The sequence below is a fragment of the Lactuca serriola genome, chromosome 2 (genome assembly GCF_051521515.1).
Source record: "Lactuca serriola cultivar US96UC23 chromosome 2, Lser_US96UC23_V15, whole genome shotgun sequence".
NCBI classification, from domain to species: domain Eukaryota; kingdom Viridiplantae; phylum Streptophyta; class Magnoliopsida; order Asterales; family Asteraceae; genus Lactuca; species Lactuca serriola.
Window position 1 is genome coordinate 178,207,740 of NC_136409.1, and position 72,089 is coordinate 178,279,828.

At 36.7% G+C, this 72,089-nt stretch overlaps 1 protein-coding gene, 2 long non-coding RNA genes and 1 pseudogene across 4 annotated transcripts; all 4 read left to right on the plus strand.

Moving 5' to 3' along the window:
- The first annotated feature begins 21,161 nt into the window (after positions 1–21,161).
- LOC145090614 (uncharacterized) lies at positions 21,162–21,623 on the plus strand. Its single transcript, XR_013701673.1, has 3 exons — positions 21,162–21,220; positions 21,361–21,411; positions 21,510–21,623. It is a non-coding gene; the product is annotated as an uncharacterized LOC145090614 (long non-coding RNA).
- Positions 21,624–21,708: 85 nt separating this feature from the next.
- On the plus strand, positions 21,709–22,195 carry LOC145090615 (uncharacterized). Its single transcript, XR_013701674.1, has 3 exons — positions 21,709–21,808; positions 21,889–21,987; positions 22,150–22,195. It is a non-coding gene; the product is annotated as an uncharacterized LOC145090615 (long non-coding RNA).
- A 173-nt stretch (positions 22,196–22,368) lies between these two features.
- Positions 22,369–23,056, plus strand: LOC145089819 (bZIP transcription factor 29 pseudogene; annotated as a pseudogene). Its single transcript, XR_013701404.1, has 2 exons — positions 22,369–22,848; positions 22,960–23,056. The product of XR_013701404.1 is annotated as a bZIP transcription factor 29 pseudogene (transcript).
- Positions 23,057–46,924: 23,868 nt separating this feature from the next.
- On the plus strand, positions 46,925–49,390 carry LOC145089820 (uncharacterized). Its single transcript, XM_079028213.1, has one exon. It carries the CDS (start codon positions 46,925–46,927, stop codon positions 49,388–49,390), a length of 2,466 nt encoding a protein of 821 aa, XP_078884339.1.
- The last annotated feature ends 22,699 nt before the right edge of the window (positions 49,391–72,089 follow it).

Sequence of the window (72,089 nt, forward strand, 5' to 3'; positions counted from 1 at the left end):
GGTTTGCTGCTGCCATGAAGAGGAAGCATGGAGGAGTTGATGGATCGTTGGACAAGAAGGTACTGATGATATTACTTGTGTAGGTTCAAGGAGAAGAACGACGAGAAGAGGCGGCATGTATGATGATACGATGAGCACAGAGACCACGATGGATGCGTAAGAGCCTAAGACGATGACGGTGAGCATATCGATGCAATAGAGGCGCGTTCATAATAGAGAAAAGAAATAAGGATTCAGTATAACATACGACTAGGGAAGGAAGGATGTGAAAGCATAAAAGGCAAGACCTAGGGTTTTGGTGGGTTTGTGAAAATTAAAGGGCCAAATTGAGTGAATGAAGGTGAAGTGTGGGTTGAGTATTTAAGGTTCAATGGCGGTGGCGGTGGCGGTGGCGGTGGCGGTGGCGGTGGCGATGGCTTAGGGTTTACAGAGAGAATGAAGGAGTGGATGAAGGGAGATACTGAGGAGAGAGGGTAGACGCGGGGTTCTTCAAAATTTTAGAATTTTAGACGATTTCGTTTCCCCCCCTTTAAAAACGTGTGTTTAAGCAAAAAAATATAAAGCGACATTTGAAGAGGACACACATTTAAGATAAGCGCCCTCCGTGTTTGTATATTTTTTCTTTTCTGGCACTAACTTCAGGGCTCGCACAAATGCATGTCCTCTATCCTTCAAATTTTAGAAGAGATGACATTATTTTTAGGGCGCACACTTTTACATATCGTAAATCCCTGCGTGTCATTGTTTGTGCGTCGTAAAAGGCTGTTTTTCTAGTAGTGAACGTTAGAGGTTCCTTCATCGCTCGATTCTTGAATCTCTTTAAGATTGATTTGCCTCCCAGTGTCCCCTTGGCTTATGAGTTCTCGTTCTCGGAAAACCCCTCTCTTCGTGACGAAGACAACATTGTCACTCGGTCTATAGAAGAGATATCCAAAGGACTTCTGCGAGTAGCCGATGAAAATACACCGCTTACTATGAGGTTCGAGCTTATCATGAGTCTCTCGTCTTACAAAAGACTCGCAACCCTAAACCTTGATATATAACAACGAAGGATCTTTCCATGTCCACATCTCGTGAGGTGTTTTGGCAACCTTCTTTGTAGGGACTAAGTTAAGGATATGGGTGGCAGTCTGTAAGGCATACCCCCAGAATGAGATAGGTAGTGAAGCACAACTCATCATGGAACGAACCATGTCTAGCAAGGTTTGATTATTCCTCTCAGCCACACCGTTTAACTGTAGTGTCCTAGGTGGCGTCAATTGCGAAACGATTCCACACTCCTTGAGGTAGTCGTGGAATTCAAGACTTAGGTACTCTCCACCTCGATCGGATCAAAACATCTTGATTTTTCCTGCCCAACTGATTCTCCACTTCTTGTTTAAACTCTTTGAACTTTTCAAAGGTTTATCTAGTGCTTGATTAAGTAGATATACCCATATCTACTATAATCATCGGTAAAAGTCACATAGAAGCGGCTTGCATCCTTTGTGGTGGATCGAAAGGGCCCACACACATCGGCATGTATGAGATCCAATAAACCCTCACCCCTTTCACAAGTGCCAATAAAGGGTGACTTGGTCATCTTTCCAAGTAAACAAGACTCGCACACGTCATCGTCCCTAAGGTCGAATGACTCCAACACTCCATCCTTTTGGAGTTGGGCTATGCGTTTCTTGTTGACATGTCCAAGACGACAATGCCACAAGCATGCTTTATCCATACTATTGGAAGAATCAACACACAATACATTATTTCCTAAGTTATCTACAACCATCACAGTTTCATATATTCCATTACAAGGCAATGCTTCAAAATATAAAACACTATTAAGATAAGCATAAATAGAACCCTTTTCATTATTAAATGAATATCTAAATCCTCTTCTATATAAACCATGAAATGAAATGACGTTTCTTGCCATATCTGGCGAATAGCAACAATTATTTAAATCTAAACCTAATCCATTACTAAGCACTAAGGAATATACTCCAATCTTGGTGACAGGCGACGATCTTCTGTTTCCCATGATTAGGTTTATCCTTCCACACTCCACATCCCTATTTCTTCTTAGTCCCTACAAATAAGAACATATGTGAAAACCACATCCTGTATCAAGTGTAGGGTTTTGAGCATTCTAACACTCCTAAGGTGTACATGCAACCCAAGAAACCTTGGATCTATGTTTGTCTAAAATACATGCAAAATTTGATTTCCAAGGTTCATAATCCTATCTAGCATACATGGGGAACTTTAATCATAAAAGTTTGCTAGAATTACATACCTTGAAGTGATTTGGATTCCTTGAAACCTTGTTAGCCTAGCACCCCAAGTGTGATACCTCAAATGTCTCGCATAACACCAAATGCACTTGGAATAAACTTGAGAGATACGTAGAACACTTAGAAATCGACTTGCCCTCCTTTGTTCTCTTAGGTGCAATTTTGGTGTGTAACATAAAGCTTATATAGTGTGTTACAATTAGGGTTACACGATGCAAACCCTAATTGTTATGACCTTTCATTTCCATGACCCATGGGTTATATAACCACCATGGAGCATCCATGGAGCATCCTATGGGTTTTAGCCCAACTTGATAATCCATGGAGCTTTAGCCCACTATACAAGTATGAGTGATTTACACAATCAACCCATATATTTAATTAGTCTTCTTTTGATCACATAATTAATTCCAAATTAATTCTTGATCAATACTAATTAAATAATACTATTAATATATTAGACCTTATAATATATTAATAAACCTTAAGTGTTATTTCTCTCATTTTAGTATATCCAAATGCATGATGCCATGCAACCCATAAGGACCATGCCAAACCGGGTCAAGTACATACCAGGAATAGTTATGGACTTAGACACCTTATCCAACAGTCTCCCACTTGGATAAGTCTAATAACTATAACTGCAAGTATGACTTCAGGAACCGATCAACAATCGTAGCTCTTTCAAGGTCTCTCGGAATTGAGATGATGATGATACACCATTTAAGATAAGTGATCATATAATCCTCTATTCTAGATATCAGCCGATAAAATACATGGAACAATGTCTTACTTATTATCCAGCCATTTGTTTCTCGATTTCCTGATTTGTTTGACAAAGAACTAAATCGAACACATCAATTTAGTTCTGACCGTGCCCGGTACATGGGTCAAAACAAAATCATCGAGGGGCCTAGATATCACTTCTAATCCAAGAAGGAACATACAAACTTCGACTCATATGCTTGTTCTAGTACTTGTTGAATCACACAAAAAAGCATGTTTTATAACATCAAGTTACCAATGCGTTTTTGTACGATCAATGCATAACCAACTCATAGGCAACAAGTCATATCTCTAGGTTTGAAGACTTATATGATGTTACCGTCTCACGATCACTCGAGATAAATTCCATGAAGTGATACCAGTGAGCGTGGGTTGAATCCAATACTCAGAACTTATGAGCACTCATGAGTGTTGTAGCCATGTCTAACAACTTAGGCCTCTACAACCAACTCATGACAATCTTGATTCATACCCACTTCCAACATATGACCGACTGTGGATAATTCGAATAATATGATATACCAAACATAATTATTCTGGAAGTCAAAACATGTAAAAGAAATATAGTAAACGATTGACAAAAAGATAGCAACACTTTACTCATAAATAAATAAAACTTTTATTCATCATCAAATGTCAATTACACGTTACAAATTTCAGAGCTATCTAACTACTAAAACTAATATCATCCTTCAGCCCTATGCGCCTCGCATGCTGGAGATGCTTAACCCTACCTAGTCCCTTCGTGAGGGGATCTGCTGGGTTCTCATCCGATGATACCCTCTTTGCCACAAGGAGACCTTCTTTTATTCGATGTCTGATGAAATGATATTTTCTGTCGATGTGTCTGGATCTTCCATGATCCCTTGGTTCTTTCGCTAAGGCAACTTCACTTTCACTATCACAACAAATTTCCATTGGCTCCTTTATAGCTGGTATAACTCCAAGGTCTCCAATGAAGTTCTTTAGCCATATAGCCTCCTTTGCAGCCTTTCTTGCTGCTATATACTGTGATTCACAAGTTGAATCAGCCACTATCTCCTGCTTGGAACTTTTCCAAGTAATTTCTCCTCCGTTTAAGGTAAAGACCTAGCCTGACTGAGATCAGAAATTATCCCTATCAGTCTGGAAGCTAGAATCACTATACCCTACAACTCTCAAGTCATCACTCCCACCGAGGGTAAGAACCCAGTCCTTAGTCCCCCGCATGTACTTGAGGATATTCTTTACTATAGTACAGTGAGCCTTGCTAGGATTCCCTTGATATCTGCTGACCATGCTCAAGGCAAAGGCCACATCAGGACGAGTATATGTCATAGCATACATGATCGAGCCTACTGCAGAAGCATAAGGTACTCAATTCATTTATGCTATCTCAGCCTCAGTACTCAGGCTCTGAGTCTTACTCTATCTAGCGTTACTCTCGATGGGTAACTCTCTTTTCTTGGAATCTTGCATGCTGAATCTCTTCAGCACCTTATCCACGTTGGTACTCTGACTAAGTCCAATTATTCTTTTACTCCAGTCTCTTAGAATCCTTATCCCTAGAATATAGGCAGCTTCTCCTAGGTCTTTCGTAAAGAAACACTTCCCAAGCCAGGACTTCACTTCCTGCAAGGTTGGGATGTCATTTCCTATGAGTAGTATGTCATCCACAAATAGTACCAAAAATCTGACTATACTCCCACTAGCCTTGACATATACACACGATTCATCTTCACTCCTCGAAAAACTAAACTCTTTGACTTTCTCATTGAAACAAAGATTCCATCTGTGAGGTGCTTGTTTCAATCCATAGATGGATTTCTCAAGCTTACACACTCTATTAGGGTATTCTGTACTGACAAAACCCTCTAGCTGACACATGTAAACATCTTCGGCCAAACTTCTATTAAGGAAGGTGGTTTTGACATCCATTTGCCATATTTCATAATCATGAAATGCAACAATGGCTAATAGGACCCTAATGGACTTAATCTTTGCTACTGGTGAAAAGGACTCATCATAATCAACTCCCGGAGTTTGAGAGAAGCCCTTTGCAACCAGTCGTGCCTTATATGTGTGTACATTACTATCCATGTCTGTGACAACCCCAAATCTAATTCCGTTACTAATCCCATTTTCACTAACGGAACGTGTCACTATACGTTATTTTATGCAATATTTGGAATCGTCAATATCCGAATATCTAAATTTATGCATGGCTTAATATTATCATAAGAAATATAACTCGTATGTGTTAACCCCGTTTAACCTAATAGAGTTGTATTACCTTTTCAACCACTTCACCCGGGTAAAAAGTTTTAACCCAGGTAACTTTAAACATCGGGTAGCCGTGTATCGGGTGCGATTCCCGAGACATATGCAATGGGTGTGCACAACATTTGAACACTCATTTACTACACACCCACTTTCTCTCTCTACTTTCTCTCTCTAGACTCGAAAACGACCCCAATTTTCGCTAATTTCCGACTTCCAAACGTAAGTACTCATCCTCTACCTTATTCTAGACATGCTTCATTGAATTTGAGGGCCAAAAATCAAAGAAATCAAGGACCATAAAGGAGTTTACGGCCTAAGAAGCTCCTTAGGCCGTAAACCCCCAAATTCATGCCCAAGGCCAAGTTTTTCCTTCTGTTAAGTTAGTATACTAATTAAGGCATATATCTAGAAGGGTATGGACATTAAAACACAAGAAAATGATGCTTAAAAAGGAGTTTACGGCCCAAGCATGTGCTTAGGCCGTAAACACCTCAAACACCCCAAAAATCTATGTTTTAAGCCCCAAAAACACTCCTAGGATGTTTGGTAAATTAGACTTGACTCCAAGGAACACTTAAATGCATCAAACAACTCCATTTGAGGCCAAAAAGAGGAGTTTACGGCCTAGCTTAAGCTTGGGCCGTAAACACCCAAGAAATTGTGTCAAACAAGTCCCTAAACTACCCTAATGCATGAAAGGAATTTACCTAAGGCCTTTAGAAGTGTGTTGTACCATTAAACACCTCATTTTGATACCAAATGAAGAGTTTACGGCCAAGGATATTCTTGGGCCGTAAACTCCCCAAAAATGTATGCCAAATTGTTCCAAACTCACTATAGGGCCTTCTAGGATTTTTCTAAGACATATGGAGCAATGTTGTACAAGTAAAACATTCATCTTGAAGGATTTATAGGAGTTTATGGCCCAAGAACAAGTCTTGGCCATAAACTCCCCAAAAATGTCACAAATTTTGATGTTAATCCTTCTCTTTTGGTCCAAAACACCCACCACTAAATTAAGGAAGTGATATAAGGCCTTAAACATACACTTTGGGACACCACTTGAGTTTACGGCCAAGCCTAGGGGGCTTACGGCCGTAAACTCCCAATGGGTGGCTTTTAGGCCATAAACTCTAAGAGAGTGAACTCATGGACCCTCCCACAAATCATCCATGGCCTTGTACCACTCCCGGGAACCCTTTCTAGGCCTTAAAACCCCGAAAACGACACTAGAATGTCCAAATACTATAATGAAAAGCACAAGATGATTAACTTCTTGTAAAATACATATTTCATATGACATTAGGGTCCTAAAAGGTGCTCAAGTGGTTATTTGATACCAAACGCTCAATCGACACTATTACCTGATTTACCCGATTCACCCGATTTCCGCGATTTCAGGTGAGTTCATACCCCTTTAATGAACCTTTCAAGTGTTTTACATGTTTTAGGGGGGAGATACAAGTTGCTTGTAAATGTTTATGTAAAGTTTTACAAAACGATTTCCGAGTTACAAGGATTAATCACATGTGATTCACTACTCTTAGCTCAAATCACATGTGATTTGTCCCTATGCCCTAAGAAAACGGATTTTACCCTTTACAAACTATTTTTAAACAGTGAATCAGAATTTAAATGTTCTTTTGGAAAAATACTTTTATTTAATCAATTTGCTTATAAAAGGTAACCACTCTGATATATTTATATAAATAAGACTTGGAGGACTTAGGACCGATATCTCGCCTTATTTCCTGTTCTTGTTTGATTGTGGGCTTAGGGTAGTAGTTATCCGTCCGACTGTCGTTGATTTCTTACTTATATAAAATCTGTATATCAGTATGGGATACGAATATTACTGCTTTCACTTAATGCTAAAGTCACTAACGTGCTAAGAAACATCCCCACTAAGATAACCATAATAGGTATGGTTAGGGTCGCTACCGCTACTACTCGCTAAAGTTATGACTATCTACACTATAATACTCACTATTACTAGACGATACACTAGTAAGATAATACACTATGATCAATACTAAAAGATTACTACACTATAACCATAGAGAAAACACTAAACAAACAATAATACACTAACCCGCTACAAGATACTCTATTCGCTATTCACTACGCCCGGAGTGTTCCAGCAGGAGACGACTCTTCATGTATAGATCTATACGGGGCAGACGCTATTACATCCCGACTGTTAATCTCAGTCCGCGCCGTACAGGCCCAGGGATGCCACTACTTCACTATACTATGCATGACCGGGAAGGTCATGGGATCCTCTATTATCCTCACTATTGGTAATATACAAGGAATACCCTACAACTACTCTAAAATACTACACTAAATGCTAAACTGCATCCCGAAGTAAGTAAGTATCTATCACTAAAGGAAGCTTGCACCTCTATCATTGATTTACAGGCTCAACCTATTCCATCACACTTGTTATTTGGAGATTGCCAATGTATTTATAAAATAAACTGTTTTCAAAGGAATAAAGAATACATACTTTTCACAGATTGTCACTTACAATGTTTTTCCTGGAAAATATGGGATTTTCTAAGTTTCTACTACTTATGAACGTAATGATACATTTTTAACACTAATGCCTTGTATACAAAAACTCACACTAAACTCTTATGAACTCACCAGCTTTATGCTGATAATCGTTTTCAAAATAACTTGTATCTTCAGGTCAAAGATAAACAGGTACAGACGCAGCGTTTTTGGAGAAGGTGGAGCACACAAGACCCATCTCTTATTTTTGATTTACTTTTGGGTGATTGTTAAATATTACAAAACACGCTTGTAATTAAACTCACTATGTAATACTATGGTTGTATGCTTCTTGTTTCTACTATTATGCAATTGTGATGATACTGTTCGCTACGTCATCCACCCCGAAACGTATTCCGCCGTTATCGGTTTTGGGGTGTGACAATGTCGGTCTTCTTCTTGAAGATCCATTTGCACCTAACTGTCTTACGACCTGGTACATTGTCAACCAAGTTCCAAACTTGATTCTCATACATGGACTGTATCTCGTTGTCCATTGCCTCTTTCCATTTAGCAGACTTGGGGCCTGCCATGGATTACGCATAGTTATTAGGTTCATCCACACTTACCAATGTCCCATCACTAATAAGTGTCTCACCTTCCGTAGTAATATGGAAACCATAGTAGTGCTCAGGTGCATTCCTAACCCTTGTGGAACGCCTCAGAGGTACAGACTCGTCAATTGGATCAACAGGAGTTTCCTCCTCAGGTTGACTGCTAGGGTTTGAAGTTCCTTCACCACTTGACTCTTGAATTTCTTCAAGGTCAATTTGCCTCCCACTATTTCCTTGGCTTATGAACTCTCTCTCTCTCGAAAGACATCCCTCCTTGGTACAAAGACCACATTCTAAGTGGGTCTGTAAAAGAGGTAACCAAAGGATTTCTGTGGGTAGCCGATGAAAATACACCTCTCACTTCGAGGTTCGAGCTTATCGTGAGACTCACGCCTCACGAAAGCCTCACAACCCCAAATCTTGATGTGGTCTATATTAGGAACTTTTCCAGTCCACATCTCATGAGGAGTTTTGGCAACTTTCTTTGTAGGGACTAGATTAAGGATATGGGTGATAGTCTCTAAGGCATACCCCCAGAATGAGATTGGTAGCGAAGCTCGACTGACCATGGAATGAACCATATCCAACAAGGTCTGATTATGCCTCTCAGCCACACCATTCAACTGTGGTGTCGTAGGAGGTTTAAATTGTCAGACAATCCCACATTCCTTAAGATAGTCGAGGAACTCTGTACTAAGATACTCACCGCCACGATCGGATCGAAGCATCTTAATGTTCCTGCCCAATTGATTCTTGACTTCTTGTTTAAACTCTTTAAACCTTTCAAAAGTCTCTGACTTATGCTTGATTAAGTATACATAACCATATCTACTGTAATCATCTGTAAAAGTCACATAATAACGATTAGCATCCCTTGTGGCAGTATTAAAGGGTCCACACACATCTGTGGGCACTAGATCTAACAAACCTTCACCCCTTGCATAAGAAGCAGCAAAGAGTGACTTTTTCATTTTTCCAAGTAAGCATGATTCTCAACTATCATCTGACTTTAGATCAAATGACTCGAAGACTCCATCCTTTTGGAGTTGGCCTATGCATTTCTTGCTTACATGTCCAAGACGACAATGCCATAATGATGCTTTATCCAAGTTATTATTGTTAGAAGAATCAATACACAACACATTATTTCCTAGGTTATCTACAATAGACACAACTTCATACACACCATCATAAGGCAATGCTTTAAAATAAAAAAAATTATTAAAGAAAGCATTTATTCCACCAATTTCATTATCAAAAGAAAAGGTAAACCCTTGTTTGTACAAAGAAATAATATTTCTTGCCATTTCAGGAGAGTTTAACATTTATTCAAATCTAATGTAAACCCACTACTTAGCAACAAAGAATAAACTCCAATCTTGGTGACAGATGAAGCTTTCCTATTCCCTATGATCAAGTTTATCTTTCCATGCTCCACATTCTCACTTCTTCTTAGTCTCTGCAAATCAGAACATATATGAATTCCACATCCTGTATCAAGGACCCAAGAGTTAGAATAGGGTGAGTTATTAGACAATATTATGTAAATACCTACATGGGTGGGTTTCACTTTCCCATCCTTAATGTCTTCCTAGTACTTTGGACAGTTCTGCTTCCAATGCGACTTTTCATGGCAATAGAAGCATTTAGCCTCTTTTGGGTCAGAAGAAGGAGTGACGAAACCTTTCTTGGTTCCACTTGAAGAGGAGCCATCAAGGGTCTTACCTTGGGTACCCTTCGAAGGGCTCTTCCTCTTTTTCCCTCTACCTTTCCCGATTGCCAGGACAGGGGCAGAGTTTGGAGTAGGAGTAGTAGTGGTAACAACTGACTTACCTTTAAGACCTGATTCAGCGGTCTTTAGAAGTCCTTGAAGCTTGCTAAGGGTAACTTCCTTCTTGTTCATGTGGTATGTCATGTGGAATTGATCATAACACGATGGTAAGGAGTGAAAAATAATATCTATTGCTAACTCCTCAGGGAAGTTGACATTTAGTTTCAGCAAATGGTCCACATACCTTTGCATTTTCCTGCATGTGGCCCGTGATGGGTTCACCATCCTTCATTCGGGTTGTTATCATAGAGGAGATGATTTCATATCGCTCTTGACGAGCACTCTGATGGTAGCGGTCCATCAAATCCTGGTGCATCTCAAAAGGATAATAGTCCTCATAGGACTTCTGGAGCTCGGCTGTCATAGTGGCCAACATGATGCATGCCACTTTGGTAGCATCTCTCTCATATGCCTCATATTCAGTGACCTCCTCAAGGGAGGCAGATGACTCGGGTACCTTCAGCTCCTTGTCGAGGACATATTCCTTGTCCTCATATCGAGTGACCATCCTGATGTTTCTGATCCAATCCATAAAGTTGGATCCATCAAAGATGACTCTCCCACTAAGATTCATGAGAGAGAAGGAGCCGGTAGGGTTTAAGCCAGAAGCAGTGTTGTTGGTTGACATCTGAAAAGAAGAAAACAATTTTAGTTTAAATAAAAGGATAGTCCTTAATACAACACCCAAATGTAATATTAAGGCTAGGATCTAATCACAATACATCATATCTTAGAAGAGGGATGTCGTAATCTAAGATATAACATATTTGAAAGGTAAGTGAATGATGATTCACCAATTTCCACCATGAAAAACGAAATATAAATTATTAGTTTTTTAATTGGTTTTATTAGAAACTCCTAGATTCTTTCGAGATTCATTGAACTTTTCAATGACATGTTTCAATCTCAAGTGTGCCCTTCATGTTTTGTGACTGGGATACGAAGGATCACAAAACAAGGTGTGAAGTAACCAAGCAAATTACTTGGTACCCTTAATGTTTTTCACTCAATTGATGTGCCGGTTAACCACACGCACTTCACCGACCTATGAAAAACCTTAAGTCACCATTTGCCTACCTTGTTAAGTCCAAGTTAGTGTGCCGGTTAACCACACACGCTCCACTAACGACTTAATAAAAGTGCAAAGTGTAATTTCATGGCTTAGCACCTTATTCACATTTTCCTAAAGTAACTAAGATTGGGAATTTATAAAAAAACATTTAGTTACTTTATAATAATCATTATACTTTTAATGAGAATTTTAAGTCATTGTCCTACCCGTTCGGCTAACGACCCTCCACCGATCAAGGAAGCGGTGGGTGAGAGTGGACACCCATTAAGCTGCCATTTTGTAGGCAACAACTTTATACTCCGCTTATAGACCGGCTTCGTGAATGAGGCCTAGTAATGGTAAAACGACTTGATCTTATACACACACACACACACACACACATATATATATATATATATATATATATATATATATATATATATATATATATATATATATATATATAGTATTAACTTATAATATTATAAAGTATAAGGGTTGAATTTTGACTTCTAAAATTCAAGGGGTTGGAACTAAAGTTTACTAGATGACTTTACATGTTCCAAAACTTGAGGGAAAGTTTTGTAACTTTACAAAACCTTTCAATTCATAACTTATGAGTTATTAAAATGAAGACTCTTCATTTTTTTTGTAACTTATGTGTTCTTTTAATGGATTTAATACAAAATGAATTTTGGTTATCCATAACTTGAGGACAAGTTATGGACTACATTAAAACACATAAAGATCATGAATTAAGCATTAAACAAGTAATTCCTATGATCTATCAAGAACTTATAAGAACATGAATATTCATATCAAAATTTCAAGAACATATGAACACATATAATCATGCAATTTTGATATTAGCCATTGTAAATGGATTAGAACAACCATTGCACCATCTAAAACAAGTTTTTATGACACCAAAATAGTTTAGGGTAACATTTCTAGTACATTTCTAGCAGCAAAAATCGAAAACTGCACTCTGCATGGCCAACTCGTCGAGTGCAAGAACTAACTCGCCAAGTTGGTTGAAGAATCACTTGGACTCGTCGAGTCCCCCGTGGTGGACTCGGCGAGTCCCCTGTGCAGACAACAAGGAATTCGACTTTTTTCACTATTTTGAATCAAGTATCAAACAAACAAACCTAGACTTTGATACCACTGTAGGGTTTTGAGCATTCTAACATTCCTAAGGTGTACATGTAACCCTAGAAACCTTGGATCTATGTTTGTCTAAAATACATGCAAAATTTGATTTCCAAGGTTCATAATCCTATCTAGCATACATGGGGAACTTTAATCATAAAAGTTTGCTAGAATTACATACCTTGAAGTGATTTGGATTCCTTGAAACCTTGTGAGCCTAGCACCCTAAGTGTGATGCCTCAAATGTCTCACACAACACCAAATGTGCTTGGAATAAACTTGAGAGATATGTAGAACACTTAGAAATCGACTTGCCCTCCTTTGTTCTCTTAGGTGCGATTTTGGTGTGTAACATGAAGCTTATATAGTGTGTTACAATTAGTGTTACACCATGTAAACCCTAATTGTCATGACCTTTGATTTCCATGACCCATGGGTTATATAACCACCATGGAGCATCCATGTATCATCCTATGGGTTTTAGCCCAACTTGATAATCCATGGAGCTTTAGCACACTATACAAGTATGAGTGATTTACACAATCAACCCATATATTTAATTAGTCTTCTTTTGATCATATAATTACTTCCAAATTAATTATTGATCAATACTAATTAAATAATACTATTAATATATTAGAACTTATAATATATTAATAAACCGTAAGTGTTATTTCTCTCATTTTAGTCTATCCAAATGCATGATGTCATGCAACCCAAATGGACCATGCCAAACCGGGTCAAGTACATACCAGAAATAGTTATGGACTTAGACACCTTATCCAACATCAAGAACCCAAGAAATAGCATGCGATGAATCATTATATTTAATAGTGTAAATACCTGCGAAGGACGGCTTGATATTCCCATCCTTGATAGATTACAGATATTCTGGGCAACTTCTCTTCCAATGCCCTATCTTGTGGCAGTGATGGCCCTATGCCTCTTTTGGGTTAGAGTTGGGTTTAGCAGAACCATCATTGGTTCCACTAGAAGAGGGACCATCTTGGGACTTTCCTTTTGTGGTTCCTCTTTGAGGGAGCCTTCCTTTTCTTACACTTCCCTTGACCTATTGCCAAGACAGGGGCAGCAACGGGAGTTGGAGTTGATGCAATAGACTTATCTTTGAGATTGCTCTCAGCAGTCCTTAGCAAGCCTTGAAGCTTGCTCAAAGTGACCTCTTCCTTATTCATGTGGTTGGTCATGTGGAACTAGTTGTAGCAAGGAGGGAAGGAGTGAAAGATTATGTCGATTGCCAGCTCTTCATTAAAGTTAACATTTAACTTTAGCAGGCGATCAACATATCTCTACATCTTTTGCAAATGAGCGTTAAGGGACTCTCCATTACCCATTCGGGTAGTGATCATCGAAGTGATGATCTCATACCTTTCTTGCCTCGCACTTTGGTGGTACCGGTCCAACAAGTCTTGATGCATTTCATAGGGATACATGTCCTTATAGGGCTTCTGGAGTTCTGCAGTCATGGTCGCTAGCATGATGCAATGGACTTTCGTGGCATCACGCTCATGGGCCTCAAAGGCGGAAATCTCTTCAGCAGTAGCAGTGTTGAGGTTGATCTCCTTCAGCTTCTCATCAAGGACATACTCTTTGTCCTCGTAACGAGTGACCATTCGGATGTTACGAATCCAATCATAGAAATTGGACCCATCAAAGATCACTCTCCCACACAAGTTCATAAGTGAGAATGAGCCGGAGGAATTCGAGTCGGAAGCATTGTTGTTGTTCGGCATCTGAAAAGGAAAACGAAAAAAGTTTGATTAGAAATGAATCCCCAATTAAACACCCAAATGAGAAATTAGGGCTAGGATCCAACAACATTATTTACAAATTAGAAGAGGGATGCCGTAATCTAACATGTAAATAATTTGAAGGTAAGTGAATGACGATTCACTAATTCTCCACCATGAAAAACGAAAAAGAGATTAAGTTTTAAATGTATTGAAAACTCCTAGATCTTTTGAGATTCATTGAACTTTTAACTGGCATATATATATATATATATATATATATATATATATATATATATATATATATATATATATTAATCCTATAATATTATAAAGTATATGTTGAATTTTAAACTTGTAAAATTCTAGGGTTTGAAATTTAAATAGTTGAACTTAAACTTTTAATCAAAAATTTAAATTTCAAAGCTTGAGGACAAGTTTTGAACTTTTCAAAACACAAATGATCAAATAGCAAATAATTTAAATTAAACAATTAATTTAATGATTATCTAAATTTGACCTAATCAGTTTTATTTACAAGATAATTCAAAAATTAATTGAAATAATCAATTATTATCAAATAAGGAATTTATTATTCAAACAATTGGTAATTATCTTTTGATTTGGTAAGGATAATCATCTAGCATTAATAAAATTCAGATTTTATTAGTCAAAAACGATTTAGGTAATTATCCTTAAGCAAAACAGAAAGAAATCCCGAATATCTCTCTGTCTGACAGCTAAACTCGTCGAGTCCACATTGGAACTCGTCACGTTCATCCAACTCATCGAGTTCCCTATGGAACTCGTCGAGTTCATCAGACGGAAAGCCCAAAAATCAAATTTAAATCATGAATGAACCAACAAGGCATCCATACAATAGAAACCAAACATAGCTCTGATACCACTGATGGGTTTAAGCCAAAGGAACATCCTATGTGCTCATGCAAACCCTAATGCTTGGATCTAGGTTTCTCTAATTGTACATGCATTCATCCAAAACTTTCAAACCCTAGATCTAGTGTATATAATTGAAATTAACACAACAAAACAGATCTAGATGTTTACCTTGTTGATTGAAGATCACGAAGCCTTGAGAACTTTAGCACCTCAAGTGTTGTGCCTCTAATGAATCACAAACACCAATATCAATTAGAGGAAGCAAGAGAGAGAGAGAGAGAGAGGAGAGGAGAATTGCGGCTCTAGGACTTCTAGGGTTCAAGTAATCGAAATTCCCATGCTTAGGGGTATCTTTATATAGGTGTAAGAATTAGGGTTTCAGTTATTATCCTTATCTGGTTACTTAGCCACCAAGCAGCCCATAAGATAATTCTAGAATCCCTATTATGGATGAATTCTTAAGGCTTTATCCCTAGAATTCGTCCACCCTATCTACTAGGGTTTCCTTGCCCAACTTTGTAACTATCACATAATTACAATTTGGCCCCTTAAGTTTAATTAACTTCTTTTGATCATAAAACTAACTCTTAATTAATTATTGACCAATGTGAATTAAAAAAATATGATTTCTCTTTTAATATATTAGTCTTATAATATATTAATAAATCATAATCACCTCTTTCTATATTATTCTTCCATTCAAGTCGCTTTGGTGAAGGCAACCCAAAAGGACCATGCACAACTGGGTCAAGTACACACCAAACATAGTTATGAACTTATACACTAATCCAACAATAAGCACATAAGACCCTCCGTTCGCACATAGATACCACTCATGGTAAGTATAGTGAGAAGACTCACCTCGTAAGTAAGCAAAGAAAACTGGATACCCCTCGAACAACCTAATCTCCGCCTACATGCAATAAGTATCTCTAACTAACTCATAAAGATCACAATGAAATATAACTCACACTAAACTGTTTCTAACTCTTGAGATAGGTAAAAGACCATTTTACCCCTTCATTGCCCCCATAGACCCTGTCTTGATCAACCCCTAAAGTCAACAGAACTCAACACTCCAGTCAACTGCCCATGTTGACCCAACTCGTTGAGTACACTTGTGTGACTCGCCCAGTCCCCGTTGTTCCTCAGAATGTCGCAAAAAACCATCTCAACTTGTCGAGTTGTCTCATCAACTCGCCGAGTCACCCTTGTCCAGACTCATCGGGGAAAACCTTAGTCGACTCGTCGAGTCAGCTCGTTGACTTAGTGAGTCCCTTCAGTCTGAATTCTCATTCAGATTTTTAAGACAGATCTACTACTCCACACCCTAAATCTAGGCTCCCAAGGCTCGAATGTCACGTAAAGCTTCAATCTTTACGTCCATGCATGGCATATTTTGCTCTAAAATGTCATTACAACTCTAACAAGGGTGTTTAAGCACAAATACTCTAATATGGATGAATAAAGCTGGGACCTTTGGAATCTATGGGCCTCACAAGGTCCAGATTTGAAGTCTAGACCTCCTAATAGACTCAATGCACTCAATGTCCCAACAAAAGGTGGTAAAAGCCCTAACTTCCATAATCATGAGATCTAACCAATAAGATGAGAAAGGTGTAGGCATTTTCCCTTCCATAGAAGCTTTGGTCGATATAGCACTAGATACAACAGTTTCTCCTTGTTCCTTGCTAGATAGACTCCTCTTCTCCTTAAAATATGCACTAGAATACTCCAAAAATTAGCTCTATAAATCCTTTAGCTCACTACAAGCATTTAGGATTTCACACAGGGGAGTTAGGTAGCTGGTGAGGCAGAATTGAGGACATAAGTTCTCTTAAATAGGCCCCAACCCTAGATATTTAGGTTTTCACCTCACAGCGCCTACTCGGTGAGTCAGCTCTCTGACTCGTCGAGTCGATCTTTAAACCCACGTGGTCAAATCAGACTCTACTCGACGAGTTAGCCCCATAACTCGTCGAGTCACTCATGAAGTCTTAATAATAAATAAATAATAAGCGAATACCTGGGATTCAGGATGTTACACCGGGACTAATATGTGGATTATAGGAATCCCGGTTTCCAGCGGGATCCTTAAGGAAGATCTTAGATTGGCTAGAGCATCAACTTCAGTGTTGTCTTCTCTAGGAACCTGGTTTAGGCTGAAGGTTTCGAATTCTGAGGCTATGTTTTTGAGGATTTAGAGATATAGAGCTAACTTTTATCCTTTCACTACAAAACCGTCACACCCCAAAACCAATAACGGCGAAAACGTTCTGGGGTGGAGGACATCATGTAAAGTATCATAACAATGCAAAGTAGTAAACAAGCAACAACATCATCCATTGCATTAATAGTAAAGTTCTAATACATGTGTGTTCTTTGTAATGTAAATAGACACCAAAAATGAATGATCAAAATAAAAGACGAGTCTTGTATGTGCTCCGTCTTCTTAAAACGTGTCACCGGTACTTGTCTACTGATGACCTGAGAATACAAGTTATTTTGAAAGCGTAGATCAGCATTTAAGCTGGTGAATTCATAAGTATTTTAGTGTATTTGATTTGTAAAACTTCAAAGAAAAGACTTGTAAATGTTTGATGAAAAAGTTCGTATAAGTATGAAAACCCTAGAAAATCCCATATTTCCTACTAGTATAAAATGTAGTCTTCTACCAAGACCCTGACAGTTTTGGAGGTTTGAACCTCTGTATGAATGAAGGTTTTTCCCCTGTACAACTATTATTATTAAAATATAGTCGACCTCATCGTTTATGTGAATGAGTCACAAAATAAAGGTAATAAGGAAAATAATATAATCATTGAAATCGTATCCTTTTGTTTTAGGATAAACACGGCGTGGTAACTCGCCGAACCGTACAACCGAGGACATCCGTCGATGTGCAATTCCCCACTATAGCTAATAGCCGGGTGTGGAATGGTCAGTCCCGTGTAGTATGTAGAAGTATCTCTTCATATATTATGTAATAGTATCTCTTCATATAGTATATAATAGTATCTCTTCATATAGTATGTAATATTATCTCTTCATATAGTATGTAATAGTATATTTGTATAGACTCATGAATGAACGGACTCTTGTATGTTCCCTTTGTACTAGGAATAGCAAGTAGTATCTCCTAAACTATACCTATTAGATTTTACTAGTAATCTAGTTTGAAATGTCCAAGTATGTTTATACACCTTTGTTACACAAAAGTGTTGGAACTGAAGTCACAACTTTCCTATCAATACATATATATATATATATATATATATATATATATATATATATATACTTACTACATAAGTGTATAGATATGGTTTTTAACAATACATGAGTTGAAAAGAGGTTTTGTAATACATTTAAAGGGTTTGAAACAATAAATAATCATGACTTGAAGTCAATTTATAAAATGATTTAAAAGTAGTCTGTTTGATAAAACAGTTTGAAAGTATAGCAATTCCATATGTTTGATAGTTATTAATCACATGTGATTGATATAATAACTATGATATTCAACTTCTATTCCCCCCCCCCCATAAAAGCATTTAAAAGCGTGTAAAAGCATTTAAAAGGTTCGTTAAGGGAGTATGAACTCACCTGTAGTGAGTGGTTTGGATGAACGGATGGTATAGGATGCTAAGTGTCAAGTGAAGACTTGAACACACACACGGATCCTAATTAACATATAATAACACATATATGTATCCAATTAGACATTTAACAACTAATTAACTAAGTTAAGACACCCTAGGACATGAAAACACTTTGTTTCAAGTGCTATAGGTACCAAAGGGTTGCATGGCATGGCATTGGAATTTATGACCCAAGGACCACTCCTTAAGGAGTTTACAGCCTAAGGTCATCCCCCATGAGTTTACGGCTGTAAAATCATGTTACTTAGTGCCATTGGGTGGTTTGAGGTCATATAAGTCAAGGTTGAGCATCCAATGATCAAGTCCAAGCCTTAGGAAGCATTAGGGGCACAATGGCTCCACTTTATAGAGTTTACGGCCTAAGAACCATATCCTTATGAGTTCACGGCCGTGAAATCTATGTGTTCATGGTCTTTTTGATGTTTAAGGTCCTACACACTTCAAGGAAGTGATTTAGACTAGTATCCAAGGCTAAGGATGGGACTAGGGATCACTTTGCCCCATCTTTTAGGGTTTACGGCCCAAGAACATTTCTTGGACGTAAACTGTGACATCCCCAAAATCACAGCCAGAAAAGACCGATTTCATTTATGCTTTTTAAAATAATTTCAGAGTAAATCCTTTTGATTTAAAAGTGTTCCAAACTTTGTTCCCAAAACAAAACATGATAAAATAATATTTATCAAAGCATTTCATCAAGAGATGCATTTTCATTATATAATCAAACCTCGGGATGTCATGTTCCGATACAGACCATAAAGCATAAACGATAACATTACAAGTTATTCAACAAATATATACATATTCAGACTTGTAAACAAAACAACTCGATGATTCATCCATCTTACGCCCTTGCGCCACTTCCTATAATACAAATAAAACTGAGTGGGTCAGGCTTGGGAGCCTGGTGAGCATATAGGGTTTTCAACCCACAATAAATAAAATTATATTTAATTTCACCAACCAATCACTATCCCGATTACCCATTCCCGTTATCCTCACTTTACGTCCCTAAAACAACATCTATCTCAAGGGACCTAATCTAGGATTTTCATCGGCACGGACATTACTGCTAAGGGGTTTCCTCAACAATAGATATCCTAAAGGCAACCATGAGGGGGATAGAGTACACCGGTGTACACATCGTTCACAACACCTACAGGTGATGAACCTGCTAGCGTTCCACAAGATTGTCTAGAAAGAGTCTGTGGTCGTTATCCATACTCCGCTGAATAACTAGATCAACAACAACAACAACATCGAGGCCTCTCATCTGTTTATTACACACCAACTATCACTACAAGAAAAATAGCCTTTTACGACGCGCAAACCACGACACTCATTGATTTATGTTACGCAATGGAGAGTGACGTTAAAAAAGTGTCATCTCTTCAAAAAATTTAAGGATTTAGGTCACGCATTATTGCGTGCCCTTAAATTAGCATCATACGAGAAAAAATTAAAAACACGGAGGGCGCTGTATCTTAAATGTGCGTCCTCTATGAGTGTCGCTTTATAATTTTAATGAAAAGCGCGTTTAGTAGATAGGGGGAAAATGAAATCCCTAAAATTTTGAACACCCGCCTTCATTTTTATCCTCCTCTTTTGTGTCCTTCTTGCCCTAATTATGATCCTTTCTTCCCCCTCCATAGATTCGACTGCCGCCTTGCCTAGTTATCAACACTCCTTCCTTCGTTCCTCACTTGCCTTCTTCGCCTGACAATATCTTAAGAAGTACAACTCCGAAAGCGTACAAGTCGGACTTATGTGTCGGAACTCCGGTAGACTGAAATTCAAGCAACATGTAGCCTCGTGTGCCCTAAAATTTCACGAATCTTGAATTTGGCTTACTTGAATCTCGTTCCAAGCTGCTATCGGTTTCGCCACAGAGTTCCGCCGTTCCAAAAGCGCATATTTTCGCATTGAGTGACTATGATTGGGTTACAATTATGCTTGAGCCGACGATTGGGTTACAATTATGCTTGAAAGTGTGAAGAACTTACATGCTCCATCTAATCATGTCATACTTCATGTTTGTATCACAAATATTGAAGGTCTATCCATTTCTTCTGACATATGGGTTTCAAAATTTGGGGTTTTTATGGGATTTGAAGTTATGGAGATGCAAGGTGCCCTCAAGGTGCTCAATGAAATGCCAGACTTTGTAAGTATATTTTTTTCATATTTGATTAGAAAAAGCGATAACAAAAACACTTCCTCATCAACTCATCTTATTGGTTGTGCTTCTTTGTTTAAAACATGATTACAAATTGGGGAATCCTCCTCCTATCGCATCCTCTTCTAATTTCTTTCTTCTAATTTCTTTGTTTAATGATTTTTTCTAATTTCATATTGATTTCATCTCTTGTTTCTCTATTCACAGATCTTCCAATCATCAAGGATGTATTGGAGATTGCTAATGTATTAAACAGCAAATGGAAGGTAAGTAATACCTCAAAAAAATTATTTGATACCTGATCTTCATTCCATACTCACCATATATATTCGAATGTTATTATTTTTTTAATCTCCCGTTACTATTTATTTGAAATTTATTGCTTTTGTTATTCGTTTTGTAACAGAGGCAAGTGGAATTAATGTACATAATCACCTATGACATTCTTTTCGGACAGGTATCTTCACTTTCTAGGATGCCACATCATATAATATTTTCTTTAAATTAATCATATACATAATTTTAACATTTCTTCATAGGATTCATCTTTAACAGGAGATCCAGAAAAGTACCTTATTTTGAGGAAAAGTCAACTACAGTCAGCTCTTGCAAAGATCTTATTAAAGAAGGGAGCAAAACGTATAGAAGATTTAATGTCCCAATATAAGATTCCCGGTTTGTTCTACCAATAACATTCCACTTTATTATTTATAATTTACACAACCATATTTATTAAACGAGATCTATGATTTATCATTTATGTAGCAGATGTTAAAAAACCTCGCTATGTTCGTGTCAATACTCTGAAATTGGATGTTGAAACTGCTGTGTCTGAATTAAGCAAAGATAATATGGTAACATTAATATACATTATGGTACCCTCTTTAATTTATCTTTTTTATTTTTCTGATTTTAGTTATAATAATCTTTATAGGTCGAGAAGGATGACATGATTCCCGATTTATTAGTGCTTCCACCAGCTACTGATTTGCACAATCATCCTTTGGTCACAAACGGAAGTGTATTTATGCAAGTAAGATTTAGTAATTTTTTTCATTTTGGTTTATTTTATTTCATCCATAATTACTTTAATATAATTTTTTTTAGGGTAAGGCAAGTTCCATGGTGGCAGTTGCCCTTGGGCCTAAACCAGGGTGGGAAACATTGTAACTAGAGTTCATGCATGGGTATGCAGGAATGATGATGGGCATGAGATGGGTTCGATCACCGAACCATTTACGTGGGTCCCACATGTTAAATCCAAGATCATCCTGTTCAATTGGGCATAGCATGACAGGGTTTGGCAAACACCAGTTGGTATAGACTCTAAAAAACAGGAAACTAGCATACTAGGTATTGCATTGGGATAAAGCTGGCATACATGAGCAACTAAAAGAGCCTCCAAAGGGGAAGTTGTTGACGATTTGTTTTCTGCTTATATGAATCTTGAAAATCTTGACACATTAAACTCTTCTGGAACTGACGATAAACAAGGAACTGAGAATCGTGAAGATTTAGATAGTCGAGCTAGTGGAACAAAAACAAATGGAGGTGATAGCAGTGATAATGAAGCTACAAGTAGTATTAATGATAAAGGGATTAAACGGAGTGCAGGTGGAGACATTGCTCCAACAACAAGGCATTATAGAAGTGTGTCAATGGATAGTTTTATGGGGAGGATGAACTTTGTTGATGAATCACCTAAGCTTCCTCCTTCTCCTGGAGGGCATATTGGTCAATTATCCCCAAATAATTCAATCGACTCAAACTCAAATACAAATACGTTTAGTTTGGAGTTTGGAAATGGTGAGTTTACAGGGGCTGAGCTCAAGAAAATCATGGCTAATGAGAAACTTGCAGAGATTGCTTTATCTGATCCCAAACGAGCCAAAAGGTATGTAGCTTTTTTCAAATTCATTAATATTTACATTATAATTGGAGAAATCTGAATATTTATTTTGATATTTGAATAAACAAATATATTTTTTTATGTGATATGTTTTAGGATTTTGGCAAATCGACAATCTGCTGCAAGATCAAAAGAGAGGAAAATGCGTTACATTACAGAATTGGAGCACAAGGTTCAAACTTTACAGACTTAAGCAACCTAATCAACAAACAAAAATCTCACTACCATCCTTAAGTATTATATCATTATACAATACATGACTAAAAATTACACTTTTCGTCCCTGTGTTGTATTGATTTTCACTATTCCATAACATGCCTTTTATAGAAGGCCATTTAGTCCCATCACATACCTTGTACCCATTTGCTTCCACTTTAATTATAATTTACTTTCTATTTCCTGAGTTATTAAAATTGGAATGGAATGAAACATTACTATGGAACAGAATAATCCTCTTTAGCGATCTAACTGGTTTTTTGATGTGTGGTTGTTTGCCTTGTCAGTGACAGAAGTTGGATCATTCATAAGTTTAGGTCCAGGAGATTCTTGTGAATTCTTCCATGATCCATTAATACAATCGAGGTATAATAATAACCATTTGTTATTTATGGTAAATATATTGAAAAATCACTCTTTACTTACCATGTTGAAATATTAATTGATTATGGTCTATATTGATTATGTCTATATTATAGGGATGCAGGTCATTTCTCTAAGTAGGTTATTTTTGTATATAATGAGAATGAACATAGTTTTCATGTCCATGGCGGAACCAGAAAATTTTCCTAGGGGTAGCACAAAAAAAGTATCGATAAAGGATAGTAATATATATATATATATATATATATATATATATATATATATATATATTATGACTTCATTAGATATATCAAAATAATGTAAAAATTTACATTTTAAAGTTGACATCTTCGTTAACATAATTATAAAGTACAATTTCATTAGATATAAGCTTTAGTGTTGAATTAATTTGTTGTTTATGTTAGGTTAGTACACACGCCATCTTTATTTATATTAGTGGGCCATTTCTTCTAATCAATGGGCTTCTAAATGATAAAATGGCTTTTTTAATTTAACCTTCATAGGAGCACACTTGATTTCACATGTTCATACTTGAAATATATATCTAATAAAATTCAATTTTTCACTACAGGTGGGGAGTAAATGAGGGGTAGTACCAACACAGTGGCCGAACTATTCATGTCTCTTATTAGTATGTAAATTTGATATTATTTATGTATAAAAAAGGTTATTGAATTTATATTGGAGTTTTATTTGCGTGCAGCTGTAGCAAAAAATATCTTGAAAACAAACGAACGATTAACAGTTCCTGTAAGTAGAACAAAGTTTGCAATTGGGTAGTGCAGCTTTCAGTGTATGTGTTGGCGACTCTGTTGCTGCTGAGGTTAGAAGATCACTCATCCGTAACATGTGGAATGAACGTATTAAAGGCACAAAAAGAAATGTTGAGGTTTGGCAAGCTCTTTTGGTAGTTAGGTCACTTGTATTTCCTCCTACAGACGAGGATAGTGAAACCTGGTTGAAATTTGCTTCACTTTGCCGAAAAAGCGGTAGGATTACAGGTTAGTTGGTATTTAATTTTATTTATTTATTTAATCTAAATCAGCTTAGGAAGGTTTAATCATTTTCACTTAAGCTAATTGTATTAATTATAATTTATAAGTAATAATCAGCTTATTCTTTTTACTTCTTTTATAGGATCTAGCAATAGAGCTTTCAAGTTCTTCTGGTCTTCAAGTATCTAAACCAACTGGCTTTGGAGGTGTTCCACGTGTATCTCTTATGGCACGTGTATATCTTAAACTCGCTGGAGAATGAGGCTTGAGGTTCCACGTGCTGAAATTGCTGAGATACTTCCACTTGCTAGGCTTGACTTTCTTCCTAATATATTTTTTAGTTTGAACCTATGGTGGCAAGATGGTGCAATTGATTGGATTCCACTTTATTAACTTACCATTTTTTTCTGTTATTGATTGTCATTGCTCACAAAATTGATCCATCAAACTTCTTCCTTAATGGTGTATAGTTAAAAAAACACAAACATTGACCCCTTAAAACATCATGTTTATGCTTCGTATGCTCCCAAAATAGTTCTTGATTAATTATTTGCTAATCAAATTAGACACCTTTAAGCATTTAAGAAAGTGAAACTTGTTTACTTATTTCAAGTTATTCTTAAAATCCTCTTTTCAGGGCATGAGTCCATCAGCTGTAGCTGAAGGTCAAGAAAAAATGAAGAAAATATTCAAGGAGTAAGTAGTTGTCCATGTTCCTTATTGTGTGATCTGTATAAGTTGTTCATGACATGATATTAGTTGTTACTTACATGGTTAGACAATGCTTATAATAATAAATTTAACATTTTTGCAGGCATGGTGTTAGTTTTTTTTGCAAGAAAATGCAATATGTCCTTCGGATCCACTTGTCATGAACAAATTCATTGGGCACACAAAAGATGTCATGGGTTTGATCAACTGGTACTGGCTCTTTAGTCTTTCTTTTTATATCTTTTTATGAAATCAGCTTATGATATGAGCTCTGTTTTTCACATGGTCTAGGACCACTAATTGCTTAGGATGGTAACTGGGTTGTCTTTTCGCGCCCTCCTTTGATACACCATAAAGGCATGAAGATTCTCTCTCTCTCTCTCTCTCTCTCTCTCTCTCTCCAAATTCTAAAACAAACAACAACAGGTAAATAGATGCCAACATTTTGCTTAAAAGTCTGTGAACATTGAAAAAAAACGAGGTCGATAGTGCCTTTTTCATGAGATTGTCAAAAGTTGAATAAAATAAAAAAATAAACAAGGGTAATATTGTAATAGGGAGGGTCTTAATACATAAAGTGACCAACCTCTCACTTAGCACGACAAGTCATTTTGATTTTATTAAGTAAAAAAGAAACAACCTTATCAATCTACATGCATTTAGTCATGTACTGCTGTCCCACAATTTGTCATCATAGAAGAAGACCCTGCTGTCCCACAAGGGTAATATTGTAATAGGGCTGCTTTATATGTCATCATAGAAGACCCTGCTGTCCCATAATTTGTAACAATTTGTATTATCATTATTTGATTTTAATAATAATTTGTTTTGTTTTATTGTTGAGGTTATAGACTGATAGTCTTACTTTTCATGTCATTATTATTTATTTCTTTTTTTGTTTGCAGTTTCTTGCAGAAACTTTGGATGTTGTTCAAGACATTGATTGGGTCATTTCTCTTGGAAATGCTTTTGCAAAGCAGTATGAGCTTTATACATATGATGATGAGCATTCTGCACTACTTCACAGGTATGAACTCATTATCATTATCATTACATTTTTTAAATTAAATTATCTTATTGAGAGTATTCTTCTCCTACAAATGTCTTGGTATACTTCTTCAGAAAGTTGATAACATGACTTATGTTCGTGATAAAATCGTCTGGATGTACAAACAAGCAAATAATCTAGATTTCAAGTATTCCAGCACCTTGATAATTATTACATTGCTATGTTTCACATTTAACCCTGTTTTCTAATATTGTTTTGGTTGAACATGTTATTCCTCAAATTTTAACAGATTCTTGAATTGTGACTCACCCCTACAGCTTTCTGAATGCAGGCTTATTTTGGTGCTGGATTAAGTGGAGTTCTGGCTTGGTGTGTGCGAGTGGGAAGGAACCAACCCAATGCCCCCGGAGTTCTCGCACCTTCCATCTTTACCTCCTATGTATCCAGGTTAATCTACTCGTATTTATTCATGTCTCAAAGTGTGTATTCCAATATCAGGTATCATGATTTGTGTATTTATAAAATTTTGAAATAGGGTCTTGTTCAATGCTTTAGCTGTGTTTGCTCTAAGGGAGATCAACTTATCAAAAGTAAGTTACTGTTTCACCCTTTTATTTAATATTTTTGTGATTGAATGAAAGTCTTAATGAAAGTAATTGACAACCCTTTCTCTGTAAATGATGTTGTGATTGTGGGAGAGGTGTTGTGTTTTTCTCTGTTGCTAGGTAACCTTCTCAACAACAACATTCTACTTAAGAAGGTGAGTAATCAAGATTAAGGGAGACTTGTAATCATGTTTGACATTCCTTTCCAGTAAGAAACAAAGTTGTATGATTATTTGTTAGTTTTATAGGAATGTATAACCCATGTTAGCAATGTATTATTTTTGTTTAACATTTGAATGATTCTTTGTATGACATTACAATTTGTGCAATTTATTTTATTTTTTGAGTATGAAATTTTATTTTATATTATGCAATGGATTGTATTTTTGTATATGGTATTTTATTTCTATTATGAGAAATTAAATGCAAATTTAATTTGAAAATTAATAAATATATAAATTTATTTTTTTTAAACATTTAAATTTACGATACGCAAAAATGTGTGTCATCTTCATTTATGACATGGCCTTTCTTGACAGGGGCTTTCTTGATACGCATTGCGTATCATTAACGCGCGCGTCGTAAGGTTACGACACGCGAATGCGTGTCATCTTCCTTTATGAAAGGGCCTTCCTTGATATGCATTGCATGTCGTAAACGCGCGTCGTAATTGCGCGTCGTAAATGAGCGTCGTAAATGCGCGTCGTCTCTCTTTATGACAGGGCCTTCCTTGACACACATTTGCGCGTCGTCTGAGCCTTTTACGACGCGCAATGAGCGTCGTAAAAGGCTGTTTTTCTAGTAGTGTATCTACCCATGTTCTACCCAACATATTAGTAGATAAAAATATATATTTTCATACATAGTTTAAAACCTGTATAGCATTTTCGTTCAATATATATTCCACATAACAGATGAGGCATACCCACATAACACGTATTTCATAGAAAACAAATCAGATCTATGAGATAGAAGAGAGTGAATATACATTCACGCACATAACAACAAAGTTATACACATAACACGTATTTCGTATAAAATACTTCATAATTATGCGTTAGAAGAAAGTAACTACACACTCACACATATAAACCACAATTTACTTAATACACTTAAACCATACTTGTATTATTATCGTGTTTATGAAAGGTAGTATACACTCACTTGATCAGAAGATGATCGGACAACACTACGACTTGCAGAAGTAGTAGTCCTCAGCAGATCTGGAAGATCTCCTCAAAAATCAAACTTCTCGCGGGCAGAGCTTTGGCTCGGGAACCGCACTTCTCGGGATCTTCGGGATCTCGGGACTTGCTTCGGGGCTCGAGAATAATACCGGGGCTTCGGGGTATTTCTGGCACGCAAAACGATGCAAAACGGGAGAAAGAAGAGAGAAAAATAGCAAAGGAGCCGGCTGCCCTCGCATCCTATTTATAGGAGGCTGGAGCCTCGGAGTACGCAGGGCGTACACGAGTACGCGGGGCGTAACTCGGATCAGATCGGTGACTCCTTCGGATAATCATCCGAATTAAAGATTAAATTTAAATACAATTTATTTAATAAACTTCGAAAATTCATATCTTCTTCATACGAACACCGTTTTCGACGTTCTTTATATCCACGCGTAGGTGAGTCTACGCTCTACAACTTTCGTTTAGACTCCGTCGGCTAATTTTAACTTTATTTTTATTATATTTTTTTAATAGGCCAGGACAGAAAAACTTCGTTATAAATTCATAACTTCTTTGTTTGACGTCCGTTCTCGCCTAACTTTTCATCGCTTCAATACCAACAACGAGACCTTCGATTCTCGTTTAGACTGTTTTGGCTAAAAACCGCTCGATCTCAAATCGACTATTTCAGGCTGCATAACGCTAAGCCGAAACTTCGATAAATAATAACTTCCTCATACGAAGTCAGATTTGGGCGTTCTATATATATTCGGAAACCTCGTTTCAACTACTACAACATTATCCAAAGATATCAAGTTTATTTTACACTTAAATTTTGACGCTTATTTTTATTCTTAATTAATCAAACCACATAATTAAGCAATTAAGCACGAAACACATCATACTCAAATAATACACTCTTATTATTTCAAAACGGGTTACAAAGGTTAACCTAGACTATTACATTGCTGAAAATGGCAAGCCCGAAAACACAGGCGTTACAATTCTCTCCACCTTAGAATGATTCCGTCCCCGGAATCACACATCAACAAACAAATGCGGATACCGACTCAACATGTCACTCTCCGTCTCCCAGGTGAGATTCGGCCCATTCGTGTGTTTCCATCGGACAAGCACTAACTCGACCATCTTGCGTCGCAACTTCTTAGTCTTTCGGTCAACAATTGCCTCTGGTTCTTCAATCAACCTTTTGTTCTCATCGATTCTCAACTCCAAAAGTGGAATCATGTCGGGAACTTCCCCCGTGAACTTCCTCAAATAACACACATAAAAAGTGTTATGAATTCCATTCATTTCTTCTGGTAGTTCGAGCTTGTAAGCTTGGTTCCCAATCCTCTGAAGAACTTTGAACGGTCCAATAAACCTTGGACTTAATTTTCCCCTTTTACCAAATCTGATAAGTCCCTTCCACGGAGAGACTTTAAGCAAAACCGAATCTCCAATTTCAAAAGTCATCGGTCTTCGCTTTTTGTCAGCATAGCTCTTTTGACGATCCTGAGCTGCTAACATTCTTTCCCTAATTATTTTCAACTTTTCAGCAGTTTGATGAACCATCTCCGGTCCCATAAACTGCTTTTCCCCAGCCTCAAGCCAACATGACGGCGGACGACACTTCTGTCCATACAAAGCTTGATAAGGTGCCATCTTAATGCTCGAGTGAAAACTATTATTGTAGGAAAATTCTACCAAAGGTAAATGTTCATCCCAATTACCCAGGAATTCCAAGGTATATGCTCTTAGCATATCTTCAAGCGTTTGTATCGTTTGTTCGCTCTGACCATCAGTCTGCGGATGGTAAGCTGTACTTAAACACAACTTGGTACCCAATTCCTCTTATAGACTTTTCCAAAACCTCGAGGTGAAACGGCTATCACGATCCGATACAATCGTTAACGGAACACCGTGAAGCCTCACAATTTCCTTCACGTAAGAATTCGCAAGCTTTTCCATAGACCATTTCTCCTTGGCCGCTATGAAATGCGCACTCTTAGTGAATCGATCAACGACCACCCAAATCATGTCGTGACCATTCTTTGTTCTGGGCAGTTTAGTGACAAAATCCATAGCAATGTCTTCCCACTTACCCATAGGCACAGGCAAAGGTTCTAAATTCCCGTACGGTTTCTGATGTTGTGTCTTTACTCTCGCACAAGTCACACACTCAGCCACATACTTTGCAACATCAAGCTTCATCGTCAGCCACCAGTAGTAGGTTTTTAGGTCCCTATACATTTTAGTGCTACCGGGACGAATCGAGTACATGGTTTTGTGAGCTTCTTCCATTAGAATTTCTCTGACTCCTCCTATCTTAGGTATCCAAATCCGATCTTGGAACACCTTCAGTCCATGATTGTTTACACCGAACACCAACGTTTTGCCCAAACGTTCCTCCTTTCTGTCATTCTTCTCAGCAGCTTCGCTCTGAGCTTTCTTTATACTTTCCAAAATAGTCGAGACAACTTCAATTCTCAACGTTCTTGGCCTTTTCCTTTCAAGATTGACTTTCCGACTGAGAGCATCAGCAACAACATTAGCCTTACCGGGGTGGTAAAGTATCTCACAGTCGTAGTCTTTAAGTAATTCTAGCCAGCATCGTTGCCTCATATTCAATTCCTTCTGATTAAAGAGATATTGGAGACTCTTATGATCAGTGAAAATTTTGCACTTCGTGCCATAGAGGTAACACCTCCATATTTTCAGAGCGAAAACTACCGCTGCCAACTCCAAATCATGAGTCGGGTAATTCTTTTCATGCTCTTTCAGCTGTCGAGACGCATATGCTATCACCTTTTCTCTTTGGGTCAAAACACAACCCAATCCAACCCCAGACGCATCGCTATACACAACGAAGTCTTCGACTCCATCGGGTAGAGAAAGTATCGGTGCCTCGCATAGCTTCTTCTTTAGCTTTTCGAATGCTTCTTTATGCTTCTCACTCCAAGCATAAATAGCTCCTTTGTGGGTCAAAGCTGTCAACGGAGTAGCGATCGAAGAAAAGTCATGGATAAACCTTCGGTAATATCCGGCTAATCCTAAAAAGCTTCGGCTCTCCGTGGGACTTTTCGGCTGTTCCCACTTCATTACAGCTTCGATCTTCGCTGGATCAACCATTATCCCTTCTTGGTTGACCATGTGACCCAAGAATTGGACTTCACGAATCCAAAAATCACATTTGGAGAACTTAGCATACAGCTTCTCCTTCTTCAAGACTTCTAACACTTCTCGCAAGTGTCTGCCATGCTCCTCTTGGCTTTTCGAATAAATCAGAATGTGATCTATGAACACTATCATAGATTTATCAAGGAACGGATTACAAACCCTGTTCATTAAATCCATGAATGCTGCTGGAGCATTGGTTAGTCCAAACGACATAACCAAAAACTCGTAGTGTCCATATCGTGTTCTGAATGCAGTCTTCTCGATATCCTGCTCCCTTACTTTCAGCTGATGATATCCTGACCTTAGGTCGATCTTTGAAAAATAACTTGAACCTTGTAGTTGATTGAACAGGTCATCAATCCTTGGAAACGGATATCTATTCTTTATTGTTGCCTTATTCAGCTCTCGGTAATCAATGCACATTCTCATACTTCCATCTTTCTTCTTCACGAATAACACCGGAGCTCCCCAGGGTGATGAACTAGGTCTAATGAAACCTTTTTCCAATAACTCCTGAAGTTGCATCATTAGCTCCTTCATATCCGTCGGTGCTAATCGATAAGGTGCTTTTGCAATCGGCGTTGTCCCGGGCAACAAGTCTATTCTAAACTCAACTTGTTGATCAGGCGGTAATCCAGGAAGATCTTTGGGAAATACTTCCGGATAATCACACACAACGGGAATATTCTGCATCACCTTCTTTTCCTTCTTAGCATCGATCACGAATGCTAAGTATGATGTACACCCCTTGGTCAAACATTTTCTGGCTTTCATTAGAGAAATGATTCCAGAATTTACTCTGCGTTTATCTCCATACACCACAAACGATTCTTTCCCAGGCGAGTTTACTTTAACTATCTTCTTCTTGCATAAAATTTCGGCGTCATTGGCGCTAAGCCAATCCATTCCCAATACGATGTCGAAACCATTAATTTCGATAGGCAATAATTCCTCGTGGAACTTATTCCCATTCAGATCAATTAAGATGTTTTTCATATGATGGCTAATAGGCACAAACTTGCCACTAGCAAGTTCGACTAATAAAGCATTATCTAGTCTATCAACAGGCAAAGCTAGTTTTCTACCAAATTCATGCGATAAAAAGGAGTAGTTGGCTCCATAATCAAATAAAATTTGGGCAGGCAATTTGTTTACGAGAAAGGTACCTGAAGCGACATCAGCTTCATCTTTAGCAGCTTCCAGTGTCATCTAGAATGCTCTCGCCTTTGGCTTTGGCGGAATGTTGGGTCTAGCTGCCTCCTTCTTCTTTGGGCAGTCCCTTGACATGTGTCCCTCCTCATCACAACCATAGCAAACCATCTTAGAGAGGGTACAATCATTGGCATAGTGCCCTGGCTTTCCACATTTGTAGCATGTGGCCGCTACCTCACATTTTCCTTGATGCTTCTTCTTACGTTTTTCGCACCATTTCGCTTTGCCTCCACTTCCCCTCGAACCAGACTTCGAGAACTTGTTTTTCTTATTGGACCCTGAAGTTCCATCGAACTTCCTCTTTTCACCAACTTCTATCCTTTCCAGACCCTTTTCCTTCTGCTGAGCCTCCACATTCTTAGCTGCACGAACAACTGTTTTCAGAGTAGTTGCCATCTTGACTGTCGGACCAAAGTCGGGAGGCGGTCCATTAGCAAACCTCTCAATCTTGGAGAGTTCCGTTGGCACTAGGTACGGAAATAACTTCATTTTCTTAGTGAATGCAGTAGCATGGTCATCTATGCTCATCCTCCCCTTCTTCAGGTTTTGGAACTCATTGTTCAGATCAATCATATCTATCTCTGAACAATACTGCACCCTTAGTTGTTCCAAGAACTCCTCCCATGAAATTTTCAGGGCTTCCCCTCGTGGCATAGTATCTGCCAACAACTTCCACCAACTCAAGACTCCAATCGTCAGTTGTCTAACCGCAAAGACAGTCTTCTGTTTGTTGCTACAGTCGCAACTTTCAAATACCATCTCCATTTCGGAGATCCAGTCCATTATCTCAACAGGCTTCGGGCTCCCAGAAAGACTTGGCGGTTTGGCGCCCAAGAAATTCTTGTACATTCGCCCATCCTGGTTGTTTCTCCTTTCCGGATCGTTCCTTCGTTCTCCTTGAGTCCCAACTTGACTCATAATGCGACTATTGTTCCCTTCCTCTGATTGCCCGGGAATCAATTCAGGTTCCTCAATAGGTATGATAGGTTCATCCCTATTATCATGCAACATCTGTCGCATCTCATCCCTTTGTTCGGCTAACATATCCCGAATCATGGCTTGCACCCCAGCCATTGTTATTGGTTCTGGTGCTGCTGCTACAATAGGTATTTGCTCAATCACTGGCGGTTGATTCCTGTTTTCATCCGCGTTTCCAACGCCACTCCTTGTTCTCACCATTTTTGATCTACACACCGAATAAGGTGAAATTTAGATCTTCTTTCACGATAAGATATTCAAATCATCCTTATTACTCCAAACGATTACATGCTAGTTCTAATATCGTATACATACGCTTAGAATCCTAAACACATAAACCTTCAGATCCGGTTGGCAACAAACCGTAGATCTGAACAAATAATATCATATATGGCAACATATAACATTTAGCACATAAAAGCATTTTAGGCAACTTTCCTAAAATAAACTAGTGCTCGTGTCTAAAATCCAACAGACACACATCTCAAAATTCCACTTAGCATTCTAAGTTTAAGTCTAGAAATCCTACAAATTCCTAGTTCTCTTAAACTAATGCTCTGATACCAACTGTGACATCCCCAAAATCACGGCCAGAAAATACCGATTTCATTTATGCTTTTTAAAATAATTTCAGAGTAAATCCTTTTGATTTAAAAGTGTTGCGGAATTTGTTCCCAAAACAAAACATGATAAAATAATATTTATCAAAGCATTTCATCAAGAGATGCATTTTCATTACATAATCAAAACTCGGGATGTCATGTTCTGATACAGACCATAAAGCATAAACGATAACATTACAAGTCATTCAACAAATATATACATATTCAGACTTGTAAACAAAACAACTCGATGATTCATCCATCTTACGCCCTTGCGCCACTTCTTGTAATACAAATAAAACTGAGTGGGTCAGGCTTGGGAGCCTGGTGAGCATATAGGGTTTTCAACCCACAATAAATAAAATTATATTTAATTTCACCAACCAATCACTATCCCGATTACCCATTCCCGTTATCCTCACTTTACGTCCCTAAAACAACATCTATCTCAAGGGACCTTAATCTAGGATTTTCATCGGGACGGACATTACTGCTAAGGGGTTTCCTCAACAATAGATATCCTAAAGGCAACCATGAGGGGGATAGAGTACACCGGTGAACACATCATTCACAACACCTACAGGTTATGAACCTGCTAGCGTTCCACAAGACTGTCTAGAAAGAGTCTGTGGTCGTTATCCATACTCCGCTGAATAACTAGATCAACAACAACAACAACATCGAGGCCTCTCATCTGTTTATTACACACCAACTATCTACCCATGTTCTACCCAACATATTAGTAGATAAAAATATATATTTTCATACATAGTTTAAAACCTGTATAGCATTTTCATTCAATATATATTCCACATAACAGATGAGGCATACCCACATAACACGTATTTCATACAAAACAAATAAGATCTATGAGATAGAAGAGAGTGAATATACATTCACGCATATAGCAACAAAGTTATACACATAACACGTATTTCGTATAAAATACTTCATAATTATGCGTTAGAAGAAAGTAACTACACGCTCACACATATAAACCACAATTTACTTAATACACTCAAACCATACTTGTATTATTATCGTGTTTATGAAAGGTAGTATACACTCACTTGATCAGAAGATGATCGGACAGCACTACGACTTGCAGAAGTAGTAGTCCTCAGCAGATCTGGAAGATCTCCTCAAAAATCGAACTTCTCGCGAGCAGAGCTTCGGCTCGGGAACTGCACTTCTCGGGATCTTCGGGATCTCGGGACTTGCTTCGGGGCTCGAGAATAATACCGGGGCTTCGGGGTATTTCTGGCACGCAAAACGATGCAAAACGGGAGAAAGAAGAGAGAAAAATAGCAAAGGAGTCGGCTGCCCTCACATCCTATTTATAGGAGGCTGGAGCCTCGGAGTACGCGGGGCGTACACGAGTACGCGGGGCGTAACTCGGATCAGATCGGTGACTCCTTCGGATAATCATCCGAATTAAAGATTAAATTTAAATACAATTTATTTAATAAACTTCGAAAATTCATATCTTCTTCATACGAACACCGTTTTCGACGTTCTTTATATCCACGCGTAGGTGAGACTACGCTCTACAACTTTCGTTTAGACTCTGTCGGCTAATTTTAACTTTATTTTTATTATTTATTTTTAATAGGCCAGGACAGAAAAACTTCGTTATAAATTCATAACTTCTTCGTTTGACGTCCGTTCTCGCCTAACTTTTCATCGCTTCAATACCAACAACGAGACCTTCGATTCTCGTTTAGATTGTTTCGGCTAAAAACCGCTCGATCTCAAATCGACTATTTCAGGCTGCATACCGCTAAGCCGAAACTTCGATAAATAATAACTTCCTCATACGAAGTCAGATTTAGGCGTTCTATATATATTCGGAAACCTCGTTTCAACTACTACAACATTATCCAAAGATATCAAGTTTATTTTACACTTAAATTTTGATGCTTATTTTTATTCTTAATTAATCAAACCACATAATTAAGCAATTAAGCACAAAACACATAATACTCAAATAATACACTCTTATTATTTCAAAACGGGTTACAAAGGTTAACCTAGACTATTACATTGCTGAAAATGGCAAGCCCAGAAACACAGGCGTTACATAAACACCTTTGATCTTGTGATTCATTGTGTTTTCTAGGTGTAAACAAGTTCATTTCAAGTGTATAACAAGCTAGGATAAGTGTACTTACAATCTAGAAGCTTGATTGGGTGTTTAAGGCTCAAGAACACTAGTGTGTGTTCTTGGTGTTCTTGAAGAACACTTGATTATCTATCAAATGAAGAGATTTCACGGATGAAATCATACACATACACTAGATAATGAAGTTGATTAACAAATCAAGGAAGAAAACACTTACTAAGTTGAAGATCTAGTGATGATACTTGAGAGAGAAATGGTTCCTAGACTTGAAAATGGTTGAAAATGACAAAAATGACAGGTGTCACCTTTATACCCTGGAGTTTAGGGCCGTAAACTCCATGTTAGGGCCGTAAACTCCAAAATCTTGGAGTTTTGGAACTTAAATGATGCATACTTTACCCTAAAGTATCCTTTCGAGTTGTCACATCATCTCTCTGTTAGAGGGAATTTCATCCGGAAATTAGAGTTTAAGCAAATAAGTAGTTACAAATAACTAAGTAAAAAGACGAGGATATTTCAGTTTCATTTTATCCTCGCACGCCCAAGTGAATTCAGGTCCTCGCTTGGCGTTCCAGCGAACCTTCACTATCGGGATACGACTTTGTTTTGTTTGCTTGACATCTCAGTCCATGATCTCTACAGGTTCTTCCACGATGTTGAGGCTCTCGTTGATCTCGATCTCGTCGAGTGGGATTACAAGAGTCTCGTCGGACATACACTTTTTCAAGTTTGAGACGTGGAAAGTAGAATGTACGTTACTGAGTTCACGCGGTAGATTGAGTTTGTAAGCTACAGGGCCGATCCTAGCAAGAATCTCGAAAGGCCCTATGTATCTTGGATTTAGCTTTCCACACTTTCCGAAGCGTATCAAGCCCTTCCAGGGTAAGACTTTCAAAAGGACTCGGTCTCCCACCTGGAATTCCAAAGGTTTCCTTCGCTTGTCTGCGTAGCTTTTCTGACGGTCTCTAGAGGCTTTCAATCGTTCACGAATCTGAATGATCTTCTCTGTCGTTTCCCGTATGATTTCTGGACCCGTGAGAGTGCTGTCAGGATATTGTCCTTTAGCTAACTGGGTGTCACCCACCTTAGCCCATCACAAAGGGGATCTGCACTTTCGGCCATAGAGGGCTTCAAATGGAGCAACCTTTATGCTCGTGTGGTAACTGTTGTTGTAGGAAAATTCGAAAGGGGTAAATGAGTATCCCATGCTTTCCCAAAGTCGATCACACTGGCTCTCAGCATATCTTCCAAGGTTTGGATAGTTCTCTCACTTTGTCCGTTGGTCTGTGGATGGTAGGCTGTACTCATGTCCAACCTCGTTCCAAGGGAACTTTATAGCGACTGCCAGAACCTCGAAGTGAATCTACTATCTCTATCGGAGATAATGGATATGGGAACACCATGCAGTCGTACGATCTCCCTAATGTATGTTCTTGTTAGTTTCTCCATCTTGTCAATTTCCTTGATTTGTAAGAAATGCGCGGATTTGGTAAATCTGTCGACGATGACCCTAATGGTATCAAGTCCACCCGTTGTCTTGGGAAACTTGGTTATGAAGTCCATAGTAATCCGCTCCCATTTCCATTGTGGTATCTCCGGTTGCTCAAGTAAACCTGATGGTTTCTGGTATTCGACCTTAACCTTTGCGCAAGTAAGGCATTTACTCATGAAGGTAGAAATCTCTACTTTCATGTTAGGCCACCAGTATAAATTTTTAAGATCTAGATACATCTTATTTGAACCTGGGTGAACGGAATATCGAGTGTTGTGCGCCTCGGTCATGACCACGTCTCTGAAGCCACCGTGTTTCGGTGTCCAAATTCGATCCATGAAATATAACGCTCCGCCACCCTTGCTTTCCAAGTTTTTATCCATCCCTCTTTGGGATTCACTTGCCACATTTTCAGGTTTCAAAGCATCGAGCTGAGCCTCCTTAATTTGTGTGGACAAGTGTGAATGGATAGTCATAGTCAATGATTTGACTCTACGACCAGAGTATTCTTTCCGACTTAGGGCGTCAGCTATTACGTTGTCCTTGTCGGGATGATAACAAATTTCGCATTCGTAGTCATTGAGTAGCTCGACCCACCGTCTTTGTCTCATGTTGAGCTCCTTCTGATCAAAGTTGTGTTGAAGGCTTTTGTGGTCTGTAAAGATAGTGCTTTTCGTACCGTACAGATAGTGTCTCCAGATCTTTAGAGCAAACACAACTGCTCCTAACTCAAGATCATGCGTGGTGTAGTTGACCTCGTGTGTCTTCAGCTGCCTTGAGGCATAAGCGATGACCTTACCTCGTTGCATCAGAACACATCCGAGCCCTTGGTTGGATGCATCGCGATACACTACGAAGTCTTCTATTCCTTATGGGAGGGATAGTATTGGTGCGGTGCATAAGGCTCGCTTCAACGTTTGGAACGCCTTCTCTTGTTTCTCTTCCCAGTCAAAGGCCATGCCTTTCTGGGTCAGTGCAGTAAGCGGCTTAGCGATGCTAGAGAAGTTTTGTATGAACCTGTGATAGTAGTCAGCGAGACCTAGCAATTGACGAATTTCAGTAGGTGTCTTTGGTGCCGACCAGTTCTCAATAGCCTTAATTTTGGAAGGGTCCACGTGTATTCCCTTTTCGCTAACGACGTGGCCCAAGAATTCGACTCTTCGAATCCAAAACTCGCATTTGGAGAACTTCTCATAGAGCTTCTCCGATCATAATGTTTCTAATACTTTTCGTAGGTGTTGACTATGCTCCTCCTTACTTCGGGAGTAGATAAGTATGTCATCGATGAAGACAATAACGAACTGATCCAATTAAGGACGGCACACCCTATTCATCAGGTCCATGAATACTGCTGGTGTGTTGGTTAATCCGAACGACATCACTACAAACTCTTAGTGTCCATAACGAGTTCAGAAGGCTCTCTTGGGAACATCCTCCTCTAACACTCGTAACTGGTGATACCCGAATTGTAGATTTATCTTCGAGAAGTAGTTTGCTCCTTGAAGTTGATCAAATAAGTCATCAATGCGGGGTAGAGGATAACGATTTTTAACAGTAAGCTTGTTGAGTTCCCTATAGTTGATGCACATACGAAACGTTCTGTCTTTCTTCTTGACGAACAAGACCGGTGCTCCCCATGGTGAGAAGCTTGGCCTAATGAATCCCTTCTTGAGAAGTTCGTTAAGCTGACAGGAAAGTTCCTGCATCTCTTCCGGTGCCAGACGATATGGATATCTGGCTACTGGAGTAGCCCCTGGCACTAAGTCGATTCTGAACTCGACTTGGCGTTGCGGTGGTAATCCCAGTAGTTCTTTTGGAAAGATGTCAGGAAAGTCGCGTACTTCTGGAATGTACTGAATTTCCTTCACTTCTTGACTTGTATCGACGATGTGAGCAAGGAATGCATGATATTCCTTTTGCAAGCATTTCTGAGCTTGGATACACGAAATGATGCGAAGGTTAGTACTACATTTGTTGCCGTAGATAACTAGAGTTTCATTGTTAGGGAGGTTAAGACGAATTGCTTTCTCAAAGCACATGATGTCGGTGCGACAATGACTCAACCAATCCATGCCGATTATGACATCGAAACTTTTAATTGAGATCGGAATGAGGTCTATTTGGAAAGAATGACCATCTAGAGTTAGAGTACAACCTACGTATATGCACTTAGTACTTTCCGTTTTCCCATTTTCCATTTCTAGAGTGAATGATTCCTCTAATGTACGTGGTTTTTGTTTAAGTAAGTGAACAAATTTTTGGCTTACGAAGCTTCTCTCTGCTCCGCTATCGAATAGTATGCATGCATATGAATTATCGAGGAGAAACGTACCAGTAAATATCATAGGATCAGCTACGGCTTCCTCGTGGCCCATAGCCAAAACTCGTCCTACTCCATCGGTATTCGCTGCCTTCGGGCAGTTTCTTTTGTAGTGAACCACCTCGCCACAACCGTAGCAAGTTTGGCCTACACCAACATTGGGAACTTGAGTGCTCGGCTTTGCGAGAGTCTTGCAAAAACGGGTAGTATGCCCATTTCTGTAGTAGTTAGAGCACTGCATTTCTCGGCAAGGTCCGTTGTGGTGGTAGTTGCATTTGTTGCAGTTCGGAAGGTTACCCACATAAGGCTTCGCTGGGAAGGGGTTAGTAGGAACAAAAGCAGGTACAATAGCAACATTTACTGTAACTAGCTGTTGTTTCTTTGATGATTCTTATGAAGACCCTCCTTTCCTCTTGTTCCAACCTTTCTTCCTACTGTTTTTGTTTCCTTTTTGTTGATCGGGTGTAGCAATTGTTGCGTTCTTGTAGTTTCCGTGATCGATAATAGATTGTGCCAGTTCTTTACCGCTGTCAAAAGTAACAGGCCTTAAAGCTAACACACTTGACTGAATCTGGGGCAACATTCCCCAAATATATCTCTCTATTTTCTTGCTCTGAATAGCAACCATTTCCGGCAAAGAATTGCCAGAGCACAGAATCTATTGGTATAAGTTGATACGTCAGAATCAACTATCTTAAGATTCCAGAGTTCCTGCTCGAGTTTTTGAATTTCCCCTCGTGGGCAGTACTCTCTCATCAGCATGGCTTTCAAGTTCTCCCAGCTTATCGAATTTGCCACAATTAGAGTCAGTGACTTAACGTGGCCATTCCACCAAGTTAAAGCCCTGTCAGAAAAGGTACAAGTAGCAAACTTGACCTTGTTGTTCTCTGGGCAGGTGCAGATTTCAAAGACTGCTTCTATCTTTTCCATCCACTGCCTCAAAATCATCACCCCTCCAATTCCATTGAAATTCCTGGGTTTAGCATTCGTAAAATCCTTGTAGGTGCACTATCGGGGTTTCCCATGACTCTCTCCAAGGTTGGAGAGAGGTGTACCAATTCCCGATCCACTAGGGACAGAAGTATTGATGTGTGACATGGAAGCCGCTACGGCCGCCGTGACCGCTGCTTGGAACATAGCAGCATCGAATTGAGGAGGTAGTGGCGGTGGTGGTGGTATCGGCGTTTCGTTATTAATGTTACGTCTTGGATTTCTGCGAGGAGACATCTTTTAACTTAAAGTTTAAAAGATAGAAACAATGATAAGAATCCAATAGTATAGAAACTGAAAGTGTCTTTGTGAACTAAGTCACCATAGTTCGATATCAAATGAGAGCATGGATTTCTGAATAGATTAGATAACTGCCAAAATTTCTAGTATATAAGATGTAAATATGTTCGGGAAAATGACCTAACTAAAGGTCTTACATCATACCATAGGGGAAAATTTTGACAGTTTAGAAGTCTAATAAAGTACTTGAAAACCAGGAATAATTTACAAACAAGTGCTACTTAGAGCATAGGTAAGAAAAGTTATTCCTTAAATCAAAAGGAAAGATGAGCTAGGCATCTTCTACTAGCGACAGGAATTCCTCGGGCGAACCCTCAGATTTTCCAGTTGACGTACCACGTCCTGAAGATGTCGCTCATGAGCTCTCTAACGCACTCGAAGTTCTATAACCTCAGCGCGGGATGCAGCTAGTTGTTGCTGCAGAGTCTCATTGACTCTCCTAGTCCTTTCCATAGCTTCTTCAAGATGGACAATCTGGACCGTGTTAACGCCTGATTTAGCATCAATTTCCATGACTCGGCTGATAGCTGCTCTACCTTGCTCAATATTCCGAGCAATCCTGCGGACCATAATGGGCAGGACTCGGTCAGCAGAGCCTCCTTCGCTGAGATTGTAAAAGCTTCGGTCTCCATTGAAGTGTAATGGTTGACCCTTCTCATCACTCCAGCGATTCAAGTTTGTTGCCCACAAGGGTGTGGGACCTTGAAACGCGGGTCGGGGGTTGAGGTTTGGAGCTTGACCCTCTTGGGGTAGGTTGTTAACTTCTGGCTCGGAGTCAGAACCATCCGAAAAGCCTTCTGCAAGGTGATCATCCAAAGGGATTGGATGGTCATCTTCTGGCTCATCATCCAGCCATCCAACATTGCCCTGATTTGGGAAGTACGGGGTCTCCAGGAATATGAAATCCAGCCATGTTATCTACGCGAGAAGTAGGGGTAAAAGAATCAGTTTAAGAAACGTAGTAACTAAGATAATTATAGTAACACGAAATACTCCTATAGTATTTTAAGTTTATGTTTTGTTCTAATGTTCTCATTGTCATAGTGTTGGTAAGTTTTTAGACTTGTTGACATACCACAACCATTCCTGGGCATATGCTAATCACTTCTCGGACCAACATAGTTGATCAGGCTATGCCACTCCCATAACTGACCATACATCCCCAAGCCTATTTGTGATATTCAACAATCGTAATACTTTTGTTCTGTCCTAGTGACACTGATTTTAGTATGAATGCAAGTATGTATACTTAGTTAAATATTTTATTATTTAAAAGTATAAACTCTTGGTCAAAGTACTTTAATCCCATTGTGTTTATAGTTAGTATATCTTTTATGGGTTGATATACTCAATTCACTACAAACAATGCTATGATACCAATCTGTCACACCCTAAAACCAAGAACGGCGGAAATGTTCTGGGGCGGAGGACGTCATGTAAAGTATCATAACAATGCAAAGTAGTAAACAAGCAACAACATCATCCATTGCATTAATAGTAAAGTTTTAATACATGTGTGTTCTTTGTAATGTAAATAGACACCAAAAATGAATGATCAAAATAAAAGACGAGTCTTGTCTGTGCTCCGTCGTCTCAAAACCTGTCACCGGTACCTGTCTACTGATGACCTGAGAATACAATTTATTTTGAAACCGTAGATCAACATTTAAGCTGGTGAATTCATAAGTATTTTAGTGTCTTTGATTTGTAAAACTTCAAAGAAAAAACTTGTAAATGTTTGATGAAAAAGTTCGTATAAGTATGAAAACCCTAGAAAATCCCATATTTCCTACTAGTATAAAATGTAGTCTTCTACCAAGACCCTGACAATTTTGGAGGTTTGAACCTCTGTATGAGTGAAGGTTTTTCCCCTGTACAACTATTATTATTAAAATATAGTCTACCTCATCGTTTATGTGAATGAGTCACAAAATAAAGGTAATAAGGAAAATAATATAATCATTGAAATCGTATCCTTTTGTCTTAGGATAAACACGACGTGGTAACTCGCCGAACCGTACAACCGAGTTCATCCGTCGATGTGCAGTCTCCCACTGTAGCTAACAGCTGGGTGTGGAATGGTCAGTCCCGTGTAGTATGTAGAAGTATCTCTTCATATAGTATGTAATAGTATCTCTTCATATAGTATGTAATAGTATATTTGTATAGACTCATGAATGAACTAACTCTTGTATGTTCCCTTTGTACTAGGAATAGCAAGTAGTATCTCCTAAACTATACCTATTATAGTTTACTAGTAATGTAGTTTGAGTTTACGGCCTAAGGACCATATCCTTATGAGTTCACGACCGTGAACTCTATGTGTTCATGGTCTTTTTGATGTTTAAGGTCCTAAACACTTCAAGGAAGTGATCTAGACTAGTATTTAAGGCTAAGGAAGGGACTAGGGCTCACTTTGCCCCATCTTTTAGGGTTTACGGCCCAAGAACATTCCTTGGCCGTAAACACCTTTGATCTTGTGATTCATTGTGTTTTCTAGGTGTAAACAAGTTTATTTAAAGTGTATAACAAGCTAGGATAAGTGTAATTACAATCTAGAAGCTTGATTGGGTGTTTAAGGCTCAAGAACACTAGTATGTGTTCTTGGTGTTCTTGAAGAACACTTGATTATCTATCAAATGAAGAGATTTCACGGATGAAATCATACACATACACTAGATAATGAAGTTGATTAACAAATCAAGGAAGAAAACACTTACTAAGTTGAAGATCTAGTGATGATACTTGAGAGAGAAATGGTTCCTAGACTTGAAAATGGTTGAAAATGACAAAAATGACAAGTGTCACCTTTATACCCTAGAGTTTACGGCCGTAAACTCGATGTTAGGGCTGTAAATTCCAAACTCTTGGAGTTTTGGAACTTAAATGATGCATACTTTACCCTAAAGTATCCTCTCTCCAGTTATCTCTTGCAGTACTAGGCTTTAAAGCACTCAAACTGACTCCAAAACTGCTAAAATTTAGCAATTGAAAGTGTGACTTTGATTGAATGCAGGGATTGATATAAGATATAAATTTCGAGTTGTCACAATAAGATCCATTAAAATAGTTTTTTAGTAGTAAATAATTGACGAATACCTGAAGATCATTGATTCGAAGATCCTTGACTAACTGTAGTCCCATGATTAGCGCCTCGTATTCTGCTTTGTTGTTAGTTGCATTGAATTCACAACTAATTGCATGGGGTAGGATGTCCTCCTGTGGTGATTTTAGTATGATCCCCAAGCTAGTTCCTCTTTGGTTTGATGCTCCATCTGTGAGCAATGTCTATCTTCCCATGTTTTCCTCTTCGAGATGTTGTTTTGCTTCTATTTCTACTTCAACTCTTAGATCATCACTAAAGTCAGCCACAAAATCTGCCAATGCTTGGGACTTGATGGGAGATCTTGTTTTGTACTTTATGTCATACGTGCTTAGTTTCATAGACCATTTCGCCATTCTTCCTGACATTTTTAGTTTTCTCATAACCTTCGTAATTGGATAGTTAGTTCTTATGATTATAGGGTGTGTTTCAAAATAATGTCTTAATTTAGTAGAAGCTATTACCAATGCAAGTATGAGCTTTTGAAGGTGAGAGTACCTGGTCTCAGGATCGAGGAGACTTTTACTTACATAATATATGGGATGTTGCTTCCCGTCGAGATCCTTGGCTAGTACAACGCTCAACGTGTTTGAGGATACTGACAGGTAAAGAAGGAGTAACTCACCATCTAGTAGTGTTACCAATAGAGGTGGTGAGCATAAATATTTTTTAAGCTCTTGGAAAGCCTCTTCGTGTTCGTTGGTCCATTCGAATCTTTGTTCTTCTTCCAGATGTCATAAAAGGCTTGCATCTTTCTGAGGATATTGAGATGAACTTGTTTAGGGTTGCCACTCTTACTGTTAATCTCTTAATATCCTTTTGTCAAGGCTGGTGATTTCGTCACTTTTTTATCCAAAAAAAAAATACCATATTTTTGAAATATCTATGAAACATTCTAGTAGAATATTAGAATATTCTAGTAGAATATTAAAATATTTTACGTATCTGACAAATCTACTAGAATACTAAAATATTATAACATTCTAAAAATCACATTGGAATATTTACAGTGTAATACTTTAATTGAATATTTCACGTATTTTTAAAAAAAATGGTAATTTTTATTTATTTTTTAGGTAAAGTAAATGACGAAAATAATAATTATTTTTTTTTTTGGATTTTTCCCTTTATTTTGCATTTTAAAATTACTTTTAGATATGCGTCTCACGGTCTTACAAATTATATATATATATATATATATATATGTGTGTGTGTGTGTGTGTGTTAGGGACATGATCCAATAATTATATTCGGAATCCTTAATATTGTGAAAACCTCAAAATCATTAAATATATCACAGGATCCTGATTATTATTTTAGAAGCTTGTTTGGAAAATAAAATAAGATTAATTTATGAAAAAAACAATATTATTTTTAAAAAATTCGAAAAAATTGAGTTTTAGGCCAAATGCAAAGGTTTCAATTCAATTAGAAGAGGAAGGTATACTTCATATGTACTTTTTTATTGTTTTCTTGTCGCTTGACCGCAGGGCCGGCCCAACTACATGGGCAAGTTGGGCTTAGGCCCAGGGCATCAAAAAAATGGGGGCATATTTTTTATCCAGCAAGTTATAATATATGTATATAATTTTGGCCCAAAAATTAAACCCAATTACTCCAATAGTCTAGCAAGTCAGCATTAGGGCATTCCGATTCAGCGATCTTGACTCTTGAGCTTGAGCGCCAAGTGAATTAGCGCAATCGGGAGATGATGAGTCGGGAGATGAGGAGTCGGTCAACCAACGTTCGAATGGATTCAACGTATTTGTTGTGTGAGCATCACCGATTCAGCCGATTTCTTATTCAATCTTCTTCTCAATTTCTTATTCAATCTTTTTCTCAATTTCTTATTCAATCAACCAATCTTCTCTAAAACTTATAGCCTATACGTTTAATCGAGGAAACCAAGGGAAGTACGAACTAGTGAAGAAGGCAAGAAATCAAACACAGCCGTGAAGAAGGGAAGTACGAACCAGTGAAGAAGGCAAGAAATCAAACAGATAAACACAGCCGTGAGTTTTCTTCTTATTGCAATTTGCCAATTTCTATTCTTCATTCTGATAAACTCGAATTTTGGGTGGGTTTTCTTCAATTGATTGTGAGTCTATGAGTTTTCTTCAATCATTGTTTCTTTTTTCTTAATATGATTAATTGAATATTGTGATTTGTTGTTTGAGTTGCAGATTTGGAAATTGGAATTTTCAATTGTTTTCAAATAGAAAACGAAGTGAACACAGTTTTTGAATTCTCTTTTCAGTTCTCATTTTGTGCTCTTCAACTTATTAGGGTAAGTTTTCTATTTTTCTTCTAATGATTTTTTTTATTTCTGTATGAACATCAACCACAGTTTCTGAATTATCTAAAGTTTTGTTTTTGTTTCTGTGATGTGAATCAGGACTTGGGACTTGGGAGGCTGATTTTTGTTTATTTTGAAATCTTGAAAGGTATATATTTATTTCATTGTAGTGTTATTACTTATTAGTCAGTAGTTGTTGAAAATGGATTTGTATTTCTGATTGTATGTTTTAATTTTCAGATTATCGGCATCTTCAAAGTGGGAAATAAAAATGAAAACTTTGGCCAGGTTGTATCTTTCTTTGCTTAGCTTTTATAACTAGAATTATTGATTTTTTTTCTTTGCTTAGCTTTTTTCTTTGCTGATTTTTAAATATGTTTCCCCGAAAACAACCACCGGGTGCTCAAAATAGAAAACGAAAAAGAAAAGAACAAGAAGAGGCTAATCAATTAAGAGGGTCTTTGAATAAATATTTTGTTAGAAATCAAAATTCCAATGATCCGGTTAATAATTTTAATGTTCCACCTAGTACTACCAATGATTCGGTTGATATTTCCATTGATTTTGAAAAAAATAATTTTTTTGATAAAGATAAACCAAGTGATTTTAATATTTTTGATCCTAGAGTATGGGATGATTTAGATTCAAAAATGAAAGATTTACTAATAGAAAAAGGGCCAAATAGAGAAGTTGATACCAACACAATTTTTCCAAAAGATTCACTTGGTAGACATTTTTCATTTGATTTTTTCATTCGGAAATTAAGAAATGGTGATTCTTTTGATAGAAAATGGTTAGTGTATTCAAAAGAACTTGATAAAGTTTTTTGTTTTTGTTGTAAGTTGTTTAAAACTATTCGAACTAAAAGTAGTTTGGCAACCGAAGGAATTAAAGATTGGAAGTATCTTAGTGAAACATTAAAACAACATGAAAATAGTTCCGATCATATGGATAATTTAAGAACATGGAATGAAACGCGAATTAGGTTAAATAAAAACGAAACAATTGACAAAGAAATTCAAGAAATGATAAAAAAAGATACCGAACATTGGAAAGAAGTTATGGTTAGAATTATTTCTGTTGTAAAATGTTTAGCAAAAAATAACTTGGCTTTTCGTGGTACAAATGAAAAAATTTATGAAAACTCAAATGGCAATTTTTTAAGTGTAATTGAATCAATTGCGGAGTGGGATCCGGTAATGAAAGAACATTTTCGAATGATTCAAGACAAAGAAACACATAATCATTATCTTAGTCATAAAATTCAAAATGAATTAATTGAAATGTTAGCATCCGAGGTAAAATGTGCAATTATAAAAAAAATCAAAAGGGCAAAATATTTTTCTATAATTCTTGATTGCACTCCGGATGCTAGTCACCAAGAACAAATGACTTTAATTATAAGATGTGTAGATTTGGAAAGTGTTCCATTAAAAGTTAAAGAGATTTTTTTAGAGTTTTTAATTGTAGAAGATACATCCGGTCTTGGTCTTTTTAATGTTTTACAAGATGCCCTAAAATCTCTTGATTTGGATATTAATTATGTTCCTGGTCAAGGGTATGATAATGGGGCAAATATGAAAGGTAAACACCAAGGTGTTCAAAAACAATTGCTTGATATAAATAATAGAGCTTTTTATATGCCTTGTGGATGTCATAGTTTAAATTTGGTTTTGTGTGATATGGCAAATTCTTGCCAAAAGGCAAAAACTTTTTTTGGTACATGTCAAACGCTTTATAATGTTTTTTCCAATTCAACCAAAAGATGGAGTGTTTTACTTGAGTTTGTTGATGATCTAACACTTAAATCATTATCAGCTACTCGTTGGGAAAGTCATATTGAATGTGTTAAAGCAATAAAAACACAATTTTATCAAATAAGAAAAGCTTTTAAAAAACTATCTATAATAAGTGATAATGGACAAGTGTGTAGAGATGCTGATTCACTAGTAAATGGTGAATTTTCTAGTTTTGAATTTATTTTAAGTTTAGTTATATGGTATGATATTTTGTACAAAATTAATTTGGTAAGCAAAAAGTTTCAATCCAAAGAAATGCTTCTTGATGTTGTTGTAAAAAATTTAGAAGGGTTAATTAATTATTTTGAAGAATATAGGGAAAGTGGGTTTGACTTTGCTATTAGTGAAGCAAAAGAAATAGCAAATAGTGTTAAAGTTAAACTTGAATTTCCTCAAAAACGCAATAAAAAAAGAAAACAACATTTTGATGAAATTCCAAATACCGAAAGAGAACACCAATCTTCTCAAGAAGCATTTAAAAGAGATTATTTTTTTATTCTTGTTGATATGGCTCTTGTTCAATTAAAAAGTAGATTTGAACAAATGCAATATTTTGAATCGATATTTGGTTTTTTGTTTGATGGTTCCAAATTAGTTTCTTTAGTTGATGATGAATTAAAGAAATGTTGTTTAAATCTTGAGTCCAATTTGAAAAATGGTGAAGATTATGATATTGATGGAGATGGTTTATTCATTGAGTTAAAACTTTTGCAGAAAATGTTGCCGGATGAAGCATACAAAAGTCGAAGTCCTTGGACATCTATTCAAATAATGGAGTATGCAAGAAGAATGGATATGTTCCCTAATGTGTTGGTTGCATATAAGATATTATTGACGGTGCCGGTTACGGTTGCTTCCGCGGAAAGAAGTTTTTCAAAATTGAAGCTTTTGAAATCGTATCTCCGAAGTACCATGACTCAAGAAAGATTGAATGGATTAGCAATTTTAAGTATTGAAAGTGATTTTCTAAAAAATATTGATTATTGTAAAATAAGAGATGTTTTCACTTCAAAAAATGCGCGAAGACATCGTTTTAAGTGATTTTTTGTATATTTTAGTTGTGTTATTTGTTTGATTATAAAAATTACTGCATTTTTTATATTAGAAATTACTACATTTGTTTGATTATATGTTTTTGTTATTGTACGTTACACATATAAGGGCATAATTTTTTTATCTCGCCCCGGGTAGTAAAAAACAATGGACCGGCCCTGCTTGACCGTAATGTGATTTTTCACTCTCTTTGTTTACTATTCTAAACCAACGAATTATTCACATTTTACTTGCATCTTATTTTTTTAAAGCATTGATATATCGTAATATACAAGCTGTTAAAGCATGAAAAAGAAATAAAAAAAAAAAATGTGGTGTCTTTTCTTCGTGCGATTCTGCCCCTCACCTTCAATGCATCGGCGATGTGGTATTAACAAGTGCGGTAAAAGGTCCAAGTTGCCCACAACACCATACGATAGGCGTACTTCTTTTGTTCTGACCTTAAAAACATAAAAACCATTGAAGAATATTCTTTTTTCCAAAAAATTTCCATCTTCCCACTTTCATATGTGAATATATTTTACTTTTGATGGAAATCAAACTCACACCCTTTGCCGAATAAGCAATGCACTTCATCCAATTTTGACGCATGTAAGTGTTTTTTTTTTTTTTTCTTTTACTTAAAAAATTAAATAGTTGTGTTAGTTGATTTTGCAAATTTTTAAATCCCACTAATATATATATATATATATATATATATATATATATATATATATATATATATATATATATATATATTCCATAATTGGGCATCATTTTGTGAAAATAAATAAATTCCAGAAATATGATATAAATGAATCATTTAATATCAGAAAAAATAATTTCATGAACTAATATCACAAAATAGATGATTATTTTATGATAAAAATGATATTTTATGATGTATGATGTATGTCCTTCCCCAATTTGGTATTTTTGTGACTTGTTTTTTACTAAATCATTCATCATTGGCTATATATAACACGACATCCACCGTGCCCTTTTCTCACAAAAATGATGGAAATTTGATTGAAAGCAAATGACATGAAAGGAGGATCTCTCCAAGATTTTGAAAATTAGACCAAAACAAAGGCATATCATTTGATGTAATGACTCACAATTGGCACGGGACTCTTTAGATATTTTGGTTCTTTTGACACTTATAATTTTGTTTAATGTAAATTTTACTTTTTAAGGTACATGTTTACTATAAATGGTATACGATATGATTGAGATTGATATATGGCCCCATTTAAACATGTAAAACAAATGATATTTATAATTTTATTAGATTATAACACGTGGAAAACCACGGTTAGTATATTTAAAATTTTTATATAGATAAAAAAAATAAATGTACAAAAAACCAAGATATTGTCAATTATAAATAATTATGAATTAATTTGTTAAGCAAAATAAACATAATAATATTATTAGGATATGATTTTGTATTTCAAATTTTGAATTGAATTTGACTTGTTAGCACAAAAAGGAAATAATAAAAATCATAGAAAAATGTTACATGCCAAAGAGACATTTAAAAAACTAACACGTGTCATTTTTAGGTTTCATTTATTAGAAGAGTTAAATTAGATTAGATTAGATAATATTTTATTAGTAACTACTTGTAAGACCCGTGTATTAAATGGATTAATTAAAAAAAAGTTAAATATAAAGGTCAAAATATTTAAATTTTTTGAATTTATAAGAAAATAAGAAAAATAATGAATTATTATAATTGAAATGTTTTTAAATAATTTAAATAAAGAAAGAAAAAAAACTAATGAGCTTTAATTTAGAAATTTTGAAATTAAAAGGTAAGTTCATTAATAAAATTAATATTCATTTATTGCAATTATTACATTAAAATATTATGTGAAATTTAATAAAATAAAAAAAATTCATAAAATAACATATGAAAAAAAAATTAAATCAAAATAACTACAAAATAACATTTGTCAAATTGAATGAGAATGTGACCATGACAAAAAAAAAACTTTCATTTATTAGAATAATTTTTTGTATATATTGAACTTTATTTTATGATCTCACTCGACTTCTCTTTTGGTGTGTCTGTGATAAGTGGGTTTGTAATCTTCAATTTATTTCTAATTTTATAATATTTTATTAGTAATTTTTTGTATATGTTAAGCTTGATTTTATGATCTCACTCGACTTCTCTTTTGGTGTGTCTATGATAAGTTGGTTTGTAATATTCAATTTATTTCTAAGTGGGTTTGTAATATTCAATTTATTTCTAGTTTTGAGTTTTATGTATTTTCGATTGTGGAGCTTCATTGCTGCTTTTGATTAGGTCTATATCTTCTTGTTTGTACTATTTTCTAGCTGTTTGTTGGTATTTTAATTTACTCCTTAATGTTTTTCCGTTAAAAAAAACTTTGTTTCTCGTTTACCAAAATCTAATAGTTAACATGTCAACAATTGTTTCTTGTATCCCATGTGTGAATGGGTAAGAGTGTCTCTACACCATGATTTGACAACTTATATGAGTGATGATGACATATATAACAACACCCTACTTAATCTATGATATATCTATTAATTATTGTACAAAATAGTTGGTTGTATTGTAGCAATGATCAAGTAGATACTGAGTTTAAAGTTTAGAGTAAATTACAGTTTTTTTTGAAAGGGGACTTCTCTAATGAGGGTTTCCGGACCAAATTTCGCACACCGACTAATCACTCTCTACAAATATGAGGCTTTGCCTTACGCCCAAGAGTCACTGCAGACAAAGCTCCATGGCCGCAAGGGCTGAGTAGTGCCAGGATTTGAATATGGGTCAACAGATTACTCACCATATCTTCCACATGCTTTACCAAGTCACTACAACCCAAGTGGTTGTAAATTACAGTTTTTGTCTATTAGGTATGTGTTTTTTAGCAGGTTTGGCCTTAGATTTAAGAAATTGATACTTGATGCAAGATTGTTCTTCTGGGAAATGCATAAGCCGGAAACCTGAGATCATAACATAAGGAAATATTGTTAGTTGTACTTTGGGAGGAAATCTTGGAAGCTTATTATGACGCTTAAGTTATCTAATAGAGATATTGGGGTTTGTGTGTGTTTATAGGTGTGAGAGATGTGATTTACATTCTTGTGTATGTTCCCATCTTTTACAGGTTGGTCGTGTTGTTTTTCTTATATTATGTTGTCGTCAACTCATAGATTTTTTTTTTTTTGATTTGGTCATCCTACTTTTAGTATGTTACGTTAAAGTAAAAGGACACTCTCCATAGAGTATAGGTTATGTAGAGTCGAAATTAGTTAGTAAGAGTTGAAAGTTGTATCTTTCGTTACGTGTTTGTAAGTGTCAAAAGCAGATACAATGTCGACATGTTATCTATTTACAAGCCATTATAGTTTTGTTATGTCATGTTTAGTCCTTGTATTTTTTGTACGTCTGTTGTATCTTATAAAAAGGATAAGTACACAGGTCAGAGTAGCACTTCCAACATTCTCTCATCATTTGTACTCTCTCTTTGTACTATTCAGACGTGGAATTAAGCCAATAAGATATTATTTAGAACTGTGTGTCTTTTACTGATTTCACTTACTTGATTGATTCGTTTATCATTTTTAACACACTTCATTTGGTATCAGAGCAAGATTCATATCATTGATTGAAGTTTTCTATTATTTTTCATCTTTTTGAATCGTTCTTTTTGATTCAAAAATTTTCGCAGATTGAAACGAAAAACTGGTGTGCATCGATTTAGTTGTATTGTGTTTTGTGTGTTAGATCAATTGATCTATGATTGATTTTTCTATTTGATTTCAATTTGAATCAAAATTTTCTTTCTTCAAAAACTATTCATCAATGGCGAACTTTAATGTGACCATGATAAAGAATTTCTCTCATTTGCTTGGATCTACAATAAAAATTCCTATGTTGATTCTAGAATATTACGAACAATGGGCCGACAAAATGGAAGATTACTTAAATGGTATTGATGAAGATTTGATGAGGTCAATCAACAAAGGTCCATTTCTTCTGGAGAAGTTAGTTCTTGTTGGAACTGCTGCTACTACTGAAGACATGATCACGCCAAGAAACGAGATGACAACAAATGATAAGAAGTGTATGCGTGAATTACGTGGTGCTCTTCCACCGGTGGTTTACAACTATGTTCGTGGACGTTCGACAGCAAAGAAAATTTGGGACACTTGAAGGAAAACTATCAATCGAACGAGAAGACGAAGAAGAGTTTTGTTACTCAATGTTTTTTGGGGTTAGTTGAATTCAAGCAGAAAGAAGGTGAATCAATTAAATCATATTATGATCGATTGAATGATTGATGGTTACTTACTATTGAATCTTTACAATATCTTGAAAGCTCATGAAAATGAGGTTAAAGATATTGCTGAGGAAAACAAATCAAGTTTGGGTAGAGCATTGGCCTTAGTGTTGAAAGTATCTGCAAAGGAAAATGAATCTGATGAAGAAGCTAAAGACTGTTAAGAAGGATTCTTGTTCAATTTTGATGATGAAGTCATTTCATACAATTCAAAAAACAAAGTCAAAAAGTTTTTCAAGAAGCCATTCAATGCAAGGTTCAAAAACTGTTATGAGAATAAAGGGAGTGTCGGCATCTGGAAAAAGTGTGAAGGAGGATACGAAAGTAGAGAAGAAGGTGATATACAGTTCGAATGAGAAGAAGAAAGAATTCAAATTAAAAGTTGATTTAGGTTACAATTGTAACTATTATATTGGGTACAATCATCTTTCAAAAGACTGTATGTTGAGGAAGAAGGAAACAGTTAAAGATGAAGTGTATTATATGGAGAGTCTTGAGGAATTACGTTGTTGAACGAAAAATGTTCTGTTGATTGTGAGAGGAAATGATGAAGAAGATGGAACCTATCAAATTTGGTCTTCAGGATCAGATGATGAAGAAATGCACCATCCAACTCATGGTTCTCTCTATGCAAAGCTTAAAGAGGACAATGGTGAGAAGATGAGTTCGGATGAGGAGAATGAAGAAGAAAGGATTTATGGAAGACTTTTTTTGTCGACAGATTCAACCAAGTCACCCATGACATCAAAGGTATGTGATTTTCTTACTTCATTTAAAATTCCTTTGACTTCTTATAATGATGTTTTGACTGATTTTTATAATACTTGTTCTTATCTTAATCACTTGTTAATTTCCATAAGTAGTGAAGTAGAAAAATCCAAATCCCTATTATATGAAGCTAGATATAAACTTGAAGAAAAGAATGTATTAGCGGAGTCTAGATTTAAGAATTACTAATCTTTTGTTAGAAAGAGACAATATTAGAATGGATAATATGATTCTGGTAAAACAAAGGAAAATTTATTGCAATTCTGCAAAAAGATTGTATGGGAAATTAATTGAGTTGTATCTTTCAACTGAAATATGTGATGAACAACATCGAAAATTACTCCCTTTTCTTGCTTTTAAAAGAGAAAAAATAGACAAAATCACATATGATTACGAAAGTAAGATTGTTGCTTATGATAAGATACCAAATGATTCTTATGCATATGGTATTGTTGATATTAATGAATGTTTGAATGCTAATGATATTATGAAAACTATGAATAAGACTTTAACCAAAAATGAACAAGTTAAGATTTTGAATATGACTGAGAAGTCAACACTATATTCTGAATAAAATTTTGTTGATATCGAAGATAATTCTAATAATATTAGTGAAATTGAGGAAGAGAAATGTGTTAATTGCTCACAATTGTCTTTCATTAATGTCACTTCAATGGCTAAAGGAAAGGATAATAATGATCCAATGACGAAAATTAAACAATGATCAATCTTCTAAAATCAAAATTTCTCAAGATTATGTTGTTTTTGAAGACTATGTGAGTGATGCAGATGATGTTTCGAATGAGAAACCAATTCCACGTGTTGTGGTAGATCAAGTTTTTAAAGATTCAAAGGAGTATATGAAAGTGTTGAAAGACAAAGGATCACATTTTCTCGAACCAAATGCAGTGGTTTATCCACGATTTAAAGATTTTGAAGATATTGTTTATCCAAATCAAGTCTTCGTCACCAAAGGAAATGGTGATACAGTTGCTCTTGAACTAAACAAGTTGGTAAATGAAGACAATATGAATGTGACGGATGAAGGATTTTATTCAAATAAAAGAACTATCAAAAATGGTTTGAACAAATACTCGAAAGTTTTTCAAAATAAAACAAAAACATGTTTGGGCAGTAAAAACAGAAAAATCTGTTATTGAAAATAAAAATAAAGAAAAATGTGTTGAAAACTTGTCTAATGATCTAAAACATCAAAAGGCAAAAACACAAACTTTCAAAGGAAATGTGGAAACCTTGGCTTTTGAAGAAGGAATTTCAAAATCAAAGGTGCAAAATAAAGCATATTGGAAAAATGAAAAAGACTTTCACAAACAAAAGGTTTTTTAAACAAAAATCCCATAAGTTTTTGAAAAATTCAAAGAATTTTCAAAATAAATCTTTTCAAAAGCAAAATAGTTTTCAACAAGGTCAAATTCATTTTCAAATAACTTTCGAAAAAGTCATAATAATTTCCAAAACCAAAATGGTTTTCAAGGAAAAGTTCAAAATCATGGACAAAGGATCTATACTCAAAATCGAAAAGTTTTTCAACAAGATTCACATTTTGGATATCAAAATCGTTTTTAATACCCAAATCAAAAATCATCTCCCACAAGAAATTTTGAGAAATTGGAAACAAAAAGAAGGAAAATTGTGCCTTTTAAACCTAAAAATCCAAACTTTCCAAACCCAGATTAAAAGGAAAAGATGAAAGCTTCATTGGTCAAAGGTAGAGATGATATAAAGAATATCAACCATTGGCTTGAAGTAAAAAGGAAAACAATACCCATCATGAAAGTATTCTCAAGAGCAAATTCAACATACTTATGACAAGTATTTAAATGAGTCAGTGAGTGGAAGCACTTCATCTTAAGAGTCCATACCAAAAGTGGGGAAATGGAGAGAAGTTCAAAAAAAGAAAATTGACGATTCCCTGAAAAATATTGAAAAAGATAAAATCAAAGTTGAAATTCATCATTGTATGATTATATATCAATGCCTAAAGCTGATGAAGTTGACTTAATTGACAATTTGAAATCGAAAGTTTGTAATTGGGTTTTAAGTTCCTCTTTGCACAATGTTTTCAAACTAATGTCCAAGGACCCAAAAGGTCTTGGGGACCTAAATTTTTCTAACTGATTGCAAGTACTATGTGATGAGCAATATGACAAAATTGGTATCTCGATAGTGGATAATCGCGTCACATGACTGGAAGGAAAGAAATTTTGAGAGATTTTCAAAAGTTAGAGAATGTTGGAGTTGTCAAGTTTGGAAATAATAAAAAGTGAAAAGTTAAAGGCTATGAAAAAGTAACAAATGGGAAATTCACGGTGAATCGTGTCGCTTATGTTGAAGGATTGAAGCATAATCTGATTAGTGTTTCACAACTTGTTAGAACAGGCAATCATGTTCTTTTTGATGAGGAAGGTAGTACAATATCAAACAAGGAAGCAAAGGAAGTTTTTTTTGAAGTCAAAACAAAAGGGATATATGTTCACTCTCGACATGAAACCAATTATTGGCATACCCTCTTTGTTCTTGCTATCAAAAGCATCTTTGGATCTCAGTTGGTTATGGAATCGATGTCTTTCTCATATTAACTTCAATAATTTGAATAAACTTTTTCTTAATGATGTCGTTCGTGTTAGGTTTTCTATGCATAAAATACACTCTAAACTACGTAGCGGAAAAATCGAAACTACAATATACCTAAGTGTACATGCAACATATGGATCTATGGTTTCTTGCTAATTACATCTACCCTTGAAAATGAAAATACAGAGAAGAAAAACGTACCACTTATGTAGACCTTGATCTCCATGCTTGAGATCTCGTCCTCCATGAAGTTGCTTAGGTGAGAGGACCCAAACCGGATTCCCTGTAATGGTATCACACCCAATGACAACAAAGAGTGGAATAAAATACCTAGGAGAAAGGTCAATTTCACAAACCCTAAGAGGGCTAGAAATCATCTGTTATAGGGGAAAGAAGAAGGGTTGGCGAAACTTCAAGCCAAGGTGAAAGGAAGAATGAAATCCCTAAGGCCCTATTTATAGTCTTGGATGCCTTCCTAGGTTTTGTAATCCTTCCTAAGTGGGATGGGAACCTAACCACGAAAGTCACTCCTTTTCCCATGTGTGATGGAGTAATTTTCATCCAACCCTAATTCCATAAGGGTTCTGGAATATTCATGATCAACCAGCTATTGATTAATTGGGTATTCAACTTGTTGATCAATTAAACTGTTAGTTAATTCCCAAAATAGATTTCTAGTTAGTTTCTAATTAATTATTAACCATAATAATTAATAAACCAATTTCTCATTTATTTTTCTACTCAATTTGGGTCTTGAGGGCAACCCAAAAGTACCCTCTTATTATTAGAAATCTTACCCATAGTTAATGATCTTGGACACACTTTCCAATAGTCTACCACTTGGACAAGTCATCAACCATACGAGGACCAATATTTCTCCAAGAATCAACAGAGATTTATCCATCCAATGCAACTACCGACTACTTGATCTAATCAAGATTCTATCCTTCTATAAGTGATCAACTATCCCTTCGTTCTATGATATATGTATGAACTCGACACATGGGTAATGGTCAATCTCAGAATTCAAGATTATGTTTCCTGATATAGATTTGTGACGACTGCATCTGACTACTAAATTAAACACATCAATTTCAGTTACATCTCAGCCAAACACTTTAGATGTCAGCATCAAATCATCGAGGGGCCTATAGATATCACTTTTCCTAATAAGGAAAAAGGAACAAATAAACTTCTGCTACATAGTTTTTGTCTACTTCATCATGTCATGCATGGACATATCCTTTATAACTACCCGTTACGGATAACGTTGGATTAGAACTGTGCATAAAAAACAAAGAGCAAAACCCCACATGCATCTAGGTTTGAAGAATAAAGGATATTGTCGTCTTAGAATTACTTGTGACTAGATCCATTAAGTAATCTATAAGCGTGGGTTGGTCCAATACATAAATATCTATTAAGTACTCATGAATGTTAGCTCAATCTCTATCCTATTTCCAATCATTATGGACAATCCACTAATACTCATGTTTGTCTTGAATCACTACTTACTTCCAAGAGTATGACCAAATGTGGACGTTTGAGTAAATTAATACTTGGGAAGTGGGTTCCAAACATGCAAAAGGAGAACACAGTGATAAGTTATTTAAATGAATGATCTCCATCATATATTAAGATATGCACTTAATAATCGTCAAATCAAATTAAAACTTATACTGCTTTAAGTTCTCGGGTTTAAAACAAGCTAAGCTAAGCGTATTTAAACCAATTCATTTGAAAATCTAATGCCTCTTGACTTTGTCTGACTATCAGACTGGATTAGTGACATTGGCATATGGAATGGATCGACGAGATTTTCTTTTGATATGAATTATTGAATATGATGTCTTTACATCCGAACAACTATCAAATGTAACGGTACTTATTGAGTTTGTATCATTTGAGCTTGTGTAACTTGGGATCCATACTGGAGGTAAGTTCACCCTTAATGTCACAAGAGCCTCGAAAAGGACCATCAATGATTGAATTTCAACAAAGATGTCACTAATGAATTTCTTATAGTCAAGTTGTCTTCTTTGCAATTTAACCAACTACAATATATTGTAAGTTTATTAAATCCACTATGGTGCATTACTTGGTACTCTTCCATGCTAATACATCACCATTCAGTAAAAGTACAAATTCCGAATGTGAATGAAATTGTGTTTATCAGTGTGGAACTTAGCATCAATGTAACTTTTACAAAGAAATCTTCCATACTATCAAGATTATTTCCTCTATACTCCTAGGTCACTTAAGAATGTTAATTATCTTGATTTGTCGATTCTTCCCAAATTGATCTGATCCAACTTGTCATGCTCAATGCATACGAGTCATCAAATCTGGTACATGTCATGACATATATGATCGATTCCATACCAGAAGCATCTAGGACACGACTCATTTCCTCTTGCTCACTAGTAGAATTATGACATTAGCATCACTCAATGTAATGTCATATTTATTAAGCACAAACCTTTCCAAGTTCTACATGTTGAGTTTCCTTAAGATTCCATGTACTTTTGCTTAATCAAACGGATCACTTTGATCTATCTCCATAGATCCTTATTATGTACTTGTTTTATATCTCCCGTATATATCATAGTGAAGCAATTCGTATACCAAGCCATGTTTTTGTTGGATTAGTGTCTAAGTTTGTAACTATATTTGGTATTTACTTGACCCGGTTGTGCATGGTCCTTTTGGGTTGCCTTCACCAAAGCAACATGACAAGGTAATTTGATGAGAGAGAGAGAGAGGATAATATGATTTATTAATGTATTATAAGAATAATATATTAAAGGAGAAATCATATTTATTTAATTAGTATTAGTCATAAATTAATCAGGAATTAATTTGGTGACTAAAAGAGATTAATTAAATAAAAGGGCATAAACTGTCAAATGTATGATAGTTGCGTTTTAGGCTGGAAAACCTAATGGACTAAGGGGGAACGAAATTATGATGTGGGATCATCATATTTTCATCTAACGGCCTTATTACAGAAGCTTCCTTGGGCTGCTTGGTGGCTAAGTTGTCCATTAGGGTTTAGATTGAAACCCTAGCAGCCTGCACTATAAATAAGACCCCAAGGCTCCAATTTTCGGCCACTTGCTTCCAAGAGAAACCCTAGGGCCGAAAATTAGCATTCTCCCTCCTCTCTCATAGTTGCCATCTTGCTTGTGGTGTTTGTGATCCACTAGAGGATTTACAATTGTGACTCTAAGCTCCAAGAAAGAAGAATTCAAGCATCCATTGAAGAGGTAAACATCTAGATCTGATTCTATATGTTAAATTATGAAATATGTATTCTATTTTAGGGTTTGTAAGTCTTGGATTCATTGCATGTACAATAGAGAAACCTAGATCCAAGCATTAGGGTTTGTATGAGCACATAGGATTGTTCTTATGCATAAAACCCATCAATGGTATCAGAGCCTTGATTGATTTCTGTTGTATGTGATGCAATTGTCGTATTTCTGCTAAAAATCATTTTTCTGGCCTCCGCCCGACTTAACTCGGCGAGTTGGTCCAATTCGGCGAGTCCAGGACTGACTCGGCGAGTCTGGGAGTCAGATAGAGTATGTTTCAGGATTTTCTTGCTGTTTTGCTATAGGATAAATGCCAAAATCGTATTTTGATAATTAAATCCGAATTTTATTGTATGCAAATGATTATCCTTACCAAAACAAAATTTAATTTCAAATCTTTTGAACAATAGTTTCTTTATATGATAAATATGGATTATTTAAAATTATTTGGTAATTATCTTGTGACTAAAATTGGATTGGGTCAAATATAGATAATTATAAAATTAATTGTTTGATTTATATTATTTGTTATTTGATCCCTTATTTTTGAAAAGTTCAAAAACTTGTCCTCAAGTTTTGAAATTTAAATTTTATGATTAAAAGTTTAATTTTGAATGATTTAAATTTCAAACCCTTAGAATTTTACAAGTTTAAAATTCAACCCTATATTATTATATTATTACAAGATTAATTAATATATATGTATAAGAATAAGCTAGTCTTATCGCTAGTAGGCCTCATTCACAAAGCCAGTCTATAAGGTGGGTATAAGGTTGTTGCCTATAAAATGACGCTTAATGGGTGTACACTCACACCCACCGCTTGCTTGACTGGTGGAGGGTCGTTAGCCAAACGGATAGGATAGGGCAGTTAATTCCTCATTACAAGTATAATGAATTTACAAAGTAACTATAATGTTTTTACAAATTCCCAATCTTAGTTACTTTAGGGTAAAATTTGAAAATGATGTTATTCCATGGAATTACACTTTGCACCCTTATCAAACGTTACTGGAGCGTGCATGGTTAACTGGCACACTAATTTGGGATTGACATTGGTGGCGAAGGGTGGCTCGATGTGTATCATAGATCAATGGAGCGTGTGTGGCTTACCGACACATTGATTGGGTGATAGAGACATTGAGTGCACCATGTTGGTTCGCATGGTTATTCACAACTTGTTTGCGATCCTCGGTATCCCAGTCGCAAATTTGAAGTGCATATCAAGATTTAAACATGAAATTGAAAAGTTCAATGAATCTCAAAGATCTAGGAGTTTTCAAATAAATTTAAAACTTAATCTTCTTTTTTGTTTTTCATGGTGAAAATTAGTGAATCATCATTCACTTACCTTCAAATTATTTACTTTTAGATTAAGACATCCATTTTCTAAGTTGTAAATAATGTTGTTGGATCCTAGTCCTAATTTCTCATTTGGGTGCTTAATTGAGGATTCATTTCTAATCAAACTTTGTTCCTTTCTATTTCAGATGTCTAACGCGAACGCAAACAACAACGCTTCTGGGTCATTCTTGCTAATGAACCTATGCCAAAAGGTGACATTTGATGGGTCAAATTTCAATGAGTGGATGAGGCACATTCGTATGATCACTCGTTACGTGGACAAAGAATATGTCATCGATGAGAAACTTGAAAAGATCAACCCATATGTTGCTATTCCTGAAGAGTTGGCTGCCTTTGAGGCCCACGAGCGTGATGCTACGAAAGTGCATTGCATCACGCTGGCCAACATGAACCTCGAACTCCAAAAGTCCTATGAGGACATGTATCCGTATGAGATGCATCAAGATTTGCTGGACATATACCACCAAAGTGCCAGGCAAGAGCGCTATGAGATCATTACTGACATGATCACCGCTAAGATGGGGAGTGGAGAATCCCTAACCGCGCATTTGTAGAAAATGCAGAGGTATTTTGATCGTCTTCTCAAACTTAATGTTAAGTTTGATGAGGATTTGGCTATCGACATCATCTTCCATTCTTTGCCTTCCTGCTACAACCAGTTCAGAATGACCTACCACATGAATAAAGAGGAGGTCTCCTTGAGTAAGCTTCAAGGACTGTTGAGGACTGCAGAGAGCAACCTCAAGGACAAATCTGTTACATCATCCTCTACTGTGGCTGCTCCCGTGTTGGCAATTGGCCAAGGGAAGGGAAAGAAGAGGAAGGCTCCTTCAAAGAGCTACCAGAAGGGAAAATCCCATGATGGTTCATCCTCTGGTGGGACCAAAGTAGGTTCTGCTAAACCCTCCTCTGACCCTAAAGAAGCAGAGTGCTTCCATTGCCACGAGAAGGGCCACTGGAAACGAGGTTGCCCCAAATATCTGCAGGACATTAGAGATGGGAAGATAAAGCCCACCAATGCAGGTATGTATTCTATTAAATCTAACAAGTCGTCACTTGCTACTTCACGGGTTCTTGATACAGGATGTGCTTTCCACATTTGTTCTGATTTGCAGGGCCTAAGAAGAAGTAGGGAGGTGGAACATGGGAATATAAACCTGATTATGGGAAGCAGAAGATCGTCGCCTGTGACCAGAGTCGGAGTTTATTTTTTAGTATTGAGTAATGGGCTAGGATTAGATTTAAATAGTTGTTGCTATTCGCCAGATATGGCAAGGAACATCATTTCTTTTCATGGATTATATAAACAAGGTTTCATATATTCATTTGATAATAGTAATGGTTCTATTAATGTTTATTTGAATGGTGTTTTTTATTTCAATGCATTACCTTGTAATGGGATTTATGAATCTGTGTTAGTTGTTGATAATTTGGGAAATGATGTGTTGAATATTGATTCATCCAATAGTTTGGACAAAGCATGCTTGTGGCATTGTCGCCTTGGCCATGTAAACAAGAAAAGCATAGCCCAACTCCAAAAGGATGGAGTTTTGGAGTCATTCGACCTTAGGGACGATGACGTGTATGAGTCTTGCTTACTTGGGAAGATGACCAAGTCACCCTTTACTGGCACTTGTGAAAGGGGTGAGGGTCTATTGGATCTCATACACACCCATGTATGTGGTCCCTTTAGATCCACCACAAGGGATGCTTGCCACTTCTACGTGACTTTTACGAATGATTATAGCAGATATGGATATATCTACTTAATCAAGCAAAAGTCAGAAACCTTTGAAAAATTCAAATATTTTAAGAATGAAGTGGAGAATCAGATGGGTAGGAAAATCAAGATGCTTTGGTCAGACCGAGGAGGAGAGTATCTAAGTCTTAAGTTTCATGAATATCTAAAGGAATGCGGAATCGTTTCGCAATTGACGCCTGCGAGAATGCCACAATTGAATGGTGTGGCTGAGAGACGTAATCGGACCTTGTTGGACATGGTTCGTTCTATGATGAGTCAGGATTTGTTACCGTAGTTTTCTGGGGGTACGCCTTAGAGACGACCGCCCATATCCTAAATTTAGTTCCCACCAAGAAGGTCGCAAAATCACCTCACGAGATGTGGACAGGGAAAACTCCCTCGTTGGCACATATCAAGGTTTGGGGTTGCGAGGCTTTCGTACGACGAGAGACTCACGACAAGCTCGAACCTTGTAGTGAGAAGTGTTATTTCATAGGCTATCCACATAAGTCCTTTGGCTGTCTCTTCTACAGACTGAGTGACAATGTTGTCTTTGTTGCGAGGAGAAGGGTTTTCCGAGAAAGAGAGCTCATAAGCCAAGAGGATAGTGGGAGGCAAATTGATCTTGAAGAGATTCAAGAGCAAAGCGATGAAGGGAAATCTAAAACTGGCACTCAACCTGAGGAGGAAACTCCTGTTGAACCTGTTGATGAGTCCTTACCTCTTAGACCTTCCAGTAGGGCTAGTGTTCCACCCAGTTGTATGGATTCCATATTACTACTGAAGGGGATACATTTATTAGTGACAGTAAACTAGTAAATTTGGACTAAAACCCTAGCAGCCTGCACTATAAATAAGACCCCAAGGCTCCAATTTTTGGCCACTTGCTTCCCCTAGGGCCGAAAATTAGCATCCTCCCTCCTCTCTCATAGTTGCCTTCTTGCTTGTGGTGTTTGTGATCCACTAGAGGAGTTACAATTGTGACTCTATGCTCGAAGAAAGAAGAATTCAAGCATCCATTGAAGAGGTAAACATCTAGATCTGATTCTATATGTTAAATTATGAAATATGTATGCTAGTTTAGGGTTTGTAAGTCTTGGATTCATTGCATGTACAATAGAGAAACCTAGATCCAAGCTTTAGGGTTTGTATGAGCACATAGGATTGTTCTTATGTATATAACCCATCAGTTTTTACATTTGCTAAGTTGTAATATAGTTTCCTATGAATCGTACATTATCTATGTAAAATACAAGGGTGAATACAATGCTCCCACTAGCAATGACATATATATAGGTTATCTATGAATGAAACAAAGATTCTAATTACTCCCACTAGCTTTGACATATGTATGGCTCATCTTTATTTCTCGAAATTCAAACTATTTGAACTTTCTCATTAAAATAATGATCCCACTTGGGAGATGCTTGTTTTGGTCCATAAATGAACTTATTAAGCTTACACACCACACACAACCTATCTTGGTTTGATTATGTGTTTGTTCCTATCCATGCTTGTCTCTTCTTGAAGATCCACTTATACCTAATGGTTAAGGCTGAGTGATTGATCTATCAAGTTTTCACATACATTGACTGAATCTCTCTCTCTCCATGTTGTAGTCTTTAGGGCCAACCATAGATTCCGTTAGCTGGTATACTCTGATTGCTGCACACCAGTGACTCATTTACCTAAATAATATAAACTCTTATATAACTAGGCATATGACGTCTTTTATCATATCTATAAGGAAGAAGTGGAAATATGTTTGTTTCCTCAACAGCTCTTTCAACCTCGAATTGAATGCTAGGTCCAACTTTAGTCTCTTCGTTGGTTGACTCTCGAATCTTATTAAGATAAATGTGGCTCCAACTAGCCCTTTTGGAAATTCAGCTCGCTCTCTCGGAAGACTTCCCTTAGAGCAACATACACTTTGTTCTCAAAAGGATCATTGAACAATTATCCAAATTACTTGATGGGTTCTCCAACGAGATAACACATTTGTATTCTAAGTTCTAGATTGTCAAGTGCTTCACGACAAGCATAAGCCTCATAATCTTTGACTTATGTATGTTCAAGTGAGGTGTGAAACTGACTGCACATAGCAAAGAGTGTTTCAAGAACCTCCTTAGTTGGTATAAGACCAAAAGACTTATGGTAACACTATTCATGATACAATCCATAAATTGTTAACATGCAAAATGCGACTCATCTAGTACAAAATCAATTAATGATTTGTTTCTCTATCGAACTAACTTTTCCTAGTGGCAGTGTTCTGGGTGGAGATAGATCGTGAAATTCTTTCACAATTCCTCACGAGTTCGATTCCATGTAGTGGTGAAGGTATCTAACTCGTTGATAACTGAGTTCGATTCCATGTACTTTTGCTTAATCAAATGAATTCCGAGGTGAAATTCATAACACACTTTGAGATAGTTTCCGAGGCTCAAAGCAAAATATTAATGTGTGACTATATTGGTCATGAACTTGAAAGGATTAGGAAAGATTTATAACTTAGAACTAGAAGATGAGGTTAGAAAACAAGACACGTAAAATCATCTTATTTATTCCAAGATGAAAAAGATTTTGACTTTGGAATTAATTCACTTTCTGGTGTTTCCATCAGAGAATACAAGCCTCTTGGAAGAATTGAGGATCAGGCAACATCTTACCCATTTTGTTCAGAAACCCATTGAATTTGATTTCGTCTAATGCCTTAGTAAAGACATCAACAATTTTATCGTCATATGGAACAAAAATGAGTTTAATGTTTCCTTTTAAAATACGATCTTTAATAAAATGGTACCAAATATCGATGTGCTTTGTCGCGGAGTGCTGAATTGGATTGTGAGAAATCACAATGGCACTTTGAGAATCAAAATTTATTGGAATCTGTTGAAATCGATAACCATAGTCCAAAAGCTGAGATTTCATCAAAAGAACTTGAGAAGTGCAACTAGTAGCGAAAATGTATTTCACTTCGACTGTTGAAAGAGCAATGCAATTCTGATTCTTAGATGACCAGCTAACCAATCTTCCATGCAAAACTTGATAGCCACCAGAGGTTCTTTTTCTGTCTAATTGAAGACCACCATATATTGAATCAGAATTTGCTTGAAGGAGGAAACTCTCATTTGCTGGATACTAGATTCCGAGACTCTTTGTACCTTTGAGGTATCAGAATATTTGCTTAACCACCAAAAGATGAGACATCTTTGGATTGACCTGAAATCTGGCACATAGGCATGTAGAGAACATGATGTCCAGATGACTTGTTGTTAGGTAGAGTAGCGATCCAATCATTCCCTACAATTCTTTTCATCGACAACAACACCTGATGGGTCCGAGAAGATATTGTGTCCGAAACCCATTGGAACCTTTGTAGAGGCACAGGTGTCCATTGAATATTTCTTGAGAAGCTCGAAAATCTATTTTTCTTGGTGAATAAAGATTCATCTGTTGTTTTGGTTTACTTGGAGACCGAAGAAGAAACTTAATTCACGATTCATGCTCATTTGGAATCGACTAACCATTAACTTGGCAAAATCAGCAACCATTGATGAATCCATGGATCCAAAAATGATATCATCAACGTAGGTTTGGACTAGCATGAGATGTTTTCCGTTTGATCTTCAAAATAGGGTAGGATCATTAATTCCTCTTTGAAAACCGGAGTGCCTGAGAAAGTCGGTGAGAGTTTCGTACCAGGCATGAGGAGCTTGCTTGAGGCCATAAATAGCTTTTCGGAGTTTGTAGCAATAGTTCGAATAAGAAAGATTGAGAAAATTAGGGGTTGTTGGAGATAAACTTCAGTATCTAGTTCACCATTAAGAAAAGCAATTTTGATGTCCATTTGACAAACATTAAAGCCTTTATGAGCTGCATAAGCAAGAAAGATTATGATGGCTTCTAGACGAGCAACATGAGAAAAAGTCTCATCATAATAAGGTCCTTCAATCTGAGAGAATCCTTTGGCCACCAATCTGGCTTTGTTTCAGATGATAACTCCATCGTTGTCTAGCTTGTTTCGGAAAACTCATCTCGTACCAACAATAGGGTGATCCGGAGGAGGAGGGGCGAGAGTCCACACTTCATTTCTATCGAATTCTGCTAACTCTTCTTGCATGGTTGTAATCCAGTCAGCATGTTCTAATGCTTCCTTGATGGATTTTTTTTCAACCATTGAGATAAATGCTGAGAAATAACATTCATTTTGGATGTTAGCAGCAAAGCGAGTTTGAACACCAGTGTTGAGTTTCCTAAGACCTGGTTTTGAGGATGATCCTTTGTCCAGATATGTAATCTCGGAAGATCTTGTTTAGCGGATAATCCGATATCAACATAGGGGTTATGTTTCCCCCTAAACATTTTGAATTTGAGGATCATGCTCCCCCCGAACTTTTGAACCGAATATATCTACATCGTCTTTGTTTGGAAAGTCAAATAAGTTGACATTGCCTTCGTTGTTGTTTGGAATAGGATCGAATTCGGAGAATTGATATGCTGCATCTTCGAATCCTTCAACATTTGATTTAAGAGAGGGAAGACCATTCTCCCCCTTAACCAGAGAAGGTTGAATTGGATCAAAATCAAATGGAGGAAAAGTGGAAGTCGGACCAGAAACATTTTAAAAAATTGGAGCGGCGGTTGATGAGGACGGTCTTTATCGAGATTCTGAATCAAGAGCTGTTTTTGAGGGTCCGAATAGGGTTTCAAAATCAAATTCATAAATAATTTGAGGATTTGGATATCCTGGCGATGGGGCATTGAACTCCATGATGTGGGTTGTGACATGGGTTGGGCCAAAATTCTGAACATAGTTGTCATCGAAGGTGAAATTAAAACTTTCTTCAAGCACACGAGTATGACGGTTTAGGATTCGGTATGCTTTTGATTTTGCAAAGTATCCAAAGAAGATTGCTTCATCGACTTCGGGTTGAAACTTCGTGAGTTGATCATGGTTGTTTTTGATAAAGCACCTGCAACCAAAGACATGTAGGAATGAGATACTCGGCTTGCGACCATTCATGGCTTCGTACGGTGTCATGTTGAGGCGTCGATTGATGATGATTTAATTTTGAGTGAAGCAGGTAGTGGACAAAGCTTCAACCCAGAGATAATGTGGAAGATTTGCAAAGTTGAGCATCGATCGAGCAACAAGAGTTATGTTTCTTCTTTCAACCACACTATTTTTTTGAGGAGTGTAGGGAGTAGAGAAATTATGGTCAATGCCTTATTCGGAGAGGAATTTCTCAATGGTAACATTGGTGAATTCCAAGCCATTATCACTTCAGATCTGTCTTACAGGTAGTTTGACGAGAACTTCAATTTCTTTGATAAATTTGATAAGTTCTAAGGTTGTCTCATATTTCAGCCTAAGGAAGAAGACCCAATTGAACCTTGTAAAATCATCAACAATCACAAGAATGTACTTTATGTGATGTAGAATTTCTACAGTGGAGGGTCCACAAAGATCAGTATTCAGAAGTTCTAATGGTTCCAAAATTGATTTTTTCAATAATAACTAGATGACCTTTATTGGATTGCTTCCCGCATTCACACCCAACACAAAAATGATCATTTTCAAACTTCAGGAGGGGCAGACCTCTGACCATTTCACACTAATCAGATTGTGCTTTAGATCAACTACTTACGCCACATTTGAGACAGAGAAATTGCCATTAGCGAGGATGCCATAACCTCGGATCTGAGAATTGGAGTTGTTGCCCTAGTCATGTGCATGGAACATAAACTATCAATATACCATAATGTATCTTGTTCCAAAGCACAAAGTGCCTACAAAATTAGTGAATTGTTTTTAGGCTACGAGTTAGGTTTTTGGACTTTGGCATGGGCTTTTGATATGGGCTATGACTTTTGAGCAATAGACGTCTAAGAGGTTGGTTCCGAGATACTTTTGGAAAGAAGAAAAAAAGTCATGGTCCTTTCATTGATCCAAAATCATATTCAACAGCAGGTTGGTTGGGAACAACATTTCTCGGACCAACAGTTTTTGGAGTTGTAGGAATCACAATGTCACTTGAAGTTACATTTTTTTGTTGAATCATTTGAAACTTTTTGAGTAACAATGTTCTTAGCAACTCATTCTTTGTTTGCTACTTTTGATGGTACATTTGTTTTTGAAAACTGTTATGGTTTGAAAATCATACAATCAGATTTAACAATGAAAACAAAGGAAACTGTCTGAGAAGAGTTAGTTTTGGTGGGATGAGTATCAACAACAATCTTTTTCGAAATGGGACTAACAACCTTGTTTTGAGCTATCGAACTCGGAGGATTGGATGGCCTTTTATGAATCTTAACAGGCGAAAATGTGTTATGGATCCTAGTGGATGGGCTAACAGTCCGAGATACTTTGTTCTAGGAATTCTCAATGAATCTGGAATCATGTCTTAACCTAATTTCCTTTTTTAGGGCATTTTTTGCTTCTATCTTAGGATCGACGACATTTTTCCTACTTAACGAAGATTTTCTTCCTGGAGTCAGATGATGACTTGGAAGTTCGGCCAGTAGATGGGCTGTTAAACTTAGGCTTGATTGGCATAAGGGTTGTTTTTGAAATCACTTGAGAATTAGAAACACAAGACTTAGATGAATAATCACCTAAGATTTCTTCTTCAATGCCACTATCTAAAGATGCCTAAACAAAATTTTATCTATCAGAGTTAGGTCCAGTTGTCTCTGGAATTATTTCCTCAATAACACAACTATTAGGAAGACTGAGGTTCATAATCTGAACTACGGTATGGTTGATGCGAGGGAATGATTGTGAGGTTTGATTCAGGTCCAGGTGTATAAGAGGTGGAAGAGGCATGGAATCAGGACATTTGACAACTATGGGTTGAAACTCAGGAACCAGAGATTGAAACCAATCTGAGGTCTCAGGAAGGGGTCACAATGGTGAGACAGGGGTATCTGATTGTTTGTGGTTCGCAATGTCTCCCATAAAGGTTATATTTTATAACTCCTTCAAGTAACAAGCAATAGGTTTCGAAAACTAGCTTCTGAGACCAGGTGCTTTGGACCAAGGATGACAAAAATTGTGAGTCCTTCATTTAGTGGCTTCAAGAATATCTATCGCATGATGTAAAGCATCAATTTCGGCATTCAGACGTTTATTATCAGAAAATAAAACATTCATTTCAAAGTAAGTGATTTCACATTTGTCTTTAAGAATGATACATTCATCTTGAGACATTACAAGTTCTCGTTCTAACGATTCTATCTTAAGCTTCATATCCTCGAAACATAATTTAAGACGAGTCAGTTCACTTTCAAGCTTCTCACTCGCTTCTATGGCACTCTCATAGGCTTTATAGATGATGGTCATATCTGATTGGATCTAGGTAAGATATGGTTCACAAAGAGATAAATCGAAATTATTATCAATAATCATAGATTTTACCTGTTGAACGATGCTTCTACCAAGTGGATCATTGATCTCCATGTAAGAAAAGTTTGACTCGACATCTTCATCATCTCCTTCTGATCCTGATGACCAGTAGCCTTCATCACATTCGATCATTTTTCTAGTTATAAGACACATGTTTCTTCCAGTGCTCACAGCGTCCTCATCTCCAGATGACGAATACCTTTCAACATCTCTTGTCATAATGGTGACGAATGCTTTTTCACTTGCATCCATCTCTTGGGCTCGACAGGCATAGTATGCAAAATCCTTGATCCTTGGTTTTGTGTGGCTTCATCCCTACAATCTTTGGCAAAGTGATTTCCATGACCACACTTGTGACCACTATCTTGGGTTTGTCAGACTTTAGATTATCGCGGGATTCCGAGGGATGACTTGGTGATAAGATGTTTGGTTTGTAGGCAAGTGGGTTCTCTAAAGGTTTAGGTAATGGTTGAGGATTGCTCTAGTGAGGGGCTTGGAAACGGCTATGATATGGATTATGAGTGGGATTTCATGGACGCTTGTATTTCATGGACAGTAAAGCAAACTCTTGTTGAAAGCGAAGTTTGGAGTCCATCGCTTCAGGATGTTGGTAGCAATGAAAGGTGTTGGGCGGTGTTTTTCTTGACCCGAGAGAGATAAAGTGGCATCTCTCACAATTTTTCTGACCGGAACATGTGTACCTTTTTCAACAGATCTCCATATTTCTTCACCTTTTTTCCTTACTAAGTTAGAATCTTCCCATTCTGACTTTCTAGTGATCGTACTCTTTAAAAACTAGCAGTGGGGCACGAGAAGGGCAATCCACGCTATTTGCTATTTGCATTGAATACATTTGTTGAGAATTAGGAGCAGTCATTGAAGTTAAGATATTAGATCAGAAGCGGTATACAGAAAAACGTTTATCCTGAACACAAAAATTATTGAAATACCAAGGTAATTTCAGATCAACTATAATATGCTCTTATGGATTCAAAGGACAACCACTCAAGCTCTAATACCAATTGTGATTACGATAATCAATGTGCAAGGACAACGTTTGAAAACTCAAACCTAGAGTTAATCTTTAAGATTAGCGTCTGTGACAACCCAAAAGTTTCCATTTTGTAAAACCATCCACAACAATCGAAGTCAAATCCGTTCTGCTAACTTTCAAACTTTTGGGATAAGTTTGAATA

Coding starts and splice junctions, on each gene's coding strand:
- LOC145089820 (XM_079028213.1), top strand. CDS start 46,925: ATGTTTCCCCGAAAACAACCACCGGGTGCTCAAAATAGAAAACGAAAA.